The sequence below is a fragment of the Electrona antarctica genome (genome assembly GCF_951216825.1).
Source record: "Electrona antarctica genome assembly, chromosome: 5".
NCBI lineage: Eukaryota > Metazoa > Chordata > Actinopteri > Myctophiformes > Myctophidae > Electrona > Electrona antarctica.
This window is the reverse complement of record NC_136810.1, coordinates 28,053,655-28,121,215: the sequence shown is the minus strand read 5'-3', so window position 1 is coordinate 28,121,215 and position 67,561 is coordinate 28,053,655. Positions and strand designations below refer to the sequence as shown.

At 43.8% G+C, this 67,561-nt stretch overlaps 2 protein-coding genes across 2 annotated transcripts in view; one reads left to right on the top strand and one right to left on the bottom strand.

The window, feature by feature from the left end:
- b4galnt4a (beta-1,4-N-acetyl-galactosaminyl transferase 4a) overlaps positions 1 to 17,375 on the bottom strand; it is a 315,041-nt gene extending 297,666 nt beyond the window's left edge. The window contains exon 1 of the mRNA XM_079500439.1: positions 16,109 to 17,375. Within this exon, the coding sequence (XP_079356565.1) occupies positions 16,109 to 16,253 (145 nt within the window). The 5' untranslated portion in view covers positions 16,254 to 17,375. The remainder of the gene's footprint in view (positions 1 to 16,108) is intronic.
- Positions 17,376 to 34,091: 16,716 nt separating this feature from the next.
- On the top strand, positions 34,092 to 67,350 carry LOC306923201 (immunoglobulin superfamily member 22-like; the record flags this gene model as incomplete). Its single annotated transcript, XM_079501228.1, has 26 exons — positions 34,092 to 34,269; positions 36,380 to 36,484; positions 37,843 to 37,979; positions 42,683 to 42,782; positions 43,396 to 43,432; positions 44,049 to 44,220; positions 45,087 to 45,200; positions 45,389 to 45,551; positions 46,140 to 46,252; positions 47,812 to 47,974; positions 49,581 to 49,865; positions 51,157 to 51,281; positions 52,176 to 52,317; positions 55,799 to 56,006; positions 56,971 to 57,059; positions 57,603 to 57,757; positions 58,149 to 58,296; positions 58,963 to 59,136; positions 60,744 to 60,872; positions 61,353 to 61,655; positions 62,184 to 62,272; positions 62,933 to 63,125; positions 64,921 to 65,223; positions 65,570 to 65,718; positions 66,304 to 66,490; positions 67,220 to 67,350. 26 exons carry the CDS (start codon positions 34,092 to 34,094, stop codon positions 67,282 to 67,284), a joined length of 4,026 nt encoding a protein of 1,341 aa, XP_079357354.1. The 3' UTR covers positions 67,285 to 67,350.
- Between the last annotated feature and the right edge of the window lie 211 nt (positions 67,351 to 67,561).

The following is a 67,561-nucleotide window of genomic DNA, read 5'->3' as shown; positions in this document are numbered from 1 at the left end:
AGGAAAATTTACGTCATATGTAGAGGAGCAAATCGGCTAACCAATCACATAAATTCAGTTACAATCTTACATGTTCATGGTGTAAAAATTAGAAACATTGTATCATGGTTAAAAGATAATAACATAAGTTGACAAATTATTTCATGAAGAACTATATTCATTTTTGTATTGGATGATGTACGACGACAAGAGCACCCCTCACTTCACACGGGTGGGATTTTTTTATTTTTATCATCAAAATCTAATCAAATAAATCTAAGTCTACAAAGTAAGTAGTAACTGTTCAAAAATAAATGCATTGGAGAAAAAGTACAATATTTCAATCACAGATGTAGAGGAGTAGAAGTAAAAGTATTGGAAATACTGAAGTACAAATACCTCAAAATTGTACTTACAGTACTTAAGTAAATGTACTTAGTTACTTTACACCACTGTCCGCCCGGCCATTAGCCAATTTTAAGATCTTTAAAATTTTAAGATTTCTTGTGAAGCTTCGTTTGGTCGCTGATCTGGAGGTTCTCCACGCAGCGGTCATTTTCCCCTCCTTCTTTCATCACAAATTCAGTATTGCTCACATTGATTGTTTTTATTCAACATAATGCTTATGAATATTTACACACCCATGCAGCTAGTAGAGATCTGTAGGTGGAGTGGAAGAGAGAGAGAGAGAGAGAGAGAGAGAGAGAGAGAGAGAGAGAGAGAGAGAGAGAGAGAGAGAGAGACAGAGAGACAGAGAGACAGGGAGAGTTTGATGGCTTTCTTTCCCAATGACATTTAAAGGCCTCCACCACCAACATGTCTGGATGGAATTTAGATAAAGAATAAATCCCCAGCTTTACGGCTGGCTGTGTACGTATGTTAGACGATGAGGTCGGTGCCGATGTGACAGTGCTGCTGATAAGACCCCCCTCTATTCTACTGTAACCATGACAGGGAGTCTACTGTGAAAATCCTCAGAGAAGATTGTGTGCACATCTCAAAGGCTATATTTAGGCCAGGTGCTGGATGTCAGGCATCAAGGCAAACATCAAAGAGGAGAAAAAACATCTGCACACTAGTTTCTAGAGCTCCGAGACTTACTTTATTAAGAGGCAACAATTGCAACGTTTCGACCTACAAGGTCTTCGTCAGGCAAACATGATCACATTTGCCTGATACCTCATATTGAATTGCCTTCATTCATTTACACCCAAGGTTGTTTACACACTGTCTGGGAGTACGGTTTGGGGATCCTTTAGGATTTTAGCAATTCCGGTTCCTTAAAATCGTTATCTTAATTTAAGTTAATCTTAACTTCCTCTAACGGTTCCCTTTAATGATTCCTATAGGGCAGTGGATTTCAACCCTTTTCAGATCAGGCCCATTATTTATTCGGCATTTGAGCCACGGACCACCATTTGATGACATTTAGTCTCTCAGACCCCCAAAAACCGAAAGAATATTTTGTTGTCGTTGGATAAGAGTTTGTCCACAATTCCATGCTGTATTGATGTGAGGAGAGATAACAGACAAACGTTGATCAAAATAACAATTATTCTACATTCTCTAATTGTTTAGACTTCCTGTAAATTAAGTGATGCAGATGTTTAACAATAATGTAACTCATGAGAGCTAAAATGAAGGTTTCAATCTATGCTCTTAAGAGTTAAAAGATCTATAAGGGTCCATTTGGTTACCAGCTGTCCATCATTTAGCTGGGGACCACCTGGAATCCCCTCAAGGGCCACTGTTGAAAACCACTGCTATAGGGGGTTCCAAATGGATCCTTACAGGTGCGTAACTCTGAGTGTACGAATGTAACCAAAGATCTCTGATCGCTATGTGAGAATATACTCAAGGCCATCCATAACCTCGCCCCCCCATACCTGTCTGACCTTGTCCACGTCAACATCCCCACCCGGTCTCTTAGGTCTGCCTCCTCCATCACCCTGAAAGTCCTCCCAGCCCGTCTCTCCACCATGGGGTCAAGAGCCTTCAGCCGCTCTGCCCCTTACCTCTGGAACTCCCTCCCCCTGACATCAGAAACATGGACTCTATCACCATATTCCAATCTCACCTCAAAACCCACCTGTTTAGGCAGGCATATGGCTGACCTCTGCTGCAAGCTGTGCTCTAGTTTTGTTTTGCTTTTAACTGTGTTTTTGTATCAACTGTTTTGAACCTGTACGGCGACCTTGAGTGCCCTGAAAGGCGCCTTATAAATAAAATGTATTATTATTATTATTATACTATGGCCATGGGACAACACCAGGTTGAGGGTGGTTGATAAATCATTTTATATGCACGCAGAGATGCTGCGCATGTCACTGCACGACACTGGCAAGCAACTGAGTACAACTCAGACTTTAGGGATTAGGTTAAAATAATTCCTAAAAATGTTAACTTAACATCCTCACAAAACGTAGTAATTCAAAGTACACGTGTGTGTGTGTGTGTGTGTGTGTGTGTGTGTGTGTGTGTGTGTGTGTGTGTGTGTGTGTGTGTGTGTGTGTGTGGTTCCCTTTAATAATCCCCATAGGCGATTCCAAATGGACCCTTACATGTCAATAACTCTCAGAGTTGTGGTACTGTGGTACTGTAATTGTATAACAGACGTGAAGTCCATATACTTTCACATAAAAAACGTCTCCAAAATGTGATGGAACCAATTCCGGTTCCTCAATGTTGTATCCGGTTCTACCGGTTCCTACCGTTCCGGATCCCAAACCTACTCACTACCAGCTGGGAAAGAATTAAGTTTAGGCAGCGGAGGTGACATCAGAGGGCATCAGTTACCATGACAACAAGCCAACCGAACCTGCAGGGCGCCCATGGCAAGATCAAGCAACCCTTATCTGGCTTCACACACCTACATCCAAGCATGCATGTGGGTGTAATGCACACACACACACACACACACACACACACACACACACACACACACACACACACACACACACACACACACACACACACACACACACACACACACACACACACACACACACACACACACACACACACACACACACACACACACACACACACACACACACACACACACACACACGCATCCAAGAGTGCATGTGGGTGCAGTGTGTGTACACCGCAGTAGCAGCAGCGTCCTACAGGTTTTATCACAACACCCTATACAGCCACATGTACAATACCGATTTATCTCACTGGTTGTGTCGGGCATTGGATTTCGATCAAAAGAATCATCAGGGGTTTATTTGTCATTCACTTATAGGCACAAGCATCAAAATGTGGGCGTCACAATGTTCAAAAGACGGTACTGTATGTATATGATGGAAATAAATGAGAAAATGAGATGGCAGCTCGGCTGCGTCGCAAGGCAGTCGCGGCAGTCAGGCCGGCGGTTCTCCAGGCTCATGCCACGCTCAATCACGCCGCAATCTCACCCGCTAAGTTAGCTAACAAGCTACAGTAACACAATACGCCCTCAATGCTAATGGTTCATTCTATTCTCCTTTACGCAGAATGCAGTTCACTCTTCATACTATGTGATCAGCGTTCCTGCAACTTGGCATTTGTTATCACGATGAACAATGATTATCGTCCCATCCCTAGTTCATCCCTCCACCTCCCAGGCTCCTCCTAGTGGCATTAGCAGTAGTTCTTCACTATTGTAAAATGTATGAATTCTGTGGATTTATGTTGTCTGTGTATCTTAATGTATGCCCTTGAAGGGTTTAATGTTGTGTTCATAACTCTGTACCTTATAAGGCTCTGCTTCAGGGCGGTTTGTGATCTCAGATTATGTGTCATGCAGATAAATCTGTAGAATTACAGGGGCAGAGGCAACCTGAGTCAATTTAATGAAATACCATTGTAATAAAATAGTTTATCTTGAGGAAAGCATCCGACTTGAAAACGGAATGTGCAGTGGGGAATGTGCAGAATCAGGGGTGGCATAGAATAAATGTCAAAGTAATTCCCACTTATGTACATTTATAATACTTTGTGCGTGTGTGCAGTACGGCAAGGCAAGGCGATTGTATTTGTATCGCACATTTCAGCGACAAGGCAATTCAATGTGCTTTACACAGAACAGGCAAAGGAAACACAATTATACAATGACATTAGGATGCATAAAAGGAAAGAAGTAAAAAAAATAACAGATGCTTGCAGTGCGGAAGAGAAAGCAAAAGAAAAACAAAAGGAACTCAATCAAAGGCAGCGGCAAACAGAAAGGTCTTTAGTTGTGTTTTATAAAGAGTGACAGCAGTCCTGCAGTATTCTGGGAGTCTGTTCCAGATATGTGTGTATAAAAACAAAATGCTGCTTCCTCACATTTAGTTTTGGTGGACAGAAAGCAGACCTTTCCCAGATGACCTGAGAGATCGGGATGGTTCATGACATCGTATAAGATCAGAAATGTATTTGGCCCTAAACCATTCAAAGCTTTATAGACCAGCACCAGCAGTAGTCATTTTAAATCAATTATTTGACAGCAAGACACAAATCTCTGCATAATAAATAACTGTACCAGAAAATGAATTTCTCCCACTTCATTACACCTGTAAACCTGTGATGCGACAATAAATCCGATTTTATTGTCATTCCGAGGTTTAAAAAAAATATATGCATAGTTAACATATTCCCTGCGGATCACACTATTCCCGGCATCTTTCCCATTGTCTCTCTGCGGAACACGATATTCCCGACTTTTGTTTTATATGTTTTATTCGCCGTTTTCATCGGACATCCGTGACACGTCACTCGTCTGGATCACGTGACCGGAAAAATACACTGCCGCTCGATTCCTAGGGCTTCTGGGAAATTGAGGCTCAATGCATTGCCTATGGTGCGTAATGGCCACATCCATCTCACTCTGTTCTGTGTTGTTGTTTCGGATCGCCGCGGTGGTGGATTTTTCAACACAAACGATGGGACTATTTTCAGGCGGATTTTCATTAAATGGAGGTACAATTGCGACGGCGTAATTCTTCAAAGGTTAGTGAAAACAGCGGCAGGGAACGGGAGTTAGAGATTAATTTATAACGCAGTCAACGTGTTAATTACAGAAGAAGGCAGCTTACTGTTTTATCATATTTGTCCCCCTGGCGACAATCAAAATGCCAAATGTGCAGTACAGAATGTTCTATACCAATGCAAAGGTAACCCAGTCATAATCCTCAGTGTTAATCTATCCATTTGTAACTCCGAGAGGGTTTCCAAGCGTAACCAAATATACCCTTGCGGGTCCATTTGGTTGCGTTTTGCACGCTCTCAGAGTTAAATGAACACTCAGAACGTTGTGTGTGTTACGCCCTCTCCCATATGGTTTCTCTCTGGGCAACCAAGCAGTCAATCTGTTCAATTTCCACACACTTCCTCCCTTTGACCTCCTCCTTACGACACAAGAATGATCATCTGTATGCATGCATGTGTGTGTGTGTGTGTGTGTGTGTGTGTGTGTGTGTGTGTGTGTGTGTGTGTGTGTGTGTGTGTGTGTGTGTGTGTGTGTGTGTGTGTGTGTGCGCGCGTGCGTGTGTGCATGTGGAATTAGTGCAGCGAGTAAAATGAAATACAAAACAATTGTGAAAAGAGAAGATCTATAAGCCCACAAGAACATTCTTTTCACAACTTTTCACAACACTGACAGTGTAAGTGTAACGTGGCGATTACATGCATCCTGATTATTCGATGAATCAAAAAATGAATTAATAGAATGATCACTAAGAAAATAATTGATAGTTGTTGCAGCCCTAATGTAATATTGTGTAATATCCGTGCCCTAAAGTATAAGAAGGCCTAAAGTGTTTAATCAGACTAATCGATTTAGTTATGATTGACATGATGATTATTAAAGAATCATCATCATGGATGTATAAAGCAATATTCATAAGCATCTCAGTTGATATTAACATTCGATTAATCAGGTACGGTCGGAAATTGTGTGTGTTTGTGTGTGGCATGCTTATGTGTGCATACTGTATGTTCATGTACACATGTATGTGTGCATGCATCCTTCAGACTCAGAGCATGTGCGTGCGTGTGTGCGCGCGCGTACGTGCGTGTGTGTGCGTGTGTGTGTGTACGCGTGGGTCTCCCCCCATGTGTAATGATGGTGAATGAATGGGGGGCTGTCTGAGGAAGCCGGCCAGGCCGTCAGTAGACCTGTTGATGCAGCCAGGGGGAACAGGGGAGCTGTTGTGTGCCACGGCGTGACCGCATAGATGTGCCTCTCATCTACTATGCGCCGCCGTGCCGCCTGCCAACGCACTTCCTCATTGAAATTCTGATTAAATAAGGTCAGTCCGGCCGGGTGCGCAAATCTGCAAAACCGTTTAACTACACCTTTCACCAGTTTTTTTGCCCATCATCAAAGTTGAAACAGATACAGTACTAGGGGGGGGGGGTCTGTTTTTCTATTTTCAACAAAAGCTTGACTTTGAAAAGGTAATGGATCAGGAATAGGAAGTGTCCTAACGTAAGCGCAGTGGCCTTGTTAGTGTAGTTAGAGAGTGTCCGCCATGGGATTGGGAGGACGAGGTTCGATCCCAAGTTTTACCAAAAGACTAGGTATACAAAATTGGTACCTCCCTGCTTGGCACTCAACGTTGGATTGGGGGGTAAGTCCTGGGACATGCTAGCATCATGTCCGGCCTGTGTACTTGTCGCGCCACAGAAACAGGTGATACTGTAGGCTCCTGACCGGGAACCGTTGGTTCCATCCCAAGGAGTGGACCGAGTATAGAGCCCTGGGGGACCCCAGTCAACTAAGTATATCGTTGCTGTCGGGGCAGAAACCTCTTATCTCCATATTCTGACTTTTCGTGTTTTTTGGTAAATTAACGCCCTACTCGATCACACTACAGCGTCACACAAAAGCATCAAAAGTATCAGATCCACAAGTGCCGCGTTTCGAGCTTGTGGGTCTGCTACTTACAGTTTTGGACATGAGATCTCCACCCGACAGCAACGATATACGGTTTATGCAGACTTGAAATGTAGTGTATGCATGCCTATTCTAATCCAGACAACGGGTACTGCGCGCGCACACACACACACACACACACACACACACACACACACACACACACACACACACACACACACACACACACACACACACACACACACACACACACACACACACACACACACACACACACACACACACGTGTGTTCACACGCACTATGGATAAGCTCATGAATCACCGGTAATATAAACGTGCGTAGATACATTTAGAACAAGGTTATGTCCACCATAACGACCCAAAAGGATGCGAGAAATGTCCAGAGGGTTATCTACACCAGATACGGTGCATCATTTTAACACATCTCATCCTTTTTCAAAATTCAGCTTTTGAAAAGGACATTTCAAAATGGCTCCTGGCTGGGTTTTCTATTCCGGATGATAAATACTGTGGATAAAAGCTATACCCGTAGAGGCTTTCGTTCAGACGGTGGAGAGAGCTCCAATTTCTTCACCTAGCCACTACTAAATAGCAATACATTAATGCGCACATGCACACACACACGCACATGAATGTGCACACACACACACACACACACACACACAGTCACACACACACACACACACACACACACACACACACACACACACACACACACACACACACACACACACACACACACACACACACACACACACACACACACACACACACACACACACACACACACACACACACGCACAGAGCTGTGGAATGGCCTCTGGTGACGGAGCAATGAAATTACTTCATAGCAGTCATAGTGATCACATTACACCACGTCTACTGGGCGATGGCCTGCTATATAGTTATAATCCAGTGCTTCCATAACCAGCCTATGGGGGGAAATTCAGTTTCAGCTTCACCCAGCTGATGGCTGCTCAGGTGGTCATATTGAGGGGGCAGTTAGGGGTTAAGTATCTTGCCCACGGACAGCTCGACACATAGCCGAGAATCGAACCTGGGACCTTCCGTTTCCCAGGCGACCTATCTACCCATTCAGCTCGGGCCGACCTCCTGGATGGGGGTTCCAGCGGCCGCGGGTCCCCAGCTAAATGATTTTAGTAACCAAATAGACCCTTACAGGTCTGTAACTCCAAGAGTGTACGTCCATTTGGTTCCATTCTTACACTCTTGGAGTGTAAGAAGGTGGTCCGTGGCATTGAAAGGAGTAGTTCACGCAAAGAATTACTTATATCAATTACACACCCCAGGAAGCCTTGAATTCATGGACTCCTAAGTCAATAATTTGATGACCGCCGGAGTCTCCTGTACGACTCAGTCTCCTACTGACCTGGGGCATCAAATTATTGGCTTAGGAATGCGACAATTATTTTCTATGAATTACACACCCCATGAATTCGAGGTTTCATGGGGTGTGTAATTGGTAGAAAATAAGTCATTTTATGGGTGAACTACTGCTTTAACGCATACAGTAGCAAACTGAGGGTCCTTGAAATGAAAAAGGTTTGAGATCCAACGAGCCAATCCACTGCTCTTTTAAAACCTTGTGAAACCCTCTCAACACGACAACACACACCACCTTAGAGATCTCTCAGCTATATTGACCTAGTATTGACAGTGTACCGGTGAGAGGTTATTACAGAACAGAGGGAGGCTAACCTTGTACTGTACATTCACTGTACTACTGTACATTGATACTGTAGTGTACACGGTGGCTGGCAGCCAGGCGACTGCACAAGCAGCCTCATGCTGCTATAAGCCAGTTGGAGACCGATCGCCCAATTGGTCAAAGACATTTTGAGGGTAGGCGAGGACATGTAGTTGTACGTACGGTATACCTTCAGCCTGCTTCAAAGTGGAAAGCAGTGTTGTTTTTGGCAGCACATTTAGATTTTAGTTTTAGTCGTAGTCTCTTGAATAGTTTTCATTTGGTTTTAGTCACATTTCAGTCATCCGGAATGTTTCGGTGTTCTGGTAGTCGACTAAAAGTCTGGTTTTAGTCGACAAAATATCGTGAGATTCGCAAGATGACTTATACTCGATCTCTCGTCCACTAGTCTAGTTTTTATTTGTTGACGAAATTGTTGGTATATTTAGTCTTGGCTTTAGTCATCGTAGCTTAGTATTCATTTAGTTTCCATTTAGTTTTTGTCAGTGAAAAAAGGTAGTCGACAAACATTTTTCGTCTTAGTTTTAGTCGACGAAATCAACACTGGTGGAAGAAAGGTATCCAAAAAAGACAAAAGACAAAGGGCTGTATTTTGAGTGTCTTAAGTACTTATTACTTAAGACCTGGAGGCGTGGCCAATGCTGTTTAGCTATTTTGAGTGGCCAAACAGCATTGGCCACACCTCCAGGTCTTAAGTTAAGTCATAAGACCTGGTACTTAAGACACTCAAAATACAGCCAATCAGGTCCAAAGCACACATATGACGTGGGGAGTACCTTTTGTTGTAAAATACAAGGGGAAAACCAACAAACATGAACCCTATAGAGTTCTTATTCTGGGGGAGAACGTTAAATGGTAAATGGTGCATTTATATAGCTCCTTTTTGTGTCCATTCACACACACATTCATACACTGATGGCGGACACTTCGACACTAACTCTGGGGGAGCCCGGGTTCGAACTGGCAACCTTGCGGTTACCATCCAGCCACTCTACCCCAGAGCCACCGCCGCCCCAGACGTTCAGACAAATCACACCTGTGTGAACTGAGCGCCGTGGAGGCTGCTCAACAACACCGCTGGCTGGCTGGCTGCAGTTATAGTTAGGGCTGGCCAAATGGAGACCTTTTGTTAACCGGTTACTCTCAGGCCTTGCCGGCTAATTAACCGTTAAGGAAAAAATGCGCTATTTGTATCCATTAAAATAAGACCACCACAGGGTTTTTCGAGACGGGGAATTAGCAGCCACTACGTTACGTGCAATATCGTGAACACATGCACTGTGACGCACACACCCCCAGTAGCCTAATCTACAGTGGCTCACATCCCTACCCTACACTTCCATTGAGACATCACTGAGTGGCTCACATCCCTACCCTACACTTCCATTGAGACAGAGTGGCTCACATCCCTACCCCACACTTCCATTGAGACATCACTGAGTCGCTCACATCTCTACCCTACACTTCCATTGAGACATCACTGAGTGGCTCACATCTCTACCCTACACTTCCATTGAGACAGAGTGGCTCACATCCCTACCCCACACTTCCATTGAGACATCACTGAGTGGCTCACATCCCTACCCTACACTTCCATTGAGACAGAGTGGCTCATCACATCCCTACCCCACACTTCCATTGAGACATCACTGAGTCGCTCACATCCCTACCCTACACTTCCATTGAGACATCACTGAGTGGCTCACATCCCTACCCTACACTTCCATTGAGACATCACTGAGTCGCTCACATCCCTACCCCACACTTCCATTGAGACATCACTGAGTCGCTCACATCCCTACCCCACACTTCCATCGCAACATTTTGACCCTGGTATCGGGGTAGGATACCCCTACTGGTAGACAAATAGTACTGCCTTAAGCTCAGGCGTTAACACAGGACTCGGGAGGGAGAGTAGGCTACATAAAAGTAACGGATCGTAGCTTTAAGTAGACCGAATGATCAACTAATAGTATTTTTGCTTTAAATAACCCTCTCCATGTACCTATGATGATTGCTCACATAACACAGATTAACGCAGGCATTCCTATTGGGCCACTTTGCACAGAGATATTCAAATTCTATTAAGTCTGGTGATTACCTGCCAATTCTCTTTAGGATGAAACACTAGCAGAACGAAAATGTTATGCATCCTGAGCTTAGAAAAACGAAAAAAATTGCTTTCTAATCTAATCAAATGTAATCTAATTTGACTATTCAGAACATGGTAGTAGTAGGTACATTCAACAAGTCCTTTCATAATAATAAAACAAATGTCGTTGTCGGGAAATTACATCATTTCTACAGTATCTGGCCCAAATCTCTGTGTTGAAAATCTTCTTTACACTAATGACAATGACAGCAATTAAGAATATTTACATGCTTTATAATATATAGCCCTATTTTACACTAATGACAATGACAGCAATTAAGAATATTTACATGCTTTATAATATATAGCCCTATTTTCAGTAATAGCTACATGCATCTCCTAAAGAGATTAAGTGGGTTGACCTGTTCAAATGGCTTACTAAAAGACAAGACAGTCAATTAGAGCCCAGAACAGAGCCTTCCAAGACAGACAGAGTGGAGAAGTAAAACAGACACACTAATAGCGGAAACTAGCTAAAAGACAACAAGGTCGCATGGAGAGATCACCCGAATCTACGCAAGCGAGTAGAGAGTTTGTGTTCTCTGGAAAATGAAAGCAACCGGTTCCGATCATGATCAAGTTAACAAGACTTTGGCGGCTGGCTTGCAGACAGCGTGATCACAAAAGCCTTCCCCAGAACAAACTGACTCGCAGATATTCACACACACTGTTGTGTGGGTGCATGCTTTTGGTTAGACATACCATTGGTCCGTTTACTCAAACCCTCACCCTAACCCTAACCTCCCATGGAGCAGCACACCTAAACGTAACCTTAACCCTCTCCCAACCCTTAACGCACACCTCACCAATCTTTATCCGGTCGTCTTAACGCACCCCTCACCAACCTTAATCCAGTCAGACCAATGCTATGAGGCCGGTTGGATCATTTGGATTGGTCTCAACAAACCTTTTCACTCCGTATCTTGACACTGGAACATAGATATATATAAGAAAGCTAGATGGCTCACCCACGCTCTGGCCAATGGAGAGCGACGAGAGATACGTGGCGGCCATCTTACCTCGGGCCACATAACATTGTGTCTATGGGGCATGTACTCTTAAATAACCACAACTTGCTCAATTTTCAACCGATTTTCAAACGGTTTGGTTTGTTATAAACGTCAGAGACGTCCGCATACTATGATTTTATACGATGTTCATATAAAAAAACAAAATTAAGCAGATAAGCGTCCTGAATCATAGCCACGTTTTGAGCGAGTTATGACTGTTTTTGTTTGAGCTGCCATTGAACATACTGTACTGTAGCCCCGAGGTAAGATGGCCGCCAGGTGAACGACGTCAGAAACTCCGCCTTAAAGGGGAAAACCACCCATTTTCAACATTTTACTATGTCATTAATATACCTTAGAGCTGTTGTGTGCAAATAATAAGAAAGTCCCCCCATTTTGTGTTTCCTAGAACTGTAATTATGAAAAAAATCATTAACATGGTGAAACACATCTTGATGACATCATCAAGATGTGTTTCACCATGTTAATGATTTTTTTCAGACCTCTAGTTCTAGGAAACACAGAATGGGGGAACTTTTTTATTATTAACAGCTCTAATGACATAGTAAAATGCTGAAAATGGGTGGAATGCCCCTTTAAGCCATCTAGACTTTATATATATCTATGCACTGGAAGGCCAGCCCCATGTGTGCATTTTGTTATTGTCATTGGAAACCGTTTATTTAAAATAAATCACACCAGTGTGAAGTGAGGGGCGCTCTTGTCGTCATACATCATCCAATAATTTTTTTTATTTGTCAACATATATTATTATCTTTTAACCATGATACACAGATACAATGTTTTAAAAAAAACGCATCTCTTCACCGCATGATCATGTAAGACGACGACTGGATTTATGTGATTGGTTAGCCGATTTGCTCGTCTACATTATGACCTTCCTTTCATTGTCATTTGGCAAATGTGAGACGTGACGGGACGAAAGGGTGTATATAGGAAGGGCTAGCGCCCCTCAAAAAAAAGAAAAAGGTTTATTTTCAGAAAATGGGTGTTCCAATGGATCCAATGTAGTTTTACTCACAAGCTTTTGTTAATACTTCTCATTGGTTAAATGTTTATAAACTAGCCAGATCTAGTAGTCACGTTCACCTTCAATAGTTTTCAAAAGTAGAGAAAATAGCAGATCTACAAACTCACAGCATTGCGCTGTGCTTTTGAGTGACATGTACACTTTGTACAGCAAAGTAGGTAACAAGGTTTCTGCCTGACAGCCAAGTTATGATTGATGGGGTCTTATATTGGACAAAACAAAGACATTGTCCCTCTCTCTCAAACTATAAGGCAAGTATAGGGAAAATCCTCCCGAGTCTCTCTACAGCAATATAAAGTATTGAAATTGGAAATCGTGAAATCCATCTGTCTCTCGGAGCACATAGTGAGACAATATATGAAAGAGTACATTGTGTGAGTGTAAGAGCAAAAACCGAGGAGATGTGAACCTCATTTGATCATTTATTACATAGCCTCATTGTGGCTGTGTGCGCGCGTGCGTGTGCGTGTGTGTGTGTACGTGCGTGCATGTGTGCGTGCATGTGTGCGTGCGTGCATGCGTGCGAGAGAGAGAGAGAGAAAGGGAAGTTGGGAGTCAGAAAGCGAGAAAGGTTGCAGACTAATTCAGTGAACTTCAAGTTACCTCTACATAACGGGGCTTTGACACTGCCCTTCCTGAATATGAGAACAGCACAGTGGCTGTTTCAATTAAAATGTCATGTAGTCTAACAGTGAACTGTTTTTCCGTCGCCTTAGCCGCGACATAACAACTCAGCACTCAGAACTAGCGATACCACGCCATCCATCCATCCATGGTAGCCAAATGGATTGTCATCAATCAACAAAACAGATCTAGAATGGATCCTGGCAAAACGCATGAGGGCGGAAAGATTTGAATGTGCCACAGACAGACAGACAGACAGACAGACAGACAGACAGACAGACAGACAGACAGACAGACAGACAGACCTGTACAGATGTACAGGACATTATGATGATGACCATTAATCATATCAGTTAACAGCATCTACTATAGAGAACAGTGTATGGCAGACTGTCAGACAGCACAGAATGCCTTTTATCTACGTCTAGCATGGTGGTGGACCATATGTTTTTAGTCCGCCTAGTGAAAGTTGACACTTAAAGGCCTAGTAACTTCGCCCTGTATATATTTACGAAAAGAAAAACAACAAATAAATGTTTGTGCCCGTTATTTCCCTCCATACCAGAAGTCACTCATCAGCCACTGGAGCAGGGGTGGTGTTTACCAGAAACTCATTGCCCTCTCTCTGCATTTAGTTTGTTTTGGTAGTCCAAAAACATCCCTGCTATCTAAACAAATGGTGAAAAGAAAACACCAAAATACAGAGAAAGAGAAAAGTGTTTCAACAGATAAATGAATTGCATTTTTATAGCGTTTTTCCAAGTGCTCAAAGCGCTTTACAATGGTTCATTGATTCATTCATACATTGGGAGGTGAAGCGGCGAACAGTCGACGCCAGCGTCCTCACTTCCCACATTCACACACAAATGGTGGCAAGCTCACACCGACCGACTCATTGGAGGCAATGTAAGGTTCAGTGTCTTGCCCAAGGTCACTTCAACATGTGGACAGGAGGAGCCGGGATTCGAACCGCCGACCCAGGGATCATTCTACCTCCTGAGCCACAGCCGCCCTAAACACCATCACACTACTCCAGTGGCTGATGATGGCGGGAATAGATTTTTATTTTATTAACACAGGTCAAAGTTACGTAGCTACTAGCTACATACTGTGCCTTTAAGTGTGACTTATGCTCCTATATCGCAAACCGATAAATAGCTGATCTACAAGCGCGATGCATTGTGAGCTTGAGACAGATCCATATCATGTTGGGGGTCCTTCCTTGGACATGAAAAGGTTTGAGAACCACTGGTTTACAATATAGTGCATGAATTCCCTCAGTACACCAGCAGGTGTGTAGACTGCAGCTCCAGCCACCACAAGCAGCAGGTGTGTGACACACACACACACACACACACACACACACACACACACACACACACACACACACACACACACACACACACACACACACACACACACACACACACACACACACACACACACACACACACACACCTCCCCACATATGACGGATGTGTCATGACCTCAGCAGCTGCATGCCTGATCAACCCTTTTATTATTAATGTACGATCAGCTCTTCTATTATTAATATGCCGACGGCCTGCTGGCTTTCGACCTGGCTGGAACCAAAGCACACAGCAACAGCCTTCTAGATTCTAGACAGTCCATTTATGACAAAGACAGATAGATAGATAGACAGACAGTTAAATATATAGCGATTAGCCTATATACTTATATAATAAACACTGAGGATTTGAGTATTTTTCTGTGTGAATCAAATATTTGAGCGGAGTGTGTGCATGTGTGTGTGAGTGTGAGTGTGAGTGTGAGTGTGAGTGTGAGTGTGTGTGTGTGTGTGTGTGTGTGTGTGTGTGTGTGTGTGCGTGCGCGCATGTGCGTGCGCGTGTGTTTTCAAATTTGACCTCAACCAAAATAATCTGCTAAGCCATAAAGCATCTCAGGAAATCCTTCCAGCACAGACACCGTTTTATAAAGCCACGTTCTTTCACATTATACCACAACAACCAACCCAGCATGAAGCATGAAGTGAACTGTGAACCGTGGATAGTCATGTAGTCCTAATAGTGTCTGTGTCAGGGCATTTTTGCCACGGACATATAAAATGACAAAAACACATATAGCGATAGCCCTGAATGATCATAACAGGTCTGTAACTCTGAGTGTTCAAAGTGAACGTTTGTACACTCTCAGAGTGTACAAACGGTCCTCCTTGCAAATAAAACATTTGAGAACCACTAGCACTAGTGGACTGTGGACTCATAATGTGCCATAGCACGCCATAGTAAAATCAGTGGCATACATAATTATTCTGAAGAAAATCTGTAAAGGTGTGTGTAGCCATAACAAAAACATCTAGTAATGTCCGTGTACGGACATGAAGCCTGGTCTGTGTGTGTCATATACAGTCCAAATAACAAAGACACTTCAACTACAGTTTAAGTGACGTGTGTCATATAGCCTATACAGGTGACAGGATATGTACCTTTGCCACAGTTGAAGTGTCTGAGTGTGTGTCATACCATACAGGACAGGTCCGACTCCTACTTTTTCCATAGTTGAAGTGTCTCTGACTCTCTGTGTGTGTGTGTGTGTGTGTGTGTGTGTGTGTGTGTGTGTGTGTGTGTGTGTGTGTGTGTGTGTGTGTGTGTGTGTGTGTGTGTGTGTGTGTGTGTGTGTGTGTCCGACTCCTACCTTTGCCGTAGTAGTTGAAGTGCAGCTTGATGCTCTTGCCCTGGTTGATGTGCAGGTAGGTGAACCACACGGCGAAGGTCAGCAGCACCAGCAGCAGCAGCAGCTTGAACTGCTTCCGAATCTTCTTCACTGGGAACCGCAGCATGCTCGCACACACATCGTCCGCTTGGAACAACAAGCCGGGGCTGCAGTTCAACTGTGAGATGATGGTGGTGATGATGGTGGTGATGAGTGGTGGGAACGGAGTGGTTTCTTTGGGGTTGATGTGTGTCACAGAGTAACCGCCGCCCACGGCCGTCGTGGAGGAGCGGCGGCACAAACCGATGATATCCCGGCTGGACTGTTTTGTTTTGTTCCTTTTTCCACGGTGGTGTTAAAGCATGTCCCCCGCGCGCGTGCGTGTGTGCGTGTCCGTGACCTGCTGCCTCGACACACTAATGCAAAAGCAGTCGTATCTTTAGACGTGTCGCTTCGAGGGACTCCTTGGAGAAGAATTTTGGCTTGTTGTGAACAACACGAGGTTCGCGTTCCATCCAGTCGCTTTGCGCGGCGGTGACAGCTCAGAGAAATAGAAATAAATCTAAGTCATAAACCTTCGCACAGTTCAGTCAGAGAGTGAGTGTGACCGACTCTCTCTCTCTCTCTCTCTCTGACGAGCGGACAAAATAGCAGTCAGGCGATAATCTACACAAATCCCTCTCCTCTGCTTCAAGCCTTTTGCTTGATGATGTGATCGGTCCTGCACTCACACACACACACACACATACACACACGCACGCACGGATCATCCGTGTGGGTTTTAGACGCGCTCAAATGCACAGCGGCGGCGGCGTCACACAAACACACTCTCTCTCGCTCTTACACACACACACACACACACACACACACACACACACACACACACACACACACACACACACACACACACACACACACACACACACACACACACACACACACAAATAATCCGACAAGAGTCAAACAAACAGTGGGACAGCTACAGCTACAACACTGCACGATGGATGGATGGAGTCTATATTTCTGCTGCTTTTTAGAATTTACAGTGGATTATAAATTATGACGAGATTCTAGCCTTAATTAAATATGAGCCTAGTAGTAAACATCCCACTCTGGATGATGACACTTGCAGGAGGAGAGCTGTCTTAAACAGGGAGGAGTGTTTTAGTCCACGCATCAGCTGTCATGTCACAGTGCTGTACTGTACACTGCACGCTCCATCACTTGTTCATCTTCAGGTGACACTGTGTGTGACTGACAGGCTGACAGTGGCTTCAAGTGGACGCTTAATTGGTTAGGAGGAGAGGCGCGAGTCCACACACTCCTCACTCACTCACTCACTCACACACACACTCCTCACTCACACACACTCCTCACTCACTCACACACACTCCTCAGTCCTCACTCACACACACACACTCCTCACTCACACACACTCCTCACTCACTCACACTCACACACACACTCCTCACTCACTCACACATACTCACTCACTCACTCTCTCTCTCACACACACGGTACCACTCCACCTTCATCCTTTATATTCCTTTATACTCGGGTCCGTTCAAAGCAGCACGAGAAGATCCCGTCCAGTCGTAATGGACCGTGCATCGTCAGTGTTTTGGTTTGGATGGTGATGGTGATGATGGTGATGATGATGATACTCAGGTGATCCCAGCAGCTCCACACAAAGCGTCCATCCATGTGCAGCACGGTAACTCGCTGCTACATGGTGTATTCTCCCATCAGTCCAAGCAGGTGCATCTCTCTCTCTTTCTCTCTCTCTCTCTCGCTCTCTCTCACCCCCCTTAGTTCCCAGCCCAGTGGATGATCCACCGCACGCCGCGCACGGCCGTGGAGAGATGAGCCCAGAGCTGGAAGGAACAACACACGGCGGTGGTGGTGGTGTGGTGGTGATAATACAGACCGGAACAGTAACAGCTAGCAGCAGCAGTCAGTCGTGCACTGTCCGTGTTGTCATTTCTGTAAAACGAGCTCCTTCTCATTTAGAACACATCGTCCCTGTATGGCATGCACTGTCTGCGATGATGCGCGTCTTGTTCACAGCGTGCACCACGGAAACACAAAGCTCTCCTGCACGCAAGATGGTGTGAAGAAAATAACACCATAGCCTAGCCGTGGGTGGGTGGCATAATAACAGAGACGGTTCTGCTACAAATGGATATATCTTCTCGCGGCGATCGCTTCACGCCCATCATTTGAGCATCTTTGACGGTGCTCAGCAACCGAACTTGCCAGGAGGGTGAAATGACAGGTTGCGCCGTCCAACCACGAGCCTCCGTTCGACGGGGGTGGGATGACGACGTCTGTTCCTCTCGCCATGGGGGTTGGTCCCACATTGGGATATAATAACAAAGTATATTGTGTGGAGCGTGATCCATTGTTGAACACTAAAAGTTTAATTTAATTGTATTTTTATTTAGTTTATGTTTTTCTTTTTCTTTCGAGAAGAAGAGAAGATGTGGTCTATTTTACATAGCCTGAAATGTGTGATGTTCTCAGTCAAATAAGAAAATAAAATTAGTTCAGTAGCCTTGTCCAAAACGGACACAATTTATTTAAACGTTGCATCATATTATCGGGCCTAATAATATTAGACACTCTCTGGATATAATACGGTATGCACTTAATGCTGCCGCCCCGTGGTGAAAAGAGAGAAGAGCAATAATGACTCCATCCATCCTCCAGGACGCACACAGACAGTCTGAGCACTTTAATAATTGTATTATGCGTTAATGTCGGTGTGCGCACCGTTAAGGAACACAAGAGCAGCAAGTGCAATTATGTTCTAATTACTTTTACCCACCATACCATTATAAATAATCTACTTTCACCACATGCACTCCTCTTCAGAAGAGGCTCTTCTAGCTCTACAAGTCTGCTGCTTTGCAGTTTGCATTCTGTTTTCTAAGTGGTTCTCAAACTTCTTTTGGACCCCAAAATTGATATATAGGCGGCAGGCCATATGGCCTATATATTGTTCTTGCTTACTGTAAATCGCTCTGGATTAAGAGCGTCAAATAAGAGCCTAAAATGCCTGAACATGTTTTGTGGCAGGGACCCCCATGAAGAGAAGATTTGTGTAAACAAAACGTAAACACTTAAAAATAGCAAATGCACAAGCATGTGACGCGCTGTGCGCTTGTAGCCTATACTATCGTGCTATTTTTAAATAGCCAACGTATAAAAAATGAATACAGGGTTTAAAATGGTGTGATCATGCAATACATTTTTCTGGGGCCAGCGCTGCCACCTGAAACCTCCTCAAGGACCTCTGGTCCCCGGACCCCACTTTGAGAACCACTGTTCTACAGAAGTAGTCTATCTTACAATGTGTTGCAAAAATATTGCAGGTCACATGCTCATTGTAGACTGTCATATGTCACAGTTAGCCTATTTATAGTTGTTTGTTTTTTTTTATAAAATTTTATCCCACGATTTTGTAACCCATTTTTCACCCCTGTGTCAATTATCTATTGACACAGCAATTAACAGCACATAGGCCAGTTTAGAGACCAGGATTACTGCATGTTTTTTGTGAGGGTACCTACCCTAGGGGACACAGGGAGAACATGCAAGCTCCACACAGAAGGGCCCTTCCGCCAACCCCGCCACGGGTGTGGGCGCTGATGACGCGGGGGAGGAGGCACGCCACCAGCGCCCACAGCGTCCCGAGCGGGAATCGAAACCAGGACCATCTAGCTGTGAGGCGACAGCACTACCAACTGTGCCACCGTGCCCCCCACAGTTATTTATTAGTTTAAATGTTATAGATTTATGATCATTCATTTAGTTAGTTAGATACCCAAATACGATAAAAGATACAGCATTAACTTTTGACCCATGTCATCCAGAACATCTCCAGGAAATTGACGCTTGCAGCTATTTTCGGCAAAGAGATTTAATTGATTGGTTGATTGAATACTTTATTAAATAGAAAAGTAAACCACATTTAGGTTAAAGGATAACACAAAAAAGTCCTGGGGAGTCAGGACTTGTATTCGATTCATCAGCAGAACAATAATAATTACACAGAGACGAGTACACAAAGTATACAGAGCCGGTTCCCCATCCCAGTCAAGTTTACTATAGGTATAGAGTGGTTTAAAATGAATGTACAAGCCAAGGACACTCCCAAGAGGACTTTCCCTTTAATAATGACCAGAGAAGTGGATTCCCCCATGTTCATGTGCCCTTATCATCCCCAATAAATTGACTCCCTTCACTACATCTATACACAACAGAGAGGCTTATCCGCCTCTTAACTATAGGTCCAATCATTCATCCCAGCCTAAGCTGGCAGGCAGGCAGGCAGGCCTGCCTGCCCGCCAGGTTACTGATGTCCTTATGCATCTGGATGCAGGATCAAAAGGACACAAAGCCATGCAGACCAAAAAGAATATGTGACCTCTGTTCTCCATCTGTGCTCTCTCAGAGAGTCAAGCCACAAATTGTAATCCTCTAGATATGGATTAAATAAAACGCAATCTTCAGGGCAAACACTCAACGTATTATATGGAGTCCTTGGAGTATTTGTACTCCTGGTCTTATTGGAGTGTGAGCCCTGCAGAGAGTGACCTTAAGGCTTAAGCCCAAATCCAATATCATTTACCTTTTTTTGAATCCAATGAATCCTAGTGTCGGCTACCAATCTCGGGGGCCAATATTCTGCAGCAATAGCAGATCTATAAGGTCACATTTTCACAAGGCAGGCGTCCCAACCGCTGTTGTTAGGTTGTAGATGGGCTATTTATCTACTATAGACCCCTGGGGGAGTTAGTTCTAGGGTTTAAGGGGTTAAAAACAAAACATATGTTTAGAACGGAACTATTCTCTACCCGAGTGATTCTAAAACGTTTTAATGTCAAGAACCTCCACATGTACTGTAGCCTAAATGTATTTGGCAATGAACCACCCATCTGAAAGTATATCTGGAAAATGTTCGTAATGTGTCGCATGATCACATCGTACGTTGCGGCGAGTTGTGAGCTTGTAGATTGTAAACTGAGCTATTTTCAAAGTCAATGTAAGCTAATTTAGCTGGGGGTCTCCTGGAACCCCCTGAAGGACACAAGGGGTTCCCCCCCGGACACACTTTGAGAACAACCGCTCTACCATGATGGACCACAATGGAAAAAAGCCCTCAAGGCATTTTGTGTTATCCTTTAGTTAGCATTGCTTGCGTAATTGTACTTGCTATGCTGTTTGCAGCATTTGTAGTTTTTGACAAAAACGGGGAGAATGGGGTCGGCTTTACACAAAGACGGATGTAGCTGGAGTGAAGATATATTTTGTGAGATACTTACACACACACACACACACAAAAACCACACAGCAAAACACTGTGTTAATCTAACTCAGAGAGTGTAAAAACAGCACACTTTTGAACATTTCACAGTGCATGTAGTCTACCCAATATTTTTTGCCTTGTGTTTCAGTGAAGGGTGGGTCAGCAGGAGGTCATGCAATGCTTTTACTGTAACTCCGCTCTCTTTCACAATTCACACTGCGGATGGCTCTCTTTCATGGGTTGCTTTGGAAATGCAAGAATCCAGTCTTCTTCAAACATCTACGGCACTGAGCGCTTTCACACCATGCACGCAAGGTTATGTCTTTCTGCGCTTTTTATCCTTCTCAAAGTTAAACATGACTTCTGTCACCTTTCTTCATAATCACGCACGCACGCACGCACGCACGCACGCACGCACGCACGCACGCACGCACGCATGCACGCACGCACACACACACACACACACACACACACACACACACACACACACGTAACATTTGTACCGGTATACTCTCTGAGTTAAATGGATTTTAGCACACACACACACACACAACACACACACACACACACACACACACACACACACACACACACACACACACACACATACACACACACACACACACACACACACACACACACACACACACACACACACACACGTAACATTTGTACCGGTATACTCTCTGAGTTAAATGGATTTTAGCACACACACACACACAACACACACACACACACACACACACACACACACACACACACACACACACACACACACACACACACACACACACACACACACACACACACACACACACACACACACACATGTAACATTTGTATACTCTCTGGATGGATGAATGGCGCATGCAGAAGGTGGTGGGTGTGCAGGCCGGTGATATGGGCAGGGTACAGGCTGCCTGGCAGCTGACAGGCCTATACCAGCTGAATGGGACTGGGTTCTTTTTTTCCTTTTCCACAATTTATTTTCTGAGCTATAGTAAATAGCTCAGAGCTGTGTTACAGAGCTAGGAAGAGCCGGTTAGGCCCCAGGCAGGAAGTGCACGGACTGGCCATCTATTTTCTTTTTTTGTTTGTTTTTTTAAGATTTGTAATGTACAACAATGTATACATTATCATCAGATCACTTTACAGAATCTCTCTTAAAAAAACAAAAAAAAACAAGACATACTGAAAAACAAAACTGGAAAAAATAAAAACTTCAGGCTGCACATGAAAGCCAGACTCCGTTAGCGGGACTTCATCAGTGAGTCGCATTATCCAAGACCTCAGAGGAAGAATAAGGATTCAAACTTAAAGATTTGAAAAATACCCCTTGGGTATAACCCCCCCACCACCCGCACGCACGCACGCACGCACGCACGCACGCACGCACGCACGCAGCTCTCCACCCTCCTCAACGTTCCATTTTGTGTAGTCCCTGGTCAGCAGAGCAGCAGCTCAGCAGGGTTTTGATGAGAGCTCTGAGCTGCAATGCCATGTGGATTAACAGGAGAGCGCGGGGCTGGGTTGGGGTCCCGCATCCTGCCGGATGAGTTCCGGCTGCTGCCTTGTCCTCCTCCAACCACTCCTGAACAGGTGTGGAGTGGCATCTTCGCTCTGCTCCAGCGAGTCCTATTGGATTACTCACTCTGGAGAAGATTAGTCTCCAACAGGATTCTGGATGACTATGGCCGAGAAGGAGGGGAGGAGGAGGGGGGCTGATCAGAGTGGGGATGACTATGGCCGAGAAGGAGGGGAGGAGGAGGGCTGATCAGAGTGGGGATGACTATGGCCGAGGAGGAGGGGGGCTGATCAGAGTGGGGATGACTATGGCCGAGAAGGAGGGGAGGAGGAGGGGGGCTGATCAGAGTGGGGATGACTATGGCCGAGAAGGAGGGGAGGAGGAGGGGGGCTGATCAGAGTGGGGATGAGAGTGTGATGAGTGTGGGTAGGGGAGGGAGAGAGAAGCAGAAATTGGGAAAAATAAGTGTTTGGGGTTTTCTTTACTACATAATTAGGATGCATGACCAAGCGTTTCCTCTAGGCCTGTCAGTCGATTAAAATATTTAATCGCGATTAATCGCATGATTGCCCATAGTTAATCGCCGATTAATCGCAAATTAATCGCATATTTTTTATCCATTCTAAATATACCTTAAATCAGTGGTTTTCAAGATTTTTCATATCAAGGTCCATTATGTATTCTGCATTTGAGCCACAGACCACCATTTGATGACATTTAGCCTTCCATTTGGTTACCAACTCTCCATCATTTAGCTGGGGACCACCTGGAACCCCCTCAGGGACCACTGGTTCAATCAGAACCACTGCTTTTCAAGTTTTAAATACTCTTATCAACATGGGAGAATGCTTGCTTTATTGCAAATGCCATGGAAGAGGGAAACAAAATCATAAACTCAACTCAACACAGTCTCACACACACACACACACACACACACACACACACACACACACACACACCCAGGCGAGAGCTCTCTCTCCTGTAAGCACGCACGCACAGTCAGGCTGTCAACATTAGCTTTAGCATTAGCATGGTCTGTGTAGCATCACGCTATCACAACTGACTATGTTTGTCAACCAAAACTGCCAGAGTTTTGCTTTTGCCCAATGCCCAATTCAAAGAGCTTCTGATCTAACACGTTGTGGAGCAAATGAATTAATAACAAGCCCAACGAACGCGACGACTCGAGTGCTCACAGCTCAACTGCCCAGCCCACACTGGTAGGCTACACTCGATCTGCGCACCGGTCCTGCACAGGCTGACGGACGAGTCACTGGGAGAGAGAGTGGGGAGAGAGGCGGGGCTCACTGACTGCCTGCATTCACATGAATGTGTCTCTCAACTATTCTGTCAAACTTCACCGTGCGTTAATCGCTCGTTAATTAAATTAACGCCGTTAAAATGACTTTGAGTTAACGCACGATTAACGCGTTAACTTTGACAGCCTTAGTTTCCTCCAATCAACATCTCCACAAAAAGGCAAACTGAGTACATCTTCCTGAAACTCAGAAGATTGGATTACCCTTTTGGATGAGTGGCAGATGTTTTATTCCCCATGCATGCAGGAGGAGACCAGGGTTCCGTTGCACATTTTGGGGATATCGTCCAGGGATCTGGTTTCACAGTGGTGCGTGTGGATGAGGTCAAATGAAGGGTGACTCTAGCATGCAGCGCCTGACTCAAGCCCACAAGCCTCCCTGGGCATTGGCTGAGCGGTAGATGCTTGGTTTCCCACACGGGAACACCTTAGATTCGAATCCGTGTGGTCATGCACACATGAGCTCATGCTGTTAATTGAAGAGTAAAAAATAGAGCAAATCGTTAACCCTAAGTCCCTCCTCCACATACCCAGTGTGGCATGCATATAGTTGCGTGTGTACGTGCGCGTGCAGACACAGACAGACACGCACTCGCTGCCTGCAGCTGTCTCCTCCTAATACGGTCAAGCGGTTTGGAGGATTAGACGCCTCCCAAGGGTCTTAAGTAGAAGTGCATAGAGGGGGACTTTTAATATCGGATGGATAAAATTGGATAAAGCTGCAGGCATCTTACCAAAACTCTGCATTTTATACGCGGGACACATCTGAAATCCAAACTGATCCCATCCAACGCTGTCCTCTGCCACCTGAGACTCTCATTCTTTCACATTCACTGCATGGATCTGCCTTTCTCTCTTTAGACTCCTCCTTAGACTCCCTCCCTGAACGTCCACATTCATGTACGTGCACTGCATGCACACACATATAGTAAAGTATTCTGTGTTAAGGTTATTCACTCGCATACTCTCAGAGTTACGTAACTTACGTAACTATGTAACTTTGCTCTTCTATCCCGGATTTGAACCCGGATTCCTGCACGAGTGCACATTATTATCAATATTATTATTATTATTTTACCATTGAGCTAATAGAGCCTGGCCGCTTGCGCAGGGGATGAATTGAATCTTGACTATCAGGTCAAAATTCATGTCAGATTCTGTGTCTGGGTGAGACATGACCTTTGACACAATCTGACACAAGCTCTACTATCTCAATAGTCAGGGAGAGAAAATTCAACTACTCCAATTGTATAATAAGGTATATTGTGTTAACATACTCTACCATATAGATTGACTTTAAATCAACACTGCTTGCAGCCTTGCACACACACACACACACACACACACACACACACACACACACACACACACACTCACGCACACTCATACATGCTCTCTCTCTCTCACACACACACACACACACACACACACACACACACACACACACACACACACACACACACACACACACACACACACACACACACACACACACTAGCAATAGCAATAGCCTCGCGTAGCGATACTAATATCACTGCGTGGATATGGCATAATGGTAATATGCATTGCAAAGGCAGATGAAGGCTGGCTATGTGAGGTTACACGCGCGCACGCACGCACACACACACACACACACACACACACACACACACACACACACACACACACACACACACACACACACACACACACACACACACACACACACACACACACACCTCTCCCTCATCTGAAACAGGTGAGGCATCTATACGCAGCTGTGGTGAAAATAGCTCACTGCCTCCGTCGTCAGTTGCCTGCGATTATGATCTCATAGCTTCAAAGCGTTCTTTCCTTCTGAGGACACTTTAGCGAGGAGCCGAGGAGGCATGGCTTATCCCAAAGGCACAGGAAGCCTGTCACTCCTGGAGACAATTCCATTCTTCCACCGTCATTCTATTTTACTTGAGTATATAGAAGTAGCTATACCACAATATACTCTCTGGTACAAGTGAAAGTCTCAAATGAACCGCCACCTCAAAAATATTTTGTGCCAGGGACCCCCAGAATGAAATAGTTGAGCTTGATATATTATATCAAAGATTTTACACAAATTGTCACAACTCACCACATCTGCGACACGTTAAAATTGGGCCTGAGATGAGAAGACCAAACATGAGTATTGCTATAAACTGTCTTTCATCAACGCTGAATATCCATGTCTGGCCCACATCTCCCCAGTTCAATGGTGACAGAACAAGAGCTGAAGCAGAAAAAATAGGCTACAATCCAACCAGTCCATTCACTCATTCTGTTTTGGGTTGTATTACGCGGCAGAATATGTAGACCGTTTCTCCATCATTAGTATGCCAGCCAGATACGACGAAAAGACGATTAGAGAGAAATAATGTCAATGGTTGGTAAATGGTAAATGGTGCATTTATATAGCGCCTTTATCCAAGGCGCTTTACATAGATTGTGCATTACATTCACCCATTCACACACACATTCATACACCGATTGCGGCGGAAGCCATGCAAGGTACCAACCAGCACATCGGGAGCAATTTGGGGTTCAGTGTCTTGCCCAAGGACACTTCGACATGTAGCCAGGAGGAGCCGGGATTCGAACCGCCGACCCATGGATCATTGGACGACCTGCTCTACCTCTTGAGCCACAGTCGCTGGTTGCTCTCTCTCTCTCTCTCTCGCTCTCTCGCTCTCTCGCTCTCTCTCTCTCTCTCTCTCTCTCGCTCTCTCTCTCTCTCTCTCTCTCTCTCTCTCTGTGAAAGTCCTCCCTGTATACACCGTGACATGTTTGATTTGCTGCTAAGTGATGTCTCACCTGCACAAGAGACTTGACGCACATATATCCACTGTTGTTTAAATGCTCCTTTTATTGCTATTTTATCACCAAGTTAATCAGCGGGTGCAATAATAGGTGGCCGAACCCCTGGTCCTCTGTCTAATCTGGCCTATAAAAGTGTTTAAAAGGGGATTCTGTCTCGGTTTATTTAAAGGGAAAGTGCATGGTCTTGCAATTTCAGCACTGAGCATCAGGGCTGGAAAATGTGCTTTGACAACCCCCTTTACTAATGTTAACCATGACAGTTTCCGTTACTCTCACTGAACACAATAAGAGGAAGGTAAACAGAGGCTGTTGGAAATATCGCCTTTTTCGCAGAAAATGTCAGATTGACAAGCTTGTCGATCGGGTATTTTCAGCAAAAGCTTAAAACAGAAAATACACTAGTATAGAACCCTGAGTTAGTGGTTAAGTATTCTTTGATGGCAGTACTTTTACTAAAGTACAGTATACAGGACCTTTACTTGTAACAGACTGCAGTACAGTACTTAATAAAAATAAATAACAAGACCACTGACAGAAACAAACATCTGTCGCGTGGAAACCTCATGTCCAAAACCAAAACTGTTACTTTTCAGGATTCCTTTTTTTCTTTTAATGTTTAAGTATAGCAGATCCACAAGCTCGAAACGTGGTGCTTCGCGGCGCGTTTCAAGCTTAGATCTGGTGCTTTTGTGTGACGCTGTATAGTATGATCAAGTGGGGCATTAATTTATGAAAAAACAATAAGTTAAAATATGGAGCAACGAATAGCTTCCTAGTTTAAAATATTGATGATGCTGTGAGCTTGTACGCACGCCACTGAACTGAGAGAGTGGAGTGTCGAGTGGTTTAGAATTCTGCTCTATTATGACTCTTGCGGTCTGTGTACAGTAATTCAAAGATAATACAGACATATGGGAACGCTCAGACACCCAGTCTATTCTATTGTCATTCTGTCATGCCTTTAGGAAGAGTGCTCAGTGCTTTGTTCAAAGAGAAACGTTAATTTAAAACTGTACAGCTAAACGAATGTACCGCACATCATTGTACTTCTATTCAAAGAGCGGAGCGAGTGGAAAGAATAATCTTTGTGGTTATGTGAAGTAGAGCCCGACCGCTATAGCAAATAATGCTGCCGATGTGTCCAGATTTTCAAGTTCAAGAATAACAGATCTACAAGTGTCACGGCACGTTCTGAGATAGCAGATTGGCTATTTTTTAACATTTTTGAAGAAGGCTTAAGTGGGTAAATAAAATAAAGTGTATCATCTGACGTCTGTGTGTGTGTATATATTACCTATTTATTTGTTTGCTTAGAAGTTAAATGTTCTTTTGTTGACTTCTCATCAGCCTTCAACACCATTCAGCCACACATACTAGTCGGAAAACTAGCTAACAACTTTGGCTTAGACCCTGGTATCGTTGGTTGGGTTCTGGACTTCCTCACAAACCAGAGGGTAAGGGTGAATGGGAAGCTGTCTGGTGAATTAACATCATCCACCGGTTCACCCCAAGGTTGTGTACTATCCCCACTTTTATACATCCTGTACACAAATGATTGCAGAAGTCAATATGCCGACAGACACATTATTAAATTTGCTGATGATTCTGTCATTGTTAGTCTGTTGGGTGATGGTGAGGTCAGCCATGGCCCAGTTGTGGATGATTTTGTTTCTTGGTGTGAAGAGGCATTTTTACAACTCAACGTCACAAAGACCAAAGACATGTTTATTGACTTTCGTCGATGTCCACCTGCTCCTCAGAGCAGTGTTATTGATGGCGAGTCAGTAGAGTTTGTAACGAATTACAAATATCTCGGGACAATAATAGACAATCGTCTCAAATTCGACTGCAACACTGAAATGGTGTGTAAGAAAGGCCAGCAGCGCCTTTTCTGCCTAAGAAAGTTGGCCAAATTTCAGGTCGATAAATCACTGATGATTTTATTTTATAGATCTTTCATTGAGTCTGTCCTTACCTTTGCTGCCATTTGCTGGTATGGTAACCTTGGTGTCAGACAGAAAAATGCCCTTAACGGGGTTGTTAAGGGGGCCAGCAAAATTGTGGGGGCAAAATTCAGCTGCCTGAGTTATTTGTATGATGAGCAGGTGCTAAGGAAAGCATCATGTATTAGAGCAGACAGCTCTCACCCCCTATACCGGGAATATGAATTCCTGCCATCCGGCCAATGGTTAAAGACCCCTGTTACAAAAACAAACAGGTACAAATTTTCATTCATACCTACCTCCATCCGAGCCATTAACAAGGGAAGCAGGAGGAGGTAGATGTAGTTACACTCGGTGCACTTTAGCCCTGGTTGCACTTTATATTTAATGTAACATTTGTATCTTGTGATAATGTATACGTATGTCTGTTGTTATGTATGTTGTACTGTTTGTAATGTCTTTGAGAGCTTTTATTATCTGCTGTAAAACGAAGTGCCCAGTTTGGGACATATGAATAAACTTGACCTTGACCTTCAAATTCAAAATGTTTTTGGATATTGATTATTCTTACTGGCCATCGGTGGGGCTCTAATGTGAAGTTACACATCTCTCTGAAACCAAGGCATAAGAAAAAGAAGTGCTGGGGGGGGGGGGGGGGGGGCGACTTTAAGGGCTGCTAGAACCTTTCCATCACCACAGGCTCCTCAGAGAGAGAGGCATGATGTTCTGAGGAGGAAGCGGGCCTGCTGGCACACATAAATCTGACCGGTGGGAGGCATTAGGGTGATCTATTGGCCTGGGCCGGCAGTGGTAAAAGTAAAAGTACCAATACCACCATAGAAATACTTATATGCAAACTTGTGTGAAAGTCCAAAAGTATTGGCATCAAAATATACTTAGTAAAATATACAGTAGGCAGCAGGCTACTAGCGAGAAATACATCTACAAGAGTTTAAATCTTAGGCTAGTAGGCTACCAAAGCAATCAGCACCACCTGTAAAAAATACTTAAAACTTAAAGACTTTAAACGTAAATCAATTTCATTATTAGCTCAAGTGGAAGTATAATATAGGACTTAATTATTTAATGTATGTTTTGTAATAATCTAAATCTGCAAAGCAACAAGTAACTAATGTTTCCAAATCATTGTAGCAGAGTAAAAAGTACATTTGCCTCTGAGATGTATAGCAAAGTAGAAGTCTAAAGTACCAAAAAACAGAAACACTCAAGTAAAGTAACAAAGTACCTCCGAATTGTAAATTGTAAATGTGCTTACTTTTCCACCACAGGACAGCCTGGACCCGAGCAGCTCATATCTGACCAGTGCGGAGGTCATTAGGATGATCTATCTGCCCGGTCAGGCCCAGGAGGGCGGCCTGGACCTGGGAAGATCAGAACAGACCTGTGGGGAAGCATTAGGATGATCTATTTGCCCGGTCAGGCCCAGGAGGACAGCCTGGACCCGGGCAGCTCAGAACAGATCAGAGCCTTATTTGTCCAGAGAAGAGAGGGACCCAGCTGGCGTTAGTCACATCCTGACCCACAGTCACTGCTCATCCGCCCAGAAAGGAAAGTGTAACTAAAAGGAGGAGAGACTAGCTTTAGTTTAGACGGAAGCAGCAGCCTTGCTGGATGGAACAACGGCATCCTAAGTGGAGACGTTAGAGCCAGACGCAACTGCACCTTGTTGCTAACGCTACATTTGTAGAGAGGTGACAGGACAAGCTAAAACCATGTAAGTTTGTGTGTGTACTTGTGTAACTATAATACCAGTGAGTAGCCTACCTAAACGTCCCCACAAGTATAGTACAATTTGAGATTTGGTTTTTATGCAGTAAGGACTGCATTGTGGTTGAGAAATGGTTCAATTTACTATTACAAATGATTCCATTTGGGGTTTAACAGGATTCTAAGTTTATAGTTTGGGGATGAAGTCCTTGATTTCTATACTTACTATAATTGTGCGCTGGTGTTGCGAAACGCTATAACGCTATTTCCTTCTACATTTTTCAAAATAGCAAAAATAGAAGATCTGCTAGCTCACAATGTGGCGCATTGCAACATGTGATCTTTGAAAGCATACAGTATTAAGTAGTAATCAAACTAAAACCAGAAATATACAGAAACCAGAAATATTGTCTGTCGGGTGGAAATGTCATGTCCTAAACTATAACTTTTCAGGATTCAAAAACAGCAAAAGTATCACACATAAGCTCGTATTGCATCGTTTCGAGCTTGTGGGTCTGCTACTTTTGACACTTTTGTGTGACGCTGTAGTGTGTGATCAAGTTGGGCGTTCATTTATGAAAAAACACAAAAAGTTAGAATATGGAGATAAGAAGTTTCTGCCTGACAGCCACAATATGGGGTATAATAATGATATATTGCCCAGCACTAGTGTGTGAATGTGTCTACGCATTTGTAACTGAAATTGAACAGGCCTTATGTTGGGGGAGAGCAGAAAGGCTGCTCTGCCAGTTAGTGCATCTCAAGAAAGCCCATGGGAGAGCATGAGAAATAGAGTTTATAGTGTCAAGTTCCCTCAATCAGCAAGATGGCAACCCACTCCCGTCGCTTTGAGCCATGTTGTGTTAACTACCTTTAACTACAGCAATAAGTCTCCATCAACAGATGTCTGCTAGTATAGCACCACATAAAGATGGATTTTGTTTTGCTACCGCTGGATCGAGTCATCAAAGCTCACAGGATTAATTCGTTTTTGCATGCATGTTTGCCGCAGGAGAGAAAATTCATGTTTATTGTTTTGCCACTCAGAGACTAATCTTTGAGTTAGGTTTCCCGGGTCGCTTGAGAGAAGTAATGTGAGTTCGATTGAGGCTATATGTGCTCAAAGCATTGTCACTGAGAGAAAATGAACACTTAGTCACTCACTTAGTTTCTATACAGGCTCATGAATATATTAAAGCGAGCTTTGTGCCTGGTATTCCATTTTTCATTTGTGCACAATGGTGGCAGGCATAAAACACAAGGGAGGCACACGCACGGTGCACGCACGCACGCACACGCACGCATACGCACAAACTCACACACGCACACGCACACACACACACACACACACACACACACACACACACACACACACACACACACACACACACACACACACACACACACACACACACACACACACACACACACACAGTCTTTCATCTATGTTGAAGGCGGTAGAGGTGTGCCTGAGTGTTTGGAGATAAGAACATGAGTGACAGTTACACTCTTAATTATTAGATGGTGGTGCATGGGAGAGACACTAATCTGCTGTGTGCAGGAGACCTATTTTAAAGGAGCATTCAGTGATTTGGGTGATTTAGAATATAGGCCTATTCAAGGAGGTTAAATGGGAGGCTATTGTGCAGTCAAAGTTACCAATACAAAGCTAGTTAATTCAGCATTCTTTTATTGACCGGTCAGGCCTACCATTGTGTGGCACATCAATGCACGGAATATCTATGTTCACAGTGAAAGGGGGTGTTGTTGAGAAGAACCACACGCCCACTCCCTACCCAGATGTCCTTTGGGAAACCCAGCCATTGTCTATTTGCATTCGTCGTACGATTGGTAGTACGATTGGTAGCCGTGAATAGCCAACCCTACAAGATCAAAACGTGGTGTGGATGTGACACGTTTTGAGCTTGTAGATCGGCTGTTGTTGGTACGCCATACCGTCGTACGATGAACCATAAATTAGGCATTCGCTTTTCCCACCAGCCAGTGGATCCAAAGATTGTGCACGCACGCACACACACACGCACGCACGCACGCACGCACGCACGCACGCACGCACGCACGCACGCACGCACGCACGCACGCACGCACGCACGCACGCACGCACGCACGCACGCACGCACGCACACACACACACACACACACACACACACACACACACACACACACACACACACACACACACACACACACACACACACACACACACACACACACACACACACACACACACACACACTCGGAGAGATATAAATGAAGTATGGACAGAAGAGTGGACTTCAATGTTTCAGGATAGATCACAGAAAGGGTACAGACCGCCGGCAATATCCCATGTGTGTAAATCCATAACTGGATATTTGTGTGGCAAAGACACTGGCCTATTATAATCACTGCATAAAAGGAGGGTGAGAGAGCATGTGAGGGGTGTGAGGGATGGGCAGAGAGAGAAACAGTGTTTCAATCATATTTGTTTGAGAGCGTACTGCTGCAAACCACAAACCTAATTACCTGTTAAGGCCAAGGGAGGCACCATGATGATGGCACATGCCTGCCTGGTGCCCGCATGTGCACACTCTTCCCTTTGTGAGTGCTCTTTGGGGTATTGAGGACAGCTGTGTATGAATATAGAGGACACAGTTAGGCTTGTCCCATTAAATTCCCTTTATCTAATGGAAGCAATATGTGCCTACAGTACAATATAAAGCAGATAAACTATTAGACAGTAACAAGACCCGGTGGAGTATGTGAATTATGTTGTGCCATTCATCAAAGACTATTCAGTTAATACTGAGCACACAGTATCCGCTCGCTGCTGGACAGAAACCTTGCATCTCCCAAAAGGATATACGTTTCTGGAAATGGAAATAAGAACCCTTTGTTCCACTGGATACAGTGAGTGCAGTGATTACAACTCTTGTTAATACTTTTCATTCAGTATTTATGAAAAGCTGCAGATAGACTTAAGCACTTTCACTTTTAAAATGGTCTGAAAAAAACGCTGTGAGCTTGTAGATCGTCTATTTTTGCTACTTCTGTGTTATACTCACAGTATATTCAGCTTTTGCTGAAAATACCCGATCGACAAGCTTTCGTTTCGTTTCGTGTGGTTAATTTACCATAAAAACTATAACACTTTGAAATATGGAGATACAAGGTTTCTGCCAGACAGCAACGACTCTCTCTCTCTCTCTCTCTCTCTCTCTCTCTCTCTCTCTCTGTGTGACCTGCCACCCACCAGCCAAGTCCCAAAAGCCCTGTCAGTCTCAGCAGCACCAAGGTGACCTTGTCCCGCCATGGCAGCAGAGCTGTGCCAGGCCAGCGAGGGCATGATGGAGCAGCAGGTAGGCGAGACGAGACAGGTGTCCGAGACGTCATCTTTCACCTCCACTTCCACCACCTCCTTTTCCACGAGTTCCTCCTCCTCTGGAAAGCTGCGTAAGGTCTACCAGAGCTCCTCCAAGACCGCCGAGGGTATGAGAGAAAGAAAACACATTTTCTCCGTCACACATGGTCACAAAAAACGGCATTAACCACTTGACTCATTTTCAACTATATATTTGTGTAATTGGTTCTCACTTTTTTCTCCTCCATTGATGGCACCAATGTGTGCACAACATAATAAAACCTTTACAGTTATTGTTGTGATTTTGGTTGACCAACAATGATGTCATTGGTGGACGCCACTGGACGGGTTACTGAACTCCCCACAGCTCTGCTCCCCACAGCAGAGACACAGAGTAGAAAGAAATGTGGCATTTTATCATGGACATTAGTGAGGACCAATATTATATGAAGATAGGTTGAAAAGTGGTGAAGTGGTCCTTTAAGAGTCTCCATCTAACAAAGGGTGGTGCATGAGTGATGTTTCAGTTGAAGCTCGTGCATGCAGAACAAGGCCAGTGGCAGCGCTATGGGGGGGTAATTCCCACCCAGATTGGACTTTTTTCCCCCAGTCCAGATTAACCTGTAGTATCCCCCTATCAATATTTTAATATGTTTTAAATCTCTATGCCCCTGCTGATTTGTGCCTGGAGCTAGCACTGCGCTACCTGACTCCGCCAGCTGGTGGAGAACTCAATAGTGCCGCAATCTGGCGGAGTCAGGTTAGCACTGCGCATGGCAAGTTCTGAAGTTTATTTACACACATAGTATTGGACGCATGGTGGCCAAAAGATATAGCAGAATGAGTAAGAACAAAGCATGTATATCTCGTATCATTGTGCAATGTGCACAGACATCAGTCTAGCTGATAAAGAAGTAGTCGATGTTCATGTAGCAAGGGTATCAATTATGCTTACGCAGATGAGTGATTCAACACACGTAGCTACTGTACTGGGTCAAGCAGATATTATAATATAAAGGTCATATAAGTAAGTACCGGTAAGTATATATATAATAAAACAAATAAAGCATTGGTAATTTAAATATATTTTCGAAATCTTGTTTGAAAGGAACAAACATGCCTACCGATGACGTCACTGGTATACTCGATGACCTTACAGGCAAAGGCATAGGCTACATTTATGTAATTTAGATAGCATTGACATGGCACTCTAAAGTGCACAGTGTAGGCCTATACTCATATAGTTTTATTGTACAGATATTCGTCGGATAGCTTGCTTATGATCTTTGATGACTGCTAAATGCATAAATTGTAAAATGTTAGGCAGGTTTCTGAACAGTCCACAGCCATCCTCTGAGAAGGTGCTGCCACACTATCGAAAGAGCCGCGCACGTTCTCGGCTGTAAGCAGCTTCTTTTTCCGGGTTTTTAGACAGCTGGTGGATGGAAATTAAGCTCCACCTCCGCGGAAGACTTGCGCGACGGCCAGATTCACGGAAACGCTCTCCTCCGCGCAAATCTTCCGCGGAGGTGGAGCTTAATTTCCATCGACCAGCTGTCTAAAAACTCGGAAAATAAGCTGCGCACAGTTTAAGAAGTGCGCGGCTGTCGACCGTTTTGCGCTTAGGTGTGGAAACAGACAGAGACAGGCTAGACAGAAATGGTGCCATCTTATAATGAAGCATTGAGGACCAATTATATGAAATTAAGATAGATTGAAACAGGGTGAAGCTGATAAACTGAAACTAGCAAAATTACCTAATAAGTTCACAATGCGCCACATTGCATAGCACTATAAGCACCAAGCTTGTTTGAATCTAGTATTTTAGCTATTACAATCTTTGACAATGACATGCACATGCTCAAAATAGGGACGTGTTCAACAGGCTTTGCTTCACACTAGTTCACCAGCACTACCCTTAAACAGGTGGTACAAGTAGCGATAATGTTTTCGACTTGTTCGATTTAGTTACTTTCAAAGGCGTAAACTATCCAAACCACCTTTAACCCTAGCCTGGCTAATAAGCCAGACCGAATCAGCCGTTGGCAAAAACAAAATTCCCTGCCGGCGGAAATACCACACGACAGTGTGATTTGAGTCTGGCTTATTAGCCAGGCTACTTTAACCCCGAGCTGGCACAATGACAAGTTGAGTTCTAATGATCTGTTGCAGCATTATCTAAATGGTTACGTATGCTGTTGCTGTAATTAATCTCTGTGTTATTTGGTGACAATCCAGCCACCGCTGAGTCCTTCAGCCAGGTGCAAACATCCCCCCGCATCCCAGAGGGGGAGTCTGTCCCAGATTTTGAGGAGAAACCACGCCCTGTCACTGCCCAGGAGGGTGAGTTAGCGGCTCCCTCTTTTTTTCCCTTTCATCTCGAAACTCCGTGAAATTGCAAAGCAGCACCATCTGTATAACCCCAGCATCTCTCATCCCATTAAATATTATAAACAGGCCTGAGCTCCCGAGACACAATCATGAAAGCACAAAGTAGCTGTGCTTGGAACTTTCTTTGTGCTTGTGATGACCTCTGGGCAGGGGGAAAAAAGAGAGATGTACTGCAACTTGCTTTGAACAAATACTGCAGGCTTTGAAAGCCTAATTTGTGCTATCTCCGACTGTGATTTATAGATTAAGGGGCCAAACACACAGCCTGTTACAAATTATACATAACTTAACTCTGCAGTTAAGATCATTCAGCATTAGTGGTAGACAGTAAAGAATGACATTTACTGTACTTATCTATATCTGTATCTGTACTAGATGTACTTTTGAATACAGTAGCCTACAAACTATACAAACTATTTTTAAAAGTATCCCTGCTGGGAAAAAAGCAAAAGCTGGTGTATGCACAAACACACGCATATAATAACACTTATGTTCAGTGTTCCTAGTAGCCTAGCCTAGTAACTTTGCTCGAGCTAATAAGCAACATGCATGACTCGCCACCTGGCCTGGCCTGACCTGTTAAGTGGACAGGTGGCGTCGAGCGAAGGTTTCTGAAACATGGAACAAAGGCTATAGCCTATACTGCCAATACTACGATTCCGTAGTGTATAATATACATTTTGAGTTTGAATTGACTTTTTTCATGGCAATGAGACGTTGTGTTCACAGTCACACAGATGATGTTTTTAAAAGTGGCACGAATAGAGCACCGAAGTCTAACGTCAATATCGGTAGAGGGTGCTTAGTATCGGGTTTGTGTACTTTATTATTTGTAGCCTATTAAATCCCCATTGGGGGATTTTCGATCGCCTCATAACAACTGTGGTTGAAAAATAAACAAATCATCCTGTTCGTTTCACTCATATGGATATTAAGAATCAACTGACTGCGAGAAAACGCAATGTTACTGCTGCCAAATTAGATACTGTATCAAATATGACTGACTGACTGTCGTAAAACGATACAGAGACATCTCCCCGACAATATCGGACCACAATTCTTATATGAGACGATTTTAAGATGAGCCCATGTTATTCTCCATATAGAGAAAAACTTCCACGTACCCATTATTGGAATAAGGGGATGAGCGAGTGATGTCAGGACTTCTGCGCTCTATGGAGTTCTCTGTAGTCTGTACTGTTGCCAGATCTTGCGAGAAAAACAAGCCCCAAATAAGCAGCTAGGCTACGTGATTTAACAGGGAATGGTCTGATGAATATGTCAATGAATATGTATGCATTTGTTTTTAGATGAAAAGGCGGTGTTCAAGGCCAAGGTGACAGGAAGACCTGAGCCCAGAGTGACCTGGGAGAGAGCCAGCGGACAGCCACTCTCTGACGGGACCAACACATTCTATGACAGCATCAACAAATATCATATTCTCAAGGTTTGCATGCAGCCCATAGACTACGCTAAACCAGTGGTTCTCAAACATTTTCATGTCAAGGACCCTCAAATTAATATATATATTTGGCCGCGGACCCCCATCTGAAAATGTTTTGTGCCAGGAACCCCCAGAAGAGTTTTGTGTAAAAAATAAATAATAATAAAACACTTTTAAGATTTTTCAAAAAATGTAATGTAAAATGTACAAGCCCTCCAATGACCCCTGGGGGTCCCCAGATATCACTTTGAGAACCACTGGTCTACAAGGTAAAATCTTCAGTGTTAATCAAAGATAGAGTAAGGTGTCTATTTGGTTTCATTTGAATTTATTTATTTATTTAACCTTTATTTAACCAGTAAAAACCACATTGAGACTGAAGTCTCTTTTACAAGTGTGAACTGGCCAAGAGAAGAGGCAAAATAAGTGACACAGCTCTGCCAGTAACAATAAATACAAGACAATAACAGGACAAACATGCAACGCTCATAAATACAGTACCCTACCCACTACCGAAGAAGCTCAAAGGGAGAACAGGAATGAATAATAACGCAACCAATAAAGGCTAATAGGCTATATCAAATCTAAGCAATGAAATTTGCTAATACACTAAAAAGCAAGTGAACCAACATTTGCTATACGTAAAAGCAGGAGCAATGTTTGGGAAGTGTGCCTGACTGAATATAGCCTATAAAGTGCCACTTCACCCCTTTTGCAGCATATCTTATTTGAATGATGTTTGGAAGACAAGAAACACTTTCCTAGGGTTTTTACGTGCGTAATACAGTATGTGTTTTTAGATATTTTAGTATTTCAAAGTGTCCATGGGCTCCATGATGTCATGGACACTGGGCTCACTTCCTTCCTGGACTACAATTCCCATAATGCTTTGGTCCACTGCTCTTCCTTGTGGATAGGGGGGGCTGTCTTACTGAGAAAACGGGCTGTATTTTGCGTGTCTTAAGTACCAGGTCTTATTACTTAACTTAAGACCTGGAGGCGTGGTCAATGCTCTTTGGCCACTCAGAATAGCCAAATGGCATTGATCACGCCTCCAGGTCTTAAGTTAAGTAATAAGACCTGGTACTTAAGACACGCAAAATACAGCCCAACATGTAGTCCAGGAAATAAGTGAGCCCAGTGTAAGTGAGCTCATGGACACTTTGAAATAGTAAAATATCTAAAAACGCTTATTACCCACATAAAAACCCCAGGAAAGTGTTTCTTGTCTCATTAAAATAAGACCAGTGACCTCCAGGGGAAAGTCTGGATGGCAACCGAGGAAGGTCGGTGACGCTGGAGAGACAGCTGACCTCCAGGAAAGTCTGGCAGGGCAACAGGGGTTAGCAACCTCTGTTGCAGCACTCGCAAGAGGGCACCAAGCAAGCTACAGACTATGAGCAATACCCCCAGAGTCTCCTGAGAGGAGGGGAGGAAGAGAGACTCGATAGGACAGATTCAACGACAACAACTACGACAGTGACACAGACGCAAAGAAGGCTCCCTTGACTCAAGTACACCAGAGTAAGGCCAAGTGTGGACAAGGACGGACAAATGCACGGATGGAGGACACTAGGCAGGAGGCAAACCATAGTCCTAGAGACCTCTCAGTGCCTGATATCCCCCAAGAACACACAAGGCAGAGAGAGCTTCCTGCTAGTTCTGGCAGGGGAGAAAGGACAGTGGGCGGGTCCGCGGGGGGGTGCCCTGGGCGCGGCGGTCGCTGGGGTGTGGTCAGCACTGGTTTGCTGCACCTGGCCGGCAGGTTTTTCGCACTTCACTGTTGGCCGGGTGTGGCTCTCTCTCCCGGTGCTGGTTGCGCCTCGGTGATGGAGGGATGGCTGCGCGCGGGGTGCCCCTCCGTGGACTTGTCTATAGCTGGAAGCCTGGAGGAGAGGGGCAGTGACTTGGCCAATCACTGCTGACCTGCCAACTGGAGAGTGTAGTGGTTGAGGGTTGAAACACCTGATGACCACCTGATGACCTCTCTTCCAGACCAAGGCATCCATTAGAAATGGATTATATTCGCATCTTTGATGTATTTACAAACAGAACTGGTTGCAAAAGGGGTGAAGTGGCCCTTTAAGTCTGAATTCACGCCCACATATATGGTACTAATAGTACCATATATGTACCATATATATGGTACCATATGGTACTAATAGTACCATATATGTACCATATATATGGTACCATATATATGGTCAGAGATACTGTATGTCAGATGTGTGGTGCACATTCTGGTTCTCCGGTATAGACACTAGACAGGCAGTATAGCTACTAATCTAAAGATCTAATGAGCACCTTCAGTCAAGTACTGTACTATTTTAAGCATCTCAGATGTAAAAATGTATACTACAATTATTTTGATTATTGTCAACCACACAAACCCTCTATTCTTATGACAGACCTGAGTTAACAACTGTTTTGGGCAGATTCTCCCACCCCCATCTACACCAAATCTCTTCACCAAAAAGAGGCAATCTACAAGCTGGTAGATCTGCTATTTTTGTCAAAAGTAATGTTCCCTCCAGAAAAGGCATGCTGCGGTCACCAGATAACTGATGCATTTGGATGTTGTGCACAGAGGAAACATAAAATAAGCATTTACCAGCAATAACATTGACGTGATGAACACATTATTAATGCATTACTAAGTAGGCCAATACCGATTGTTAAATAGGACATCTTTAACAATCAGGACAAGTATATTTTTGGCACAAATACTTCAACTTTTAAAAGTAACATTTGTAATACAACTTTACTTTAACAGGAAATGTCTATACATTGTGGTATTGCAGCTACTTGTATGTAGGCCAGTGGTTCTCAAACCTTTTCTAGTCAAGGACCCTCAAATTGATTTTGTCCACAAACCCCATCTAAAAAGGTTTTGCTAGGGACTCCCAGAAATTATTCAAAATGTTTGAAACATTTTCTAGGGACCCCCAGAAACTATTCAAAATGTTTGAAACATTTTCTAGGGACCCCCAGAAACTATTCAAAATGTTTCAAACATTTTCTAGGGACCCCCAGAAATGATTCAAAATGTTTCAAACATTTTTAGATATTTTTCAAAACATTTCAAAAATAGCAGATCAATAAGCTCACGGCACGAAGTATATTTCTTCCAGCACTGTTGTTATGTTAAATCTACTGATTTAAGACATGATAAGAGAGAGAAAGTAGAAAGAAACCAAATACTCTTGAACAGGCTGCCAATAATAAACCCCTTCTGCCATCCTAGTATAGTCACCTCAGCACGCCATGCATCATGCAGAAAAGTAGGCTACATACAAAATAAATAAATAAATAAAATAAAAACTTTGATCCTTTTATCTATATCACCACTCTGGAGTGGATTTATATGCCGTCTTCTTACCAGCCGGGGAGCTTAAGTGAAGCTTAAATGGCTATTATAAACCAATGAACTTGCAGATGCTGACATGCATCTACCATTGCCATCTGTTTCATGATCGCGATGACTTTTAACTTTAAGATGCAGGGATGAAGGCTTGATAAGAACAGCTTCCTGACGTAGCACCGCCTCCTGCTGTTTGATTCAAGCACTGCAGGGGAGTTTGTCAGTTTGTCAGTTAGTCAGTCAGTCAGTCATGTTGGCCTGGCTGATAGTTATAGTTCACCCAAAGAAAATTACTTATTTTCTATCAATTGCACAACCAATGAAGCCAGTCCCCCTGTTACTACAGGGGGACTGACAAATCTTTCTGCTGTGAGATACTTTTTTTTTTCTTACATTAAACACTTGTACAGCAACTATTTTTGGCAAAGAGGTATGGTGTGAAGGAAAATAAGCAGACTAAGACAAGGAGTGAATCCAACAACATATAATTTTGACAGTGCAGTCAAACATGTCTAAGGAAGCTATATCTATGAAATATATGAAAGAGTTTAATGTGCAAAACAATGTAATGCCATATGTAATGGGGGTGGTGGTGGGGGGGGGGGGGGGGTCGGGGTCCCTGCTTTATCTCTCACTGAACTAGGGGGTCCTGGCCTTAAAAACATTGAAAACCCCTGTACTAGTGATACCCACATCAGCGATTAGTCTCCCTCCCAGTGAACCCAGCAGGCGACTAATCTGTTCTGTCTGTCTCCTGTCATAACTGCAGATGTTGTATGAACAGCAGTTACAGCACTGCATTCATTAACTCCAGAGACATGTTGAGATGCTTGCTGGCAGTGTGAGATAATAGCAGTGGTGTAAAGTATAACTAAGTACTATAAGCATTGTACTTAAGTACAATTTTGAGTTATTTGTACTTTACTTGAGTATTTCCAATTTCCAGTACTTTTACTTATACTCCACTACATCTCAGAGGCAAATATTGTATAGGCCAACTTACTACAATAATTTCAAAGTTTTAGTTATTTTGATTATTATTACAAAACATAGCCTACATTAACCACTTCAGCCCTATACATATCGGCATTTTTTTCAAAAAATCAACAAAATAATTATACATTTGAAAACTTTAAATGTGACAGCCTATACTAGCCTATACTAGCCTATACTTTTGTACTTTACTTTACTTACTCAAATACATTTTGAATTCCGGACTTTTACTTTTCTAATTTCTATACATTGCAGTATTGATATACTTTCACTGATTAGCCTATAAGTAAAACATTTGAGCAGCACTCTTTCCACCACTGAAGTGAATGCATTTCTTCCCCCCCTGCCTCAGATCAAAAGCCTGACCCTGGCAGAGGCTGATGTCTACAGGTGCGTGGCCTCCAACAGCCACGGAGAGGCCGTCTCCTCCGTGTCTCTGACCGTCACAGAGCGTAAGCCAAACATTTGAAAACTAAATTTCAAATATTTTCAAAAATAGCAGATCTATAAGCCCACGGCACAAAGTGATGTGCTGTGAGCTTGTAGGTCTGCTTTTAGAATAGCCAACAGATAAAGTGGTTACAATGATGACACATTTTGCTAGGGAACCCCCACTCCCCCCACTCTTCACCCCCCCACAGGACACTTTTAGAACCAATAAGAGTGTACAAATGGAACCAAAGGGACTCATAAGGGTCCATTTTGAGGGGTGCTAGCCCCTCCTATGTCCAGCTTTGAGGGTCTGTGTAAACACAAACAAGACAAAAGTGTGTAAACACAAACATTGAAGACAAAATTGAGGACGCTAATTGTGATTGCCCAGAATGAGATGATGTATATGCCGTATTATGATGATAAGAGCGCCCCTCACTTCACAAGGGTGTGAGCTTTTGGTACACTCTCAGAGTTATCGGGGTGGGGGTGGGGGGGGGGGTATCCTTGAAATTGAAAAGTTTGAGAAACACATTCATAGGGTGATACACAGTGTCCATTTTGACAGCACTTTATTTATTTAGTTTTGGTCATACCCTGTTGTCAAGATTTCTTGTCTGTCTCCGTCTCCAGACCCAGCGATGCAACTCAAAAAGATGCTGCTTCATCGGTAAGAACACAACACAAGCCTCTGTAGACAAATTCACCAAAAATAAAAAATACATCATTTGGCGAGCAGATCCTTTGAGTACTTCTTAATAGTGGTGGAAAAGGTACTTTGATTTTGTTGTAGTAAATATAGAAAATATGTTCTTAAAGGGGCATTCCACTTATTTTCAACATTTTACTATTTCATTAATATAATCATTAACAAGGTGAATCACATCAAGATGTGATTCACCATGTTAATGATTTTTTTCAGACCTCCAGTTCTAGGAAACAGAATGGGGGGACTTTTTTTTATTATTTCCACACAACCGCTCTAAGGTATATTAATGACATAGTAAAATGTTGAAAATGAGTGGAATGCCCCTTTAAGAACATATTTTCTATATTTACTACAACAAACTCTACAACTAACTCTAATCCCAACCCCAACCTGAATCTAAACACATCTCTAAATGTTTTCCAACCATGAAACCACCATTTATGACTAGGACCAGGAACCAGGAAATGGTCCCGAGTCCCGACTCCCCACAATGTCTATTTCTATATTTGGTCCTCACAAGTAGCCTATATATAGTCACACACACGCACACTCAGTGAGGACTGTTGGTGCTGTGCAGGAGTGTGGTGAAGCGTGAGGAGAAGAAGCCTCCGACAGAAGAGGAGATGCTGAAGATCCTGTCTGGAGCGGACAGGAAGGACTACGAGAGGATCTGTGCTGAGCACGGCTTCACAGACTTCAGAGGACTCCTCAAAAGGCTGAAGGAGATGAGGAAGAAAGAGGAGGTGGAGGTGAGGGCCTGACACTGACTATTTGTAAAATATACCTTTCTGGCAGAAACCTCTCATCTTCCGTATTCGAACTTTTCGTGTCATTTCATTAATTGACGCCCTACTTGATCACACTCACTGCAGCGTCACACAAAAGCAGCAAAAGTAGCAGATCCGCAAGCTCGAAGCGCGATTTGCGCTTGATGATCTAGGCTACTTTTGCCGTTTTTTTATTTTGAATCTTGAAAAGTAACAGTTTTGGACATGAGGTTTTTGTGCACCCGACAGAGAAGAAGTTACATAGATTACATACATGAACTATAACCACGTATAGACCTTTCCGTAAAATAAATTGCCGATCTTCAAGGACACAAATGTTGGCTATAATGTTCCTCCCAGAATATTAAGGCAATTCAATGCCCTTTACATAAAACATTAAGCATAAACACGGCATAGCCTAACAGCCTCAGGACATTTTAATTCAGTAAAGATTAAGAAAGCCAAAGACATACCTACCTCCTTAATAGGATACAGCTATTCAAAAATCTCAATATAAAAGGACATTTGAAGACAATAAAAACCAAAAAGGTCAGTAATATTATACAGTGCAGAAGAATAAGTAAAGACGTCTTTATAGTATGCTCATTCACATACCGCAAGGTCAGACAAGGTTGAGGACATAGTACACGTCAAAATCCTGTGTGAACTAATGGGTCTATTTGGGTCCAATTTCACACTCAGGTTAAAAAACACAGAGGAGTTTACCGTGCACTAACAGCAACAATCACCTAAGCTACAGTATTTGGAACCAGTGGCAAGAGCGCGCTTCGGTGTCTCGGCAGTCATGGCAGGCTTTCATACTTCATCTTTTTCACATTTCATTCCAGATGGTGCGTGTTCTCAAACCCCTAGAAGACATCACTGCCAAGCCTGACAGCTATATTGTCTTTGAGACCGTCCTGGAACTGAGAGACCCCAACGTCAAGATGCAATGGTTCCTGGTAAAAATAAATAAAAAAAGCATCCACAGTCTGTGTTTGTTTGTTTGTTTATTTGTGCATGTGTGTGTGTAGGTATGTGCGTGAGTGTGTGTGCGCGTGAGTGTGTGCCCCATGCGGTGGGAATTTGCATACATCAAAGCTGTGTGCCCGAGGTTCCTTCAACTCAACTCGTGTGATTTATCATGCAGGGCACAGAGCTGCTGAGGATCCAGTATTCTCACGGGAAGTACGAAGTGAAGCAGATGGGAACCAAGCACATGCTGTGCATCTCGGCCGTGTGCCTGGCTGACATGGGCACCTACACCCTGTACGTTGGAGACAAGAGCCTGTCAGCCAAGCTCACCGTCGTAGGCAAGTGCATGGCCCCCCCGCACGCGCTGCTCTTTTCCCCATTGTTCCTACAGTAATAGATTCATCATTGTCTGTTTCCCTGGGAAGTCGTGTAACTATTCATTTAAGCACACATCCTTATTTTGTGGGTTTGACGAAAACAGCTCGTTTGCAAGCTCACAACGTACAATAAAATCAGTAAGTTCTAGGAAACACAGAATGGGGGGAATTTTTATTTTATTATTTCCACACAACAGCTCTAAAGTATATTAATGACATAGTAAAATGTTGAAAATGAGTGGTATTCCCCCTTAACCCTAGTAACCACTAACCTCACAGAAACTATGCCTAAACCTAACCGCTAAACCACATCTACCTGGGCGAAAGAAACACCGGGAAAAGAGAAAGCGCTCGGAAATAATACACCTCTCTGAGACCAAAATGGCGTGAGAGTATTTTGTGATGATCCCTACAACCCTCTCAGCAACCCCTATTGTGTCATTCATCATCAGCAACCTCTTTCTCTCTGCTATTCCATCATTGTCTAACCTCTCTCTCTCTCTCTCTCTCTCTCTCTCTCTCTCACACACACTTTCTTGGCTCGCTCAGACGAGCCTCTGAAGTTCCTGTCCGACTTTAAGCCCATGAGAGTGACAGAGCGCCAGACAGCCGTGTTTGAGGTCCGTCTCTCCAAGAAGACAGATGCGCCGCTCATATGGAAGGTTGGTGGTGCATGTCTCAAATATCAAGATTTATTCAGAGAGAGAGAGAGAGAGAGAGAGAGAGAGAGAGAGAGAGAGCAAGTTTTGCATCTTGGTAGCTTACAAAGATGAGACACACATGTACTTCAGTGCTTCTCAAACTTTTGTTTTGTGCCAGGGACCTCCCAGAAGGGAACAGGTAGGGCTTGTAGGCTATAAGAAAATTTAAAAAGTATGCAAAATATTCCAAAATAGCAGATGTACAAGCGCTGTGAGGTTGGTATATCTGCTATTTTTTTAATATCCAACATATAAATGGATAAAGTTGTCAAAACATTAATTTAGCTGGGGACCTCCTGGTCCAGATTTGGTGCTGGCTGAGAAAAGGTATTGTATGAAGCTAAAAGCGTAATATCTCCTCTGCTGAAACAGCAGCTGTTTTAGCTTTAGCAAGAGACATTTCAGAATCAGAATCAACTTTATTGTCATGTCACAGGTTTACAGGTGTAAAACAGTGGGTGACATCGGTTGTGCAAGCTCCATCATTTTTGTTATTTTTATTTCCATCAGAGAAATGGGGAGAAGAAGAAGAAGAAGAAGGGGGGGGGGGGGCTAACCTGACTCCTCCAGATTGAAGGAGTCACTCAATTGTTTCACAAACTACTTGTGAACTTGTGAATCAATGTCGCCCCCATATGGCGGAGTCTGGTTAGGGGGGGGGGGGGGGGGGGAGATTAATAAAAAACAAACAACTGATCTACACATAGCTGAGGAAGACATAAGGTGCGTGAGCATAGCAGCAGACATATATGTACATGATTTGCTATGGATGTTAGTTAAGGTGCAAGAAAAAACAGTGCGTTGTACTTGGGGTTAATTAGGTGCAAAGTGCCAGCATGTGTCGACCACATAATCTACATCAGGTGAACTGACACAGATATAATCTGCAGGTAAAGTAGGTCCATGAGGAAGAGAAAAACAAAATATGTTTAAGTCACTGTCCCCGGTGTAAGCCACAGGCAGGTCAGGCCTCATTCACACCTAAAAGACACCTGTCTTGTCCGTGTCTTGTGTCTTGTCCGTGTTTAATGGCCGCTCCAATGCATTTCCAATGGAAGTCACATGGTTTGGAGGAACGTCGCCCGAAAAGATTGGGCGATGTGTCGGGCCGATGCTCGCCCGCTGTTAACACTCACTGTAAAACCAGCCTGACGACGGGCAGTGATCATACCTTGTTCAGCAGTCTGTTGGTAGCCGGATGGCAGCTGTTCATGAACCTGGTGGTGTTGCCCTTGATACTGCAGTAGGCCTCCTTGCCCAACTTGGGTCGTCGTAGGGTTATATATGAACAGTTTGTGGCTGGGGTGGTGCTTGTCCTTGATGATGCGTTGGGCTTCGACTACACACACCCTTCTTGTACAGTTCCTGGAGCGCTTGTGTGGTACACACGGCTCCTATACTCCTGGATAAAACATGGATTGCATTGCAGCACTGTAAACTAAGCAGAAATGACAATGAAAGCCCTTTAAAGTGCCGTATTTAAGTCTGTTCCCCGGTTGCGTTTGCTTGTGCTCGAACAGGTAAAGGGAAAGGAGGTGAAGAGAGACGAGAAGTTTGAGGTCTCCCTGTCCGAAGACGGTCTTACCTACATCTTGAAGATCAAGGACGTCAAATCCAGCGACACCGGAGAATACAGCATCAACATCGGAGACCTCGCGGCCACTGTGCCGCTCTTCATAGAAAGTATAATGCCTGAGTGTTTCGTTTCACTGCTGTACCATGAAACCCCTAAGTGTGTTTATGCTGCGTTTTTGTTTGGTATTGGAAAAGTATCGGCCCTTATTTGCCATATCGGGTCATATCGGTATCGGCGAATATGCCAGTCTAACCACCGATCCGACACAGGGGTAAAGGGGTTGACACTGTGGCAGGTAAATAAAATGTGGAGTTTGGAGTTGTGGAGTTGCCCAAACTGCAAGTGCACATGTATACTGTATGAGTGAGGAGTCTGCTATAAACACAACACGAGATATATAGCTAGATAGCTATAAACACAACACGAGATATATAGCTAGATAGCTATAAACACAACACAAGATATATAGCTAGATAGCTATAAACACAACACGAGATATATAGCTAGATAGCTATAAACACAACACGAGATCACAACACTGGTATCGGTATAAAATATACGTACAGTGCCAAAGCAAGTATGAAACATTTTCCAAATTCTAACTTTTTTTGAATAGCTGACATTTATAATCTGGCAAGTAAATTGTAACTAAGGACATTCAATAAGTGGAGAAAAAACATATAGTAGGCTATTTTACTCCGAGATGTAGTAGATGTTCAAAGTATCAAAAGAAAATGTATAGTAAATCAATATTCATCAAAATTGCACTTAGGCACAGTTGCTTGAGTAAATTCACTTTCCATCACTGCACATGAAGTGTAGTAATTAAACCCTCTCTTCTAGTGCAGTTGAACATCCCACCTGACCCACCAAATCCCTCCACACAACAGGCACATTTATCAGCTCTGTCTAACACGATGCTCATCAGCCCCCCGGTACTTCAAGCTGGAAAGCACATTCATTATTACAGCTATATGTCTAATTAGATGCTCATGCATCTAATTAGAGCTAGAACATGTGTATTATCTGCACAAGGACATCAGGCTCTCCTCTGGGATTTTACACAAACACAGTCTGTTAATTGGGGACGTGCTAGGATATTTATCATTAGACACTTCCCCAACTCTTTATCACTTTATGTGCATCTTTTGCTGTCTATTTATTGGTTATCACAGCAGAAATGTGAATGAGGTTTCGCTCAATAAATTAGTTAGTAGATACATTAGTTAAGTCGCTGCAAAGCTGTAAGTATGCATGCATGTAAGTATGCATGCATGTAAGTATGCATGTAAGTATGGATGCATGCATGTACGCATGTATGCATACAACACGCCGGCATGACACCTCTTCACACTTGTCTTCACTTTTCCTGAACTTTCCCTGTAAAGACTTATATGCATACGCTCCACAATGCACACATAAATACCTTGTGTGAGGTTTTGCTGAACCATGAACCATACAGTCGCTATTATGGGGGGATTAACATTCTGCGGAAATTAGCAGGTCTACAAGCTCACAGCACTCAGCAAAACCCCAGACAACTACCGTAAGTATAGGGTTTAAGTACACAGCACATATAAAATACCATATATATATATATATATATATATATATATATATATATTCAATGAATCGATGAACCACGTGCAACGCATTGTAAAGTTGTAGATCTGCTCAATTAACTGTTAATTGCTGATTCACTTCTCTCTCCAGGGATTCCCATCAAGTTCCACAGCTACCTGAAGAATGTGCAAGTCAAGGAGAAGAGCAAGGCCCGCATGGAGTGTGAGATGAGCTCCAAGGACGTGCACATCCGCTGGAAGAAGGACGGACACGACATCACGGGGAACCCTCGCTACGTCTTCATGCGCGAGGACAAGAGGGCAGAGGTCATCATCGAGGACTGCGATTGGTCCGACGAGGGGGAGTACGCCATTGTGTGCACCCAGGACAATGATGAGCACGAGTACGTCAGTTCTGCCAGCCTCACGGTGATGGGTAAGACACTGCCACTACATCTATAGTTGAGGTGCAACATCAGAAACTAGGGCTACAACTATTGATTTTGATTAATCACATAACAGAGAAGCACATTAAACATATATATCGACGATGTCTGGCAGAAAGCTTTTGTATTTTACTTTGGGTGTGTTTTTTTTAATATAAATTAACACCCTATCATAATTCAGTGTCACACAAAATATCAAAAGTAGCAGATCCACAAACTCAAAGCTTATTTTAAGCTCTGCTACAATTGCTATTTCTGAATTTGAACCCTGAAAAGTAACAGTTCATAATAGAGAAGCACATTCAAAATAAAAATAAATAGACTATGTCCGGCAGAAACATTTTGTCTCCATATTTTAACTGGGTTTTTTTTAATATAAATTAACACCCTATCACACTAGACTACAGCATCACACAAAGGTATCAAAAGTAGCAGATCCACAAGCTCAAAGCTAATTTTAAGCTCTGCTACTTTTGCTATTTTTGAACAGTGCCTCCGCTCCATTACGCAGTCATGTGTGTATGTATGTCCGTCTCTGTGTCTGTCCGTCCGTTGGAGCACAGACAGCTGCAACACCTAAAGTGGCCAGTAGAGTACAGCACAGAGTAAAGTGGCACAGAGTACACTACAGTACGAGCCCTGGGCCGTTCCTGGGGGTCTGGATGTTCCGGGGACCCCCACACGGACCCCCACACTGACCCCCCACACGGTAACTGTAATTTCTCGACAGTTTCGGACGCGGGGCGGCCCATCGGACGCGGGGGCGCCTCCTGGGGGTCTGGATGTTGAGCACAGTACAGTAACTATAACAATAAATGTATAGTTGCACCACTCAGTTCACACAGGTGTGATTTTCAACCCTGAAAAGTAACAGTTTTGGACATATGAGGTTTCCACCCGACAGAGACTATAATACACTTTTTAATATATTACCGAATGGAAGTGACAACCTTTTAGTCTGATAAAACACTTAATTCCGTTCGTTATATCATACAACAGTATCATGCAAAAAGTAGTGCAAATAGCCGATCAACAAGCTCACAACATGTTGCATCGCGATGATGTGAGCTTCTAGACTGGCTATTTTCCGTATTTCAGAAAATATTTTATTTTATTCAAATCATATTCCTATTTTTCAGTTAAATCGATTAGTTCAATTAACTGTTGCACCCCTACTGAGAGCTAATGTTGCTGTCAGTCAACAGTTATTTCCAAATAGCTGCGTGCGTGTGCGTGTGTGTGCGTGTGCGTGCGTGTGTGTGTGTGTGTGTGTCCACGCAGAGCGCCTGGCCACGGTGAAGAGTGGTATGTCAGATACCAAGTGTTCTACAGGCTCCCCCGCTGAGCTGTGTGTTGTCCTGGATGACGAGAAGGTGGACGGAGTGTGGCTGAAGGATGGAGTGGAGGTGAGACTACAACAACAACAACAACAACAACAACACAGCAATAACAAGAAGGGGGGGGGATCACCCAACCTCCGCTTCCAAAATATAAATACTGGAACAAGACACTGATCGTCGCTGTCGGGCAGAAAAAAAACAAACCTCTTCTCTCCGCCCTATTTGACCATACTACAGTCAGCGTCACACAAAAGCAGATCTGCAAGCTCGAATCGCACCGTGTTTTGAGCGTGTAGATCTGCTACTTTTGAATTTGACAGTTTTAGTCTGGCTTATTAGCCAGGCTAATGGGTTTCCACCTGACAGAGACGATATACAAATAATTACCTCTAAAACATTTTCCAGATGAAGCTAGTTCCTGCTATGGAAGTATAGGTTGTCTATAGGCCTATCTCACAGCCCGCTTTCCACGCCCACTTCCGGTAAATAGTGGTGTCTTTAACATTAGCATTTACACGTTTTTTTCTCTGGAGAATCTAAGTACATTTTCTAATGTAAAAATGTGACAGACCAATATTATTATGAAGCAAACAAGATGGTAAATCAGCTCGAACAGATAGAACAAACCTTACCTTGAGAAAACAAAAGTTGTAGACTTCTTAAATTACCTCTGTTAACATGTAGCGTCTATGGAGTGACGTCACGCTATCACCACTAACCCCGAAAGGGGGCGTATTAAGGGGGGCGGGGAAATTCTGTGAGATAGGCTTATTGTGCCATAAACCAAAACGCCTGTGTCGGCGAGGCTAATTGTGCCATGGCTGGTCTGATTGCATTTGTTTTATATTTTTGGATTTCATACTTTGTCAACCCCTTTTTTTCTTTTCCATACATATATCTGAGTCTCTAGTCATGCTAAAAACAATTCTGCCGTGTCGTTCTGTGTGCTACGCCTAACAGATTGCAGATATGAGTGGGGTGCAGGTGGTCAAACAGGGTGCGGTCCACAAGCTGACCTTCAGTGGAGTGACCGACGCCCACCAGGGCAAGTACACCTTCAGAGCCAAGGGTGCCGACAGCGAGGCTGTGTTGACCATTGCAGGTCAGTGTCAGCGTGTGTTACTATACTTGTGAGGACCAAATGTCCCAAGTATACCTGTAGTAGAACGTGAGAAATAGTGCGAGGAACCGGATATTGAATTATGTTGTTATTTTATATATCGTCACCTTATTAAACTAATGGCCTAAGTCATTTTTTGCCGAAAATGAGTTTTTGGCCTAAATCAACTCCTGGTGATGCTGGCCACCTCTGGTAAAATCGCCTAAGCCCTAACGTAAAAGGCCTTCCTGTTACACCCTATTAAAAAAATGGCCTATGTCAAGAGTGAGACTTAGGCCATTTTATTTTGCCTAAGTCATAATAAAATGTGACTTAGGCCATTTTAACACACCTTTCAAAATGGGAGTGAATGGAAGTGAATGGGAGGTACTGTTACTTTGGGACTGATAGAATGGGACTGAATGGGAGTGAATGGGAGGTACTGTACTATGGGACTGATACTATGGGAGTGAATGGGAGTGAATGGGAGGTACTGTTACTATGGGACTGATAGAATGGGAGTGAATGGGAGTGGAAGGGAGGTACTGTTACTATGGGACTGATAGAATGGGACTGAATGGGAGCGAATGGGACTGAATGGGAGTGAATGGGAGGTACTGTTACTATGGGACTGATAGAATGGGAGTGAATGGGAGGTACTGTTACTATGGGACTGATACTATGGGAGTGAATGGGACTGAATGGGAGTGAATGGGACTGAATGGGAGTGAATGGGACTGAATGGGAGTGAATGGGAATGAATGGGAGTGAATGGGAATGAATGGGACTGAATGGGACTGAATGGGAGGCACTGTACTATGGGACTGATACTATGGGAGTGAATGGGAGTGAATGGGAGGTACTGTTACTATGGGACTGATACTATGGGAGTGAATTGGAGTGAATGGGAGTGAATGGGAGTGAATGGGAGTGAATGGGAGTGAATGGAAGTGAATGGGAGTGAATGGGACTGAATGGGAGTGAATGGGAGGTACTGTTACTATGGGACTGATACTATGGGAGTGAATTGGAGTGAATGGGAGTGAATGGGAATGAATGGGAGTGAATGGGAGTGAATGGAAGTGAATGGGAGTGAATGGGACTGAATCGGAGTGAATGGGAGGTACTGTTACTATGGGACTGATACTATGGGAGTGAATGGGAGTGAATGGGGGGTACTGTTACTATGGGAGTGAATGGGAGTGAACTGGACTGAATGGGAGTGAATGGGAGTGAATGGGACTGAATGGGAGTGAATGGGAGCTACTGTTACTATGGGACTGTCACTCCCATTCATCCCATTCACTCCCATTCAGAGTGAAAGGGAGTGAATGGGAGTGAATGGGAGTGAGTGGGAGTGAATGGGAGGTACTGTTACTATAGGACTGTCACTCCCATTCATCCCATTCACTCCCATTCAGTCCCATTCAGTCCCATAGTATCAGTCCCATAGTAACAGTACCTCCCATTCACTCCCATTCATCCCATTCACTCCCATTCAGTCCCATTCACTCCCATAGTATCAGTCCCATAGTAACAGTACCTCCCATTCAGTCCCATTCCCTCCCATTCAGTCCCATTCACTCCCATTCAGTCCCATTCACTCCCATAGTATCAGTCCCATAGTAACAGTACCTCCCATTCAGTCCCATTCCCTCCCATTCACTCCCATTCAGTCCCATTCCCTCCCATTCAGTCCCATTCACTCCCATAGTATCAGTCCCATAGTAACAGTACCTCCCATTCAGTCCCATTCCCTCCCATTCACTCCCATTCAGTCCCATTCCCTCCCATTCAGTCCCATTCACTCCCATAGTATCAGTCCCATAGTAACAGTACCTCCCATTCAGTCCCATTAATTCCTCCCATTCACTCCCATTCCCTCCCATTCACTCCCATTCACTCCCATTCAGTCCCATTCACTCCCATTCACTCCCATTCACTCCCATTCACTCCCATTCAGTATCAAATGTCTTTGTGCTCTGATATTATTTTAAACACTGATACTGATACTATGGGAGTGAATGGGAGTGAATGGGGGGTACTGTTACTATGGGAGTGAATGGGAGTGAACTGGACTGAATGGGAGTGAATGGGAGGTACTGATACTATGGGAGTGAATGGGAGTGAACTGGACTGAATGGGAGTGAATGGGAGTGAATGGGAGTGAACTGGACTGAATGGGAGTGAATGGGAGCTACTGTTACTATGGGACTGTCACTCCCATTCATCCCATTCACTCCCATTCAGAGTGAAAGGGAGTGAATGGGAGTGAGTGGGAGTGAATGGGAGGTACTGTTACTATGGAACTGTCACTCCCATTCATCCCATTCACTCCCATTCACTCCCATTCACTCCCATTCACTCCCATTCAGTCCCATTCAGTCCCATTCAGTCCCATTCACTCCCATTCAGTCCCATTCAGTCCCATTCACTCCCATAGTAACAGTACCTCCCATTCACTCCCATTCAGTCCAATTCACTCCCATTCAGTCCAATTCACTCCCATAGTATCAGTCCCATAGTAACAGTACCTCCCATTCACTCCCATTCACTCCCATAGTAACTACCTCCCATTCAGTCCCATTCCCTCCCATTCCCTCCCATTCAGTTCCATTCAGTCCCATTCCCTCCCATTCAGTCCCATTCACTCCCATAGTATCAGTCCCATAGTAACAGTACCTCCCATTCACTCCCATTCAGTCCCATTCACTCCCATTCACTCCCATTCAGTATCAAATGTCTTTGTGCTCTGATATTATTTTAAACACTCTGTGGCTGACCCTAAACCATGGTCTATTCAAAATAATTGGAATAAAAACATTTTGCCTAAGTCACTTACTGCAGAAGTAATTTGGCCTAAATAAGGTTTATAATTGCCTAAGTTAAAATGGCATGTTCAGATATTGGCCTAAGTCATTTTATCCTTACATGTTACATGATTGACATACACCTTTATTTGTATGTCAATAGTCATATTTTTTCATATTTTTTGGAATTGAAATAATTAAGAAATATTATATATTCTACATTTGGCACAGTTTTTTGTGTTTCCTGAAAACCTTGAAAAAATGACTTAGGCAATTAGTTTAATAAGGTGACGATATATAATGTTTTTTAGATCTACTAATTGCTTGGTTACTTTTGATGCTTTTGTGTGACGCTGTAGTATGATCAAGTAGGGCGTTAATTTACAAAAAAGAAAACACAAAATGTTGAGGTTTCTGCATGACAACAGCAATATAGTGTGTGTGCACAGTTGCACGCGCACACACACACACACACACACACACACACACACACACACACACACACACACACACACACACACACACACACACACACACACACACACACACACACACACACACACACACACACACACACACACACACACACACACACACACTAGGGGGGTTTTAGGAAATAAGGTTGGGTACCACTGATTGATCAGAGAATGAGGTGCTTTTCCTCTTATCCCCAGACCCTCCAGAGATCGACCCTGCAGTGCTGGAGATGCTGGCGGCCCAGTCTGTGATGGTGAAAGCGGGCCAGACGGCGACCATTAAGATCCCCTTCAAAGGTAGACCCCCGCCCAAGGTGACCTGGTACAAGGACGGCCTGGAGATGACGGAGGATGAGAGGACCAAGGTGGAGCGAACGGCTGACTCCACCACACTGGTAATCAGCAGGTAAAGGAGCAGGGAAACTCTCGCACCGGTGCGTTTGGTACTGTAGACGTATGGCATTTCTAAAATCTTTCGATTTTAATCACATATTATAAAGCATATCGTTGCCGCCGGGACGGGGAAACCTCTTATCTCCATATTTTAACTTAAATTAACACACACTTGATCACACAGCGTCACACGAAAGTATCAAAAGTAGCAGATCCACAAGCTCGAAACGCTACACGAAGCAATGCGTTTTGAGCTTTATAGATCTGCTACCTTTGCCATTTTTTAATTTGAAAAGTAACGGTTTTGGACATATGTGGTTTCCATCCGACAGAGACGATAGTACATACTGTAACAGCACAGTGACATTGTGGTGTAAGTGCCTGGTCTTACATTGGGAGTTTGGGGGGTTCAATCTCCGGCCAAGTAATAACAAAGACTGAGTGGTACCTAGTGCCCATTATTGCCTCCATGCTCAGCACTCAGCATCAAGGGTTGTAGTGGGGGAGGGGATAAGTCCCTGTGATATGCTAGCATCATATCCAGGGGATTGAGGGAAATGCTAAACAATGTTGTTGTTTGTTATGTAATCTAATGTGTAATAATTATATAATTGTTGATACAGCCTCTGCATGGTCACCATCTATCCACACCTTTGTTGAAATATTAAGATGTAATTTGTTTCTTACTTACTTGAAAGAGACTGCAAGGTCGAAGTCCATGAATGTCAATTGCCCATTTATTTAGATCATTTCTGAAGTGAAAACCTTCCAAAAATATGCATCACAGCACACTTCGTGCCACGCTGTGCTATTTTTGCAAAATATTATATATATAAGGTTATTTTTGAATCATTTAGATTCATTTTATTATTTTTACATAAATCTTCACTTTTGGGGGTAGGGGTCGCTGGCACAAAACACTTTCAGATGAGGTCCTTGACATGAAAGGTTTGAGAAGCACTGCTCTAATATTCCAGGTGCATCAGAGAGGACAGCGGTGACATCATGCTCCGTCTGAAGAGTGACTGTGGCACTGCTGTGGCCAACCTGCACCTCAATGTGATTGGTGGGTCAAAGTGTGCCACACATGCGACAGACGTATCTCAAGCCTAATTTATGCCCCGCTCACCACAAAGTGAAAAACATATTTCAAGACTGTACCTCGAGAAATTATTAGTCTATTAGCTAGCTCTAATAGCTAGTCCACTAATGGACTCTACTTTACATTTTGTTTGCTGAATACATTTTACACTGGGAGGTTTTCAGGTTGGTGAGGTTGACAACTGAAAATTCTAATGTTCATTTCACAATGGCTACTGCCTATTGAAAGTCATGAATTATGATCAACCCATGATCACATCATGAACGTGAATCAAGACCAAATCGATCGATTAATCGATTAATCAACTATGAGGGTACAGCCCTACTATACATATTTTAGTTATTTGAGTTATCTTCAATGTAGTCTCTCGAGACAGACTGTGTTGACTGCGCTGTTTTTCCTTTGTTTTGCCCTATGGGTACCCAGATTGTCTTCCATGAGATGCGTGGTGGTACAACAAGGCTTTACCTTTGAAATACTGTACTTCATGCCGCCTCTTCCCTCCAGACCGGCCCAAGCCCCCTCAGGGTAAAGTGGAGTTCATGGAGCACTCAGGCACGTGCATCAGGATGAAGTGGAAGGCCCCTCGCGACAACGGGGGAAAGCAGATCACCGGCTTTGTGGTGGAGCGCCGCGCGGTGGGGAAGAAGTCCTGGCTGAAGGTCAGTAGTGGAAAAAATACTCACGTTGTACTTAAGTAAAAATATGAATACTGCAATAATAAAGTGAAAGTCCAGAATTCAAAATTTACTTGAGTAAAAGTACAAAAGGTATTGGCGTCAAAATGTACTTAAAGTACCAAAAGTTTAAAGTACTCATTATACAGAATGTCCCAAAGTTTGTATAAAAATAGCAGATCTACAAGCTCGCAATGCGTCACATTGTGACCTTGTAGATCGGCTATTTTCAAATGGGCGAAATGTATAAGGCTGAAGAGGTTCATCAAAAGTAAAAGTTTTCAAATAATGGAGTACAAGTAAAATATCTGCTTGTGAGATGTAGTGGAGTACCTCAAATTGTAGTCAGTAAATGTACGTTCCACCACTGCTGAAGGTGGGCGAGGTGGAGAGCAGCACCAGCGTCTTCGGGGACACCAGGGTGGACGAGGGCCAGGCGTACCAGTACCGCATCCGGGCCGTCAACTCCCAGGGCATGAGCGACCCTCTGGAGACCCAGGAGGTGCGCGCCGGAGAGCCAATAGGTCAGTCGTTCTCAAACTATCTATTCTAAATTTAAGGAAAAAAAAGTCTAAAACGACATCCTTAGCACAGAGCAAGACTGCTGCTTGCTTAGGGGCCCATCTCACAACGCCACGGCGCACAGACAGCCTCCAGGCATCTGGCGCCAGCCCTGTCCTCCCGCCTCAATGTGCAATACTTACAAGCACCAAACATTTGCTTGCACTACCTTAATTAACTATAAGGTAAGAACAAATCCAACCACCGCCATCATCCCGACGATCACGTGTCACACAGTGAAATGCATGTTGGGAGGGACACAGATTAATGTATGGGTCATAGTTTAACGTCACTCGATATAACCTAACTACACACGGGTGACACATTCCTCTCCTCCACCACCTCCTTCGCCTTCGCAAATACAACAGGGTTTTTCGAGTCCAACAGTCGAGACACATGCATAAACTCCCGTAGCCACTAGCCAGTTCATGTGCGTGAATACCGTGACGCAGACAGCCCAATGAACGCCATCCTGTGCCGTCTGTAAAAAAAAAAGATACAGAGATGCAATGACAGTTAATGACATCTATCTATACTACTACTATCTAAGTACCTAAAAATGTTACTTAAGCACAGTACTTGAGTAAATGAACTTGGTTCCTTTCCACCACTGCCACCTCCCCATGCAGAGCCACCAGGCGTGGTGTCTCAGCCCCAGGTGTCCAACATCACCAAGGACACCATGACGCTGAGCTGGTCTCCTCCAGCACAGGACGGAGGGGCTCCTGTCCTGGGCTACGTCCTGGAGAGGAGGAAGAAAGGCAGCAACATGTGGGTCCCAGTCAGCAAGGAGCCGCTCACAGGTCGCATACAACATCTTATCCGTCTTCATTTGGATAACGTTGCTGTCATACACTGTCTACAACGTCACACAAAATCAAAAGTAGCAGATCCAACATGGCTTTTTGAGCTTGTCAATCTGCTACTTTTGCCATTTTTTTGTTTGAATCCTGGAAAATTAACAGTATGGGAAATATGAGGTTTACACCCGACAGACACAATACTATGTAATTGGGCTGCTTGATTATGGCACGAAAAAGTAATGTTGGTCAAATTGATTATGGCACAAAAAATTTAGGTCAGTGTTGAGATCACGATTATTTAACACAATTTCTCACTGATGTTGGACACCTCGTCACGCATTTATTTTACTTCTTTTAGTGCTCCATTGTTTTGTCATTATCACATTTGTATTTGCATTTCAGATGATTAAACATATTGGTTGTATTGCTTTGGTGTGCAAATGACAATGTAGTATTGCACAGTATTTTTCTTCCAATTGAAACCAACACTTTCTTTTCACAAACAGCTGAATTAGCTGTACCTTTCTTGTTGACCAAAGGCTCTTTCCATCATGTTGGCTTGAGCTGAAAATCTTGCAGCTTAAAGTGTTTTGTAATTTTTCTTCATTTTTTTTTGGGTTTTCTGAGCTCAATTGCACCCAAAAAAACAGAACTTTTAACATTCAGTAGATTTTCTGTGGTCTGGGGTTTTCTGGCTCAAACAAGTTCTCAGATCTTCCTGTGGAGTGTGATGTATCATGTATGAGGCCACAAATCCCATATATGACATATAGGAATTTGCCAGCAGATGTCACTGTTTTCACTGTTTTGCCTGTTGTCGTTGCAGCTCAAAAGGCTTCACAGACACAGAAAATCCCAGACCACAGAAAATCCACTGAAGTTCATATTTTTTGGGTGTAATTGAGGTCATAAAAACGAAAAGAAAAACGAAAAATAAAAATAAATGAAACTTAATGTCATGAAACCTTTAACTCATGGGGAGTGTGGGCTTTTAGGGGGTGCACTGGATTTATATCACTTCTGACAAAACGAGAGCATCGATTATCGTCTCTGTCGGGTGGAAACCTCATATGTCCAAAACTGTTGACTTTTCAGGATTCAAATAAAAAATAAAATAAAAAATAAAACCAGCAAGTAGCAGATCTACAAGCTTAAACAGAGACGCTTCGTGCCACATTTCAAGCTTGTGGACTTTTGATGCATTTGTGTAACGCTGTAATTTATAAAAAAAAGAAATAAAAAAAATGCAGACATGAGGTTTCTGTCTGACAGCATCCTTATTTTGTTTTCATAATCTTTGAAAACTAATTTGATTAATTGAGCAGCCCTACCGTCACCTGAAAAAAAATATACTTGCATGTGACTTAACAAAAAGTTAAGTGGATCTGCTACTTTGATATTTTTGTGTGACACTGTCGTGACTCGTATGGTCAAGCAGGGCGTTACATTTATGGAAAAACACAAAAGGTTGGAATATGGAGATCTCTGCCCGACAGCGACACTATGCGTGTTCCACTGGTATCCAAGTGTGTAACTTTATCCATGTGTGTTCTACTGGTCCAGATACTAAGTGTGTAACTTTATCCATGTGTGTTCTACTGGTCCAGATACTAAGTGTGTGGTGGATGGACTGATGGAGGACATGGAGTACGAGTTCAGAGTGACCAGTGTGAACAGAGCGGGAGCAGGAAGCCCCAGTTCCAGCTCCAACGCTGTCATCGCCAAAGACCCCATACGTGAGCCTTCCTTTTCCTGTTCCTTCTCACTCACATCTACTCTCATCTGTCCTTTCAATTAAAAACATCTTCACCAGTCACCACGTCTCCCTGTGTACGTATACGTCTGTAATCCACGTAACGCGAGTACCCTTCGCCAAATTCTACACACACGTTCCACACCACGACAGGGAGTGCAGTGCCCGGCCTTGAGTCGGTCAGATACACGGTTGTCCAGAACCATCACAAAAGGCGATGGTATAAAGCCCATATGGCCTAGGCTTCACTTAAAGCCGGACATCAAATCAAATCTACTCAAACTATAAGTTAGCCTCTTAAACCCTATACTTTTTTTTCCTCACTCAATCTAAATTTGGTTACCGAGACGAGTAGCAGCCACGTTGTGAGCTTGTACATCCGCCATACTCACAGAATGATCACCCCACAGAATATAGGGTTCATGAACATTCTCACTTGCCTATTGCTTCCTCCCACCTATAGGTGCACCCGGTCTGGTGAGGAACTTGCGTGTGTCGGATTCTCATTCTTCTAACTCTTCCATCTCTCTGAGCTGGAAGCCCCCGGAGCAAGGGGACGAGCCCTCTGGCTACATCCTGGAGGTCCGACCCGAGGACGCTAAAGAGTGGACCAAGGTCTCCAAGATCCCCATCGCTGGCACCGCCCACACGGTGCTGGGACTGCAGGAACGCATGAAGTACTTCTTCCGAATCCGGGCCGTCAACGAGGGAGGGGTGGGGGAACCGATCGAACTGAAGCAGGGCGTTTTGGCCATGCCCCCACCTGGTGAGATGACTACTGTACAGTCTATTATCCCACTGGCATTTTCATGTCATGGACCTCCAAATGAATGTGCATATGGCTGTGGACGCCAATTTTAAATCAGTTTGTGCCATAAGGACCCCCATTATCCATAATTAAAATATTTCAAGTAAAAAAAAAGAAGAACATGGGTTAAAGTGGTTAAACTGATCTTGATGCTATATTAATTCATCTGGCTGAGGACCCCCAGGATCCCCCTCAAGGACCCCTGCAGGGCTGAGTACAGACCCCACTTTGAGAACCATTGTATTAGCTGTTTCTTGTATTCTATATTGAAGAAACATTTAACCACTTAAACCCTATGAACTTGGGTGACTGAGGTCCCCCAGGGGTCTATGCCAGGTCTTCTCCTCTCCCCGCTTCCCTCTACACCAAATCTCTTCACAGGAAATTACAGCTCAAGCTTACAATGCGTCGACGTGTTGCGCTTGTAGATTATATATAGGTTTCATGTGGTTAACATAATGTCATGTGTGACTGCTTCCCATGCAGCGGCTCCCAGATTTGACGTCCAGGGCAGGCTGAAGAACCACATGGTGGTCCGTGCTGGAACAGCACTCTGCCTTCAGCTCAGCTTCACAGTAAGACCTCCATCAGTCACATGCTGCCAACAGCAACCAACCATACCCCCTGTGGAGGAGCCTAATGCTGTGGGGCAAAAACCTCATATCTTCATATTTGAACCTTTTGAGTTTATTTTTTGTAAGTTAGCACCCCTCTTGATTGTACTACAGTCACACAAACGTGCCAAAATTAGCAGATCTACAAGGTCGCTACTCTTTTTTTTTTATGTTATCCTGAAAATATGAGGACATTTTCCCCATTTCCACCCGACAGACAACATTTTGAATTTTTTAAATGCAGAATGCAAACAAGCATGTTTCTATCTAAGTGTGTTTCATGAATCAGCCTTTGAGTGTATACAAGAACCAATAAATCGCACACAAAAAAAACATACCTGTACATTTATCATAAGATGTGATCAAAAACAATATTCACAAAGTGCAGTGTTCTATTATAATCTAATAAATGAAATACATTACACTTATTTTTGTGGCAGCATATCTGCCTAAATCACATCTTTGCATGCTGTATTAAATATTTCAGTTGAGCTTGTAGATTGCCCATTTTTGGCGATTGTTCCCCCCAGAATAGGGATGCTGGGGTTCAAGTGGTTAATTCTCATGTAACGGATCAATCTAATATCACCCCCAACCCCCCCTAACATACCCTTCTCCCAGGGATCCCCTCCCCCGGTGGTAACTTGGCTCAAGGACGGCATTCGAACCAACGGCAAGGAGGCCATCACTAAGAGCAAGAGTCACTCCCAGCTGCTCATCTCCTCCTCCAGGAGGTGTGACTCTGGTGTCTACCGTGTCCAACTGAAGAACCATTATGGAGAGGTCCACTATGACATCAACGTCAGGGTGACAGGTATGATGTCGGGTGGAAACCTTGTACGTGCAAAAAATATATATTCGGTATTAAAATACACAATGGTCTGGGCCGTGGCTCAGTGGTCCAGGCACCTTGGTTGGCGGTCCAGTCTGGCAGTGTGCCGCGGGTTCGACTCCCGGTCCCGACGGCCTTTGCTGCATGTCTTCCCCCCGTCTCTCTCCCCATTTCCTGTCAGCCTACTGTCTGTCCCTCCATAAAAGGTGTAGAATGAAGGCGAAAGCCACAGAAAAAAAAACATTAAAAAAAAATGGTTGTTTCTATATTTCCTGAAAAGTAGTTATTTGGTCCAAAACTCTTGCTAATACTTTTTACTTTATTACTTAGACCACAGACAAACGTACTCGCTTTGTCAAAAAGTAATAACAGTGCAGTGCTGATAGCCAAGTCACAAGTGGTTAAGGCGTGTACCACATAAGATCTGATTCTTGATAGCTAGAGTCAGTGCCGGCCCTGAGAAATTTGATGCCCTAGGCAGGATCTTTCAAGCGCACGCGCGGCAGAGGAAGCCTTGCAAGGCACCGACCTGCTCATCTGGAGCAATTAGAAGTTCAGTGTCTTGCTCAAGGATATTTCGACAGCAACACAGGATCGAACCGAAAACCTTCCGATTCCCAAGCGATGTCTATAAGATCGTCTTGATAAGTAACCTATACTGGTGATTATCTGCTGATCACATTCAAAGCGGGTGCCCAGTCGGACCTTTTCTGCATGTCACTCACATACTTTTACTCCCCCCCCCCCTCCCCCCTCCCGTAAAAAACGTTAAAGAAATGTCCAGAAAGGTTCAGCCTGACCGCGACAATATGCAGAAGTTGGCCATTTTGTATCACACGCTGGATAGAAAACCAATTTTCTCCATTGCGGAGGCCGTGCTGTGTTTATCCAGTCATACTGTGTAGCTAATCCCTGACAAAAGACAGTGCTGAAAATGACACATTTCTGGAGACAGTTTGAGAAACAACAGTGAAGGAAGCTCTTTGTGCCCTTTTGTATGAAACCTTGATCCTTTTAGTTATTTCTGGAATTCTCACTTACAGAGTGAGAACTCCGTCTTACAGCTATAAAACTAACTATAAAGAAATAGAACATTATGTGGATCTCCTCAGGATCCACAGAGAAACCGTATGGCTTAAGGTGGATCTCAGACTTCATGTGACCGGCTGTGACATCATGCTGCAGTCATCTATGATCTCAGACTTCATGTGACCGGCTGTGACGGCTGCAGTCATCTATGATCTCAGACTTCATGTGACCGGCTGTGACTGCTGCAGTCATCGATGACGTCAGAATCCAAATGTGGAAATGAAGGTTTCAGCACGACCACAGCCTCATTGTCTGCCATTATACATTTTAAGTTAAATATTTTAAAATATACAAAACCTATGTAAATGGTGCATTTATATAGCACCTTCATCCAAGGCACTTTACATAGATTGGGTATTACATTCACACACACGTTCATAGTTCATACACCGATGGCGATGGCATTGGCAGCAGAGGAAACCATGCAAGGCACGAAGCAAATAGGGGTTCAGCGTCTTGCTCAAGGACACTTCGACACCAACTCTGGGGGAGCCTGGGATCGAACTGGGAATCCCTGAGCCACTGCTGCCCCTGTGAAAAGAAATGAGTGGCTACTTCCGTGTGTGTAGTTTGCGTGATTAGTTCTGGTCCAGAGTCCAGACAGACTGACACAGCCACAATGTAAAAACAAAACAAACACATTTTCATCTCCTTGTGCTCCTCTCTTCTCCCTTCCCTTTTGGGCCAGACTTCCCGCGTCCTCCTAAGAACCTGTATCTTGTGGAGGAGGTTCCAGGCACAGTCACCCTGCAGTGGGAGCACACCCCCGACCTGCAGGATGACGAGGACACTCACTATGTCATCCTCAAACGAGACACCAGCACCGCTTCCTGGTTCACGGCCGCAGAGCGCATCTACAGCAGCAAGTACACCGTCACCAGACTGCTTCCTGGGAGGAAGTACTACTTCCGGGTGCTGGCCCAGAACACCGTTGGGGACAGTGACCCTCTGGACTCCAAGGAGCCCATGGTCATCGCCAAGGAGAATAAAGGTGGCTAGAGTTTGCACACGGTGCTCAGCACAGCAGAAACTGCCTATTCCTTTTTGTTTTGTGATTATTATTTTTGTATGATTAGTTCAATTAAAGGGATATTTCACTTTCAAATAAAATAAGTAAACAAAAACGACTCACACATTAGTATGTCCTTCTAATGCGTGAGGGTTCCATAATAATGTATTTTATTTAAAAGTGAAATATCTCCATTACAACCATTACAACCCTATAGTTCTCAATAGCAATAAACAGTATGTGAAAAGAATGTTTCAGTATATTAGTGTTAATGTATAAGCGTGTATGTGTGTGTGTGTGTGTGTGTGTGTATGTGTGTGTACACCAGAGGCTATCAGCAGTCTCTTGATGAAGGAGTACAAGGCACCCTCACGCCAGGTGAAGCCATCCTTCCTGCTTCCATTGAAGAACCATGCTGTCAGCAGAGGTCATGACTGCACCATGAGCTGTGCCTACCAGGGCATGCCTACTCCACAGGTATGGGCTGTGCCTACCAGGGCATGCCTACTCCACAGGTATGGGCTGTGCCTACCAGGGCATGCCTACTCCACAGGTATGGGCTGTGCCTACACGTGTAAAAGGAGCCCCCCCACACTGCACCGGTTCCTAAACAATTAACCCAATATGTGAAATGAATGATGTTTCAGTAATATTGGTCCTGCTGTTCTGCAGTCTGTCAACCAGGTGAAGAAATCACAGACTGAGGCTTTAACCTTTTATTTGCTTTTATGAAATAAAAATCCGGGTTTTATTGAAAATGCTTCCAAACATATTGCTTGTTTGATCACTTCAATAATTGCTCCAATATATTTTTTGAAATAACCAAATATAGCCCATCCACAAGCGACGCATTGACAACTTGTAGATGGGCTATTCTCGCTGTGCAACATGCCTAGTCCAATGCCTCCATAGTAGACAGAGAGAACTTTAATCCACGTGAACAATTGCACACCTAAATGAGAACAATCTGCAGCTATACCAACCGACATGCCGAGTTCGCACAAAGGACAAAAAGCCACAAAGTATAGCGTGTTGTAACTCCCGGTGGTCTGCACTCTGCAGGCGTGCTGGTACAAGGGAGGAGGAGTGAAGATTTCGCCAGACTCGTCTCGCTTTTGGTACAGCACCGCCAACGGGGTGTGCACCCTGGTCATCCCCACCTGTGGAGTCAAAGACGGTGGAGAATACACACTGGTGCTGGAGAACCCTCTGGGAACAGTACAGTGCTCCTGCACGTTGGTGGTCTTTGGTAAGTACACTGGACCATCCCCAGTGTTGCTTTGATGGTCATGTCCCCTTTCAACACATTTACACCTGAGGACAATTCTACAAATGTCTTCTAAATCCTGACAGTTTTCTGAAACATATGTCCGTCCCCCCCCCCCCCCTTCCAGAAGGCGTTCCTGTCCTATCAAACAGTAGTGAACCCACCCACAGGACATCATCTCTGTCGGGTGGAAACCTCAGATGTCCAAAACCGTTACTTTTCAGGATTCAAATCCCTAAAATAGCAAAACTATCAGATCCACAAGCTCAAAATGCGCCGCACCGTGTTTCGAGCTCGTAGATCTGCAATTTTTTAGGCTTTTGTGTGAAACTGTAGTAATAGTATGATCAAGTAGGGCGTTAATTTATAAAGAACACAAAAAGTATATGGAGATAAGAGGTTTCTGCCCGACAGCAACGGTATTATACATGTCTGAATAGAAGAGCAGGGAGACCAAATACCACCACCACTGTTTTGTTAGTTATTATGATCATACAGATTGGTTAAAATCATGTTTAATTCAGTGGGAAAAAAAATGTATTGCAACTTTATTTTAATTCCGAGTGTTACATGCTCAGTCTCAGACACTCTAGTTATAAAAGGATAACACTGGAAGAACTGCTATGGATGGATCATACTGTAGAAACACTCGAGCTCGATGGATGGAATGAAATGTGTCTGACTGTTGCTCTCCACCATTATGTGTTGCAGACAAGGATGACAGCAGCCTCTTGGAGAGCCTGACTGACCGTGCAAACAAAGAGAGGATCATGTGATCCCCCCAATTGTGAGGAAAAAACCCCCAAAAATAAATATATATATATATGCTACATTTAACACATTTTGTTGGGGACCCCCTGGAAAGTGGAAACCCCTCAAGGACCCCGGCAGGCCCCCAGTCTCCACTTTGACAACCACTATGCCTTACATCTTACATGTGGTCTACTCTCGACTCTATCCACGTTTTTTCCCGCCAAGGTACTGGGGCTCCTTGTGTGTGTGCTTTGCTTCCTTCAGGCCGTGTTGCCATGTCTGCTTATTATAAGCAACCTT